We start from the raw sequence: 65,723 nt of genomic DNA, 5'->3' as shown, positions 1-65,723 counted from the left end.
ATGGTGGTGGTATACAATATAGCCTAGGTGTATAGTAGGGTATATCTAGGTTTGTGTTTGTGTAAGCACACTCTATGATGTTCACACAACAACGAAATCACCTAACAACATGTTTTTCAGAATGTATCCCTGTGGTTAAGCAGTGCATGACTATGTATGTTTTTGCCCTTTGGCTCTAATGTGATGTGGAAAGATGAGCTGTAATCAGAAAGATGTGAGTGAACTTTACTATTGAATATATGTAGTACTTACTTAAGTCTCTTTTTCACCAGTTAGTTCCCAGATTGAGCTGGATTTTATCTCTGGCTTGCAATCATAGTGAAAGAATGCAGAAAGGAGACAAACTTTTGAAATGTTCTCTTCGGAAGAGAATAAGAGCTCTCTCTAAAACAAAATATGAAGTGCTAGTATAAATGATGCTTGAGAGGAAAAAAAGGATACAATGAATTAACTAAAAATAAAAGACAATCCTGTGTCTTGGTTTATCATTCTACATTCAAAATCAAGACATTTTGTTGATTTGTATACTCTGTTAGGTACTCTCTCTTCTAAGGGAGAGGAGCTATGGACAGGCTCTGAGCTTAGTTGTAGGGATGTGAAAATGGAGATGTACGTCGCTCTGGGACAAAGATTAAAGTCTCTGAGACAGTATTGAGTAACTGGATCAGCATTGGTTCACCATGGTATCATTGATTTCTGTATTGAGTTCCTTGGTGGTTCACAAATGTTTTCTCTCCACCCTTTATTTAATCTCCCCACCCTTTATTTAATCAGCCACAATAAAACGTAACTATCAACCCGAGTACATTTAAACCAAGGAAAGGTAAGAATTTAGTACTTTACAGCAAGTAAAATTCTATTTACTGCCTAAATCTGGAGGAGAATTGGAGATCCTGGGTGCCCAGCCCAGGAAACATATGAAGCAAACAAATTTAAAAGAAGGGAAACTACTTGGCCAGGGTATTCAAACATCCTGGTTTCTAGACCTTGCCTTGTGCAACTTCAGGGGCAAAACCCTAATTATAGAGCTCAGAAGGCCTCAGTTGCATCATCTGGAATTATAATACTATTACCTACCTCTTACCATCCCCCCTTAAAGTTACTGTGATCTGACAAAGGAAAGTGTTTTGGCCTACTCAGAAAAATAATGCATAGCTTTGAAGCAATACTATTATCATTATGATTATTATTGTCATCATCCTTATACTTGGTACATATCATTATTGATGCTTCTTTCATCAGAGAAACTCGAAGGTTTATAAAGAGAAATGTACTCATATAACACATCTCTAGGAAAATTCTATAATTCTACTATGCCAAATTGCTTAAGTTTGCAAATAAGTTAGTAGATGATCCAGAACCAGAATCCCACTGCAGCACATATGAATACACACACTGGCAGAGCAACAGCATAAGTCACCTGCCACCTCGCCTTTTAAACTCACCCTCTGGTAATTGAACATTTAAATGTCTTGCACCTGCACTTCCACTTAAAAATTACTTAAGACCAGACATTCTTTTTAAATGGTCAGCTTTCTAAATTAAACATCAATTTTCCAAAGAAAGTAAGAGGATGAGATTAATTTCAGCTTCTCTAAAATGATAACTCTACCTGATCATAATAGTTTTTCAAATAGCTACTGTGTTAACCAAGGTTCTCCAGAGAAACAGAACCAACAGGATATGTGTGTGTGTGGCGAGGGGTAAGATTTCTTTAGGGAATTGGCTAACATGATTTTTGAGGCTTGGTGAATCCAAAATCTAATGGAGATAGGCTTTCAGGCTTCAGACTTAGGGAAGAGTTGCAGTTCGAGTCTAAAGCCAATCTGCTGGTAGAATTCCTTCTTATTTGGGGAAGTCAGTCTTTGTTCTATTAAAGCTTTCAACTGATTGGACAAGGCCCACCCACATTATGGAGAGTAATCTGCTTTACTCAAAATCCACCAATTTAAATGTTAACTTCAGGGGTGGCTCCATAGTATAGTGCTTAGCATGTCTGCTTTACACACAGAAGGTCCTGGGTTCGCACCCCAGGTGGAGCCACGGACCATACCCCAGGTGTGCAACGCGAGCGTGTGGGAGGAGATGCCCCGTCTTCAGAGATCCAGTTCTTAAGGAGAGACGGCAACATCCGTAGGTCAGGGGTGGAAGTGGAGGTGGGAATTAAAGAGGGGAACTTGCCAGGGCCTTGGCAAGTTGACCCATAAAATTAACCACCACAGCTGATTATATTATTCAGACTCACCTAAATGGTTTATTGGCATTAAACAAATACTATACCTTATTTTAATTCTGAACACTCTATATTCTATTAATAAATGAAGTAGAAAGTAGGAAAAAACAACTGGAATAAAAATTTTAAAAAACAGATACATGCAAATCAGTTAGCTTCTCCAAACCTGTTTCCTCATCTGTGAAATGGAAATAAGAATATTACTCCTGCTTACAAAAGCATTCTTTAAAGTGCAAACTTGAGCACTTTACAAATTATTATTAATGTATATAACCTATGCTCTGGACATGTATACTTGTTGCCCTTCAAAACGTGATTACTTTGTTTATTGTGCTTAAGTATCTCTATTTCAGTTCAGTAATTTTGATTTTCAAGAACAATGATTCTTTCACTGCTTTGTTTTAGCACACTTTTTGATCACATTTGGTTGTAAAATATGTTGTAAATAAGTATTGTTACTAATAAAAATTATATGAAGTACCAAAGTTTACAAATGATTTTATTTTAGAGTGGGTGCAATATTATCTCTATAATAATATTCTTTGTAACTTGCAATCATATGTGCTTTATTACTTCGGAAAGAAGGGAATACTAGGAATTGCACATAACTTGAAGATGCTGTCGTCTAAGTTGCTGCCAGTAATCTTAATCATCTTTCAGGAGTGTTTGTTGCAGATGAACGTTACCCATTCTCTAACTTTAGTTTTTGAAATACAGTGAACTGAAAGCATCAGTTCTTCTCTACTTGAGACTTAAGTGCATCTGTAGCCTATATAGTATAGAAAATTTTGCCCTGAAATGGGCCTCCCACTTCCAGCTTGCAAGTTGAAAATCCAAAGGTATGAGGGGTCTCCATATTGATGAAGTCCAATGAGATCACCTCAGTCATGCTACTATCTAGCCATTTAAGAACTTTAAAAACTAAACACTGTGTTTGATCTAAAAAAATAAAATGGGTAAGGAAAAAATACTAGTAGGCAGGATCTTTATTTCAATCTGGTGGCCTGACAGTATGCATCGTAAATAATCATATGTCCTGGTTTGCCTGGTATAGTCCTGGTTTATACTTGTTCTAATATAATTATTTAATAGCACCCTCTATCACCCAAAGCATAAAGTGCTTACAATTGTTTATCAATGTATACCCAACTTCTGTACACAGCATGCATTAGGTACTCACTAAATATTTATTAAATGAATGAATAGTGATCCAAATAAAGAGAGACTGGCCCATTAAATAGAGTTCTAAGAATTCATTTCTGCACTAAGATGCTATGAGCACTGTAGTGAGCTGAATGATGGTTGCAAAAAAAGATATGTTCCTGTCCTAATCCCTGAAACCTGTGAATATTACCTTATATGTCAAAAGATGTAATTAAGGATCTTGAGAGGAGTTTGTTCAGAATTATCTGAGCGCAATCACATGTATCCTCATAAGAGAGTCAGAGGGAGTTTTGTGACACACACACAGAGGAGAAGGCAATGTAAAGACAGAGCAGAGAGAGATGCAGCCACAAGCCAAGGAATGCCACCAGCCACCAAAAGCTGGAAGAGGCAAGGGATAGATTCTTCTCTAGAGCCTCTGTAGGGAGTACATCCCTGCCAACACCTTGATTTTGAACTTTAGACGCCCCCATAACTGTGAGAAAATTAATTTTGTTGTTTTAAGTTACCCACTTTGAGACAATGTTACGACAGCTATATAAAACAAATGGAAGCACCTTACACATGGCATGCAAAAGTGATTTTAAAGGAAAAAAGGAATAGCCCCATATCGTTACTTATGTTGCCATAGGAGGAAGCTTGGCATGCTTGGAAAAGTATGAGATTCTGCCACATACTAACTGAATTACATTGGAAAAGTCACCTAAATTTCAATTTCCTTCTCTGTAAAATGGGGGAAATGACACTTCCCTACTTACCCCCAAATGATTTTTACTGAGACTCAGATGAGTTCAATAAATATTTGTTGATGCATACTATATGCCAAGAACTATTCTAAGCACTGTATCTTAGGGATACAACAGTGAAATGGCAGATAAGTTTTTGCTATCACTGAGCTTACATTCTAATACGATAAGCAGACAATAGACAAGAGAATGCAAAAAAATTATTTCAAATAGTGCTAAAGATTATGAAAAAAAATATTACGTGGAGTGATATAATAGAGTGCCTGGAAAGGGAGACATTACATAGGATGATCATGGAAGGTTTTTTAAAGAGATGACCATAATCTCATAAAGCTGAGGTCTCAATTATGAAAAAGAAACAGCTATGTAAAAAACTGGAATAAGAACTTTTTGGGTAGTGGAACTTGAAAAAGTTCCTTTGTACATCTGAGGAATATAAAGCTTTGCTTGAACTTGATATGTTTGAAGAATAGAAAAAAAGGCAGTGTGACTAAAGTATAGAGGTCAAGGAAGAACGAGGTAGGAGATGAGGTCACAGTAATACTTAAGGGCTGGAACTTAAGGGCTGGAATGTAAGGCCATATAGGCCACAATAAGAAGTTTGGATTTTATTGTGGATATAATGTATATCTATGATCAAAGGGTTTTTAACATGGGAATGATGTTATCTGATTTACATTTTTAAAAGATGACTGGCTTCTGGGTAGAGAATGTATTGGAGAGCCAGAGATGAAGTTGAGAGACCAGTTAGGAGGCTATTGCAGTAATCCAAGCTAGAGATAATGGTACTTAGATTAAAGTGATAGCAATGTAGATCAGGAGAAGTGGACTAACTCAAGATATATTTTGGAGTTAGAGCCAATAGAACTTCTGATGGATTGGATATGGGAGACGAGAGGCAGAGGGGAATTAAGAATGATTCATAGATGTTGGCCTTAGCAACTGGCTGATGGTGAATAATGGAGGAAAAACTATTCAGAACATGTTAAATTTGAAATGTCTATTACATATCCAAGGAGAAATTTCAGTAGGCAATTTGATACCTATCTATAACTTGCACGAGGGGAGGGATGAATCAGAAATGAAGAAATGAATTTGGAAATTATCATATAAGTTGTTTTTTAAGTCATAGGACAGATGAATTACCTAGAGAGAAAGTATTCAGAAGGAAAAGAAGAAATTCTAGCATAAATCCTTGGGTACTTCAATATTTAAGGTCAACCATAGAAGGAGAAGCCAGCAAAGACAGTTGAATTGAGAAAGGAGCCAGTCAGGTTGGAGGAAATCCTAAAAATGTAAAGTCATGAAAGCCAAGAAATAAATGAATGAATAAATGTCAACAAGTAATATGCACAAATATTTTCTCTGCTCCTGCTATGTGCAAAGAACTCTACTAGAAATGCAAGAGAAGTGTTCCCAATCTCAAGGACTTTTATAATTTTGGAAGGGAGATAAAAATAAGCCCCCCAAAATAATACAGTACATAGCCTTCTAACTGATCTCCCTATCTCCAGGTTTTTCTTCCAATCCATTTAACACAAGCCAAAAGGTTAATTTTCCTAAAAACGATACCTTGATCTATTAAAATTATCAGCTTTAAACTAAAATTCATCAGAATTCTGATCAGCTCAAGAACTTTCTCTGTCCTTAGAGTCAGTCCCAAATCATCATTCGGGCATTCAAGGAAGGATGGTCACAGCCTCATCTTCTATTATTCCCTTTATGAAACCTTATAGCATTTTTTCTTGATTGTTCAGTTTAGCATTGTTTCTATCCTTCCCTGCCCTTGTATGTAATTGGGGTGTGTATCTTTTCTTTATCTAGATTGTGAGCACCTTAAAAACAGATTAAGCCCAAGCTCCTTGTCTAACCATTAGTACATTAACTCATTAGCTTTATTTGTTTCTGCCAAGTATCTGACAAAGACCACCAAATTTTAGTCATATGATATAGAACAATGATGTTATAATGGAACAAATTTTGAGTACCGTAGAGCTAGATTGTGGATAACAAGGAATGGAAGGTGGTGTACTTAGGAACAGGGAAGTAGTCTGAAACCAGATTACTTACTTTACCTTAGTAAGGGTCTTACTAAGGAGATTCGTTGTTACTCTGTTAGGGAAGACCTACTAAGCTTTTTGAGCAGGACACTCATATATTCTTATCTGTACTTCAGGAATAAATCGGTAGAGGGGATAAATAATGGCCTCAAAATTGCAGGCAATAGAGCACTAGTGGGAGTGAATTCTTTGAGGCAGCAATACCAGCCTAACTGGCTCTATGAGAAAAGATAGGGTGTCTGGGAGTGGTGAAAAATAAGACCAACAAGAAGTATGATAGGGCCAGAATATGAAGGGCTTGAAAACTAGGCAAAAGCATGTGAATGGGATCCCTGGGTTCTAAAGCCTGTTTCCCTATTTGGGGAAAGTCCCTTATCTTTTCTAGAACCCAGTTTCCTTTACCTAGGCTTTTCTTCAGCTGTAAATGTTATTTTATCATTTTCTATAATCAGACCTGCTACAGTGTTTCTCAAACCTTGACTGCACATTAGAATCACTTGGAGAGCTTTAAAATCTGTTAATGCTTGGATCCCACTCTGAGAGATTCGGATTTATCTGGTCTTGGATGTAGCCTGGGCACTGAGTTTTAAAAAGTCCCAGGTGATTCCACTGTGCAGCCAAGGTTGAGAGCAACCGATGTAGAAAATAGTGAAGCACTAAGATTCTTGGGCTTAGTATATACGTTATGGGGGAAAAGTGTTTTAAGGAAGACTAATATGAGTAACCAGAGTAGAGAACAGAGGCTATAAGAGACTAACTGGAATTTTTCAATAATCCAGGAAAAAAATTTATTAAGGCCTAGGTTAGCATGCATGCTATGACATTGTAGGATAGAAGAAGATGGAAGATTATTTAGAGGGAAATAACATCAGGACTCAGTAACTGAGTAAATATTAAACCTGCTCAAAAGGAAAGAGATAATGCAGTGTCGGTTTTCTAGTACAGAAGAGCGAGATCCTTAGCAAACTAAAGTAGTTGTGGAACAGTTGGTTAATTAATATTACTGATAATATGGTAACTGACATTATATAATTACTATGTCACGGACTATGCTATGTGCTTTATATACATTATTTAATCTTTAGTGTTATTCCTATTTTACAAATCCAGGAAGAAGAGAGATCAGTTAAATAACTTGCCCAAAGTTACTTAGTAAGTGGTAGAGAAGATATTTAAAGTAACTGACTGATCCTTTTTCTTATAATAGGAAGATGATCAGTTACATACTGAATGTGTTGAATTTGAATAACTCAAAAAAAGCAATATGGCTATAGAGGTTGAACAGGAACACAAATGAGTGAATCAAGTCAGACAACTATGGTGAAATGAAGAGAAAACATCTAAATGAGGCAATCCCTGCTCAGCTATACTCGAATGTTGCCCTGTTGGAATTTCAGGCCCCATACTGCCATTTTTAAAGATTTTTCATGATTCATGAAAACGTGAAAATCTGGATTTGTATGTAAAACTCCCTAAAATTTCAATGTTGACAAATTCAAATGTTTAAAATTACTGCGTGGCCCAAACTAAACATGGCTGCAAGTTTTCATCTCTAATCAATAGGCTGTTGGAAATTCAGAATTAGTGAAATATCTGGGCTGGAGATGTATGATCAGGGAATCCTTAAGGGCTGAGGATTGCAAATGCTCCAGGAGTTATATATGTTAGAATAATAATCAGCATTTGACATGATTAGTTAAAATAACGCAAAAATACATGAGTTAACAAGTCAGTCAGGCCTCTAAGAGATTTTCAATCTTAGAGAAAACTGACATAAAATAGAAGTGTTAAAACTACCAGATTGAAGTGGGTGTATTTAAAATTCAATTTTCTATAAACTAAAAGCTAAATTCCAGACAATGACTTGAATTTTCATACATCCATGATGTGATGGAAACATTTCAAAACTGTGACTATATCTCCCACTGATTGAAAGGTAATTAAAAGACTATGTTTTATACATATTTTCACTTTTCTACCTTGAGTTACTTTATCCCAGCCCAGTTTCTCACATACACTCAACTCTTGCAAAGCCCATAGCAGAGGCGTTCATGATTAGCAAAAAAAAAAATTTTAGGTAAAACCTTTTTAAATTATTGAGTTTCAAGTTCCTCAATTTTAAAAGATCATCCAGGTTTTAGAGCTCAGTAAATATTCTCTTTGAAGTCTGGACTAGAAGTGTTTTTGAACACTTTTTTTTTTTTTTCAGATTAACCTATTATCAGTCATGAATAATGTAAACCAGTTATGTAAAAATAAAATATCATATATAAGAAAGCATTTTTGCAAACTGTAAAGCCCTACAGATTATAAAGAAATAGTATTCTGGTGTTATTTTAAAGCTAGAAGGGTCCTGAAATTACAAAGTGAAACATTTGTATTTGAAACACAATTTGTACCTTTCCACCTTTCCCAAAGACAGGTTTCCTTTTTTTCACATGTAGCTAATTCCAAAAGTAAGAATCTTTTCCAGTTGTGAAAGATAAAGTTCAAGTGAAATTGACTTAACAGCAATAATTATAGTAATGTAATGAGGGGGAATGATCAGCCTAATATATGGCAGAGATCTAAAGATGCTGCAATTGTGTTACAAACCTTCAGAGTCACCACACCCTTTCCACGATCAGGTTTAAATGTCCCAGGAAAAACTGTGCAACTCTTTTGAAAATTGTATTAAGGACTAGGTGCTTTCAACACTAAGCCGTTTGGGCATGTCAACATAAGTTTGGGTCTTTGAAAACCCTGACCTTTTCTGAACAATATCTTTAAAAGTCATGCATGTTACACGCACACGCACTTTCTTGCTTTTGATTACACATTGTTTCAAAAACTACATGTTTAAAATGAAGATGCAGAAATTTCTGTTAGTTATTTAGTATATGGAAATATGACTCCATTTTTGGATAGCTAAAATGTCTCAAACAATGTAACACTTCATTTTGCGGTACTCTTTTAAAATATTACCTGAGAAATACAAAAGGTTCAACCTGCCGGCTTTGAAAAGCCTAATCCTATTTGTTACAGCAGACCTTAAATAAAATGGAAATACACAGCTGACAGTCTTCAACGTGCTTTTAAAAAACCCAGAAAACAAAAAAGCAGGAACTAGAAATTAAAATCCTCCAACGCTTGTGCTCCGCAAACACTTCTTACAAATTAGTCTGGTATATATATTCTGGGTATTCTTTCATGACCAGTGGCCGGACATTTCCTTGGGAAAAGCTGCTTTTGTGTGAGGTACTAAGGCTAAAACCCCTTCCCTTCTCATTCACTCTGTGGGGGGTTGGGGGGGGGGTAATAAAAGAGGAGCTGAATGAAGCTTTCTTTACGCATTTGGGTGCACCGCCTTCTGAAACCTACTATCCGGGCTTCCCCACACTAAGGAAGCCGAAGCGGAGTACCTGGAGACCAACAGTGATTCCAGGCACTGCACCCCGGGGGCGCCAGGCCTCAATCCTACAGGCACGTCCCAGGGAAGCCCGGCCTGCGGGAGCAATCACCGCTTCATGAGGTCCCCAGGAAAATCAATGCTCTGACAGCCTACGGACCAGAATCGGATAGCGTAGAAGAAGGGCAAGTTTTCTTCCCACATTCCCGGGGAGAAACCGAGGTAAAGGGGAAAGAGGGTTGTATAACTCCAGCATTGGGGTACGGACTTAAGGAACAAAGAGACAGGAGGAAGATGAGACAACCACACTAACGCAGACTCAGAAGGGCTCTCCGACTTTACGCAAGTGGCCCGCACCTCCACAGTGCTCAGTTCCCCTTACGCCACTAGCTCGGCCGGAGCGCCTTCGCGAATACGGCTTTGCGCACTGCGGCGGGGCTGCGCCGCAACCGAGCTTGGCCCTGTGGCTCCTCCCCGCCGCCCTGCGCGGATTGGTGGCGGAGAGCAGCCAGGCTGCTGATTGGGTGGTGAAGGAGCCATTCGGGGCGGCTCTGGTGGGTTCGGCTGCCCCAGAGTGATAAGTTCGGCTTCTGACACGCCTTAGTGCTAGCAGCGAGTCGGAGCTCTATGGAGGTGGCGGCGAGTACCGGGTGGTGGCTGCAGCAGCGACTCCTCTGAGCTGAGAGTTTCGAGCCGTTCCCGACTCCTTCCTCCCCCTTCCCTTCCCCTTTTTTGTTTTCCGTTCCCCTTCCCCTCCCTTCCCCGTCCCCGACGACCGGATCCTGAGGAGGCAGCTGCGGTGGCAGCTGCTGAGTTCTCGGTGAAGGTGAGTGGAGCCACCGTCGCTGCCGCCACCGAGTAGAGCGCTCTAAAATGGCCGCCGTCCCCTGGCTGCCGCTTCTCGAGCGGCACAAAATGGCGGCCGCAGGCGGAGCCGGGCGGGGCGACTCTTTTTAGCGTTTCCTCCACGTTGCGGGCTCCTGGAAATTCTCCGCTTTTGTTCTTTCCCCTAGCCAATGGAGTAGAGAGAAATTGGTAGCTTTGGTGCACCCGGCCGTCGTCGTGCTGTCGGTGGCCGTCCTTTGGGGGCCGAGATCAGGGTGGGCCGAGGTTCGGGTGTGCTCGCACGGGAAGAGAGCGTGGCGGGGCCGCACGCGCCGCGGCGGGGAGGGACGCGGGCCGGCGGGAGGGCCCGGCCGTTGGCGCGGGACCAGCCGAGGCGCAGGAGTCCCGGAGACCGGCCTCCCGGCGGGGAGGAGGTGTGCGGAGCCCTGGTGTCGGCCGGGAGCGGCCCGGCTGTTGTTCGGGGCGGGGAGCGTGGGGCATCCCCGGCGGGCCCCTCCTTAGACGGGAGAAGGGGAGAGGAAACGAGGACTGTGGCCTTTTGTCAGCTGGGAAGGGGACGGAGGGGCAGCTGTCAGTCCCTTGGGGATTTATGGGGTGGGAGGGGGCCCACTTGGAGGCGACGGATGAGAAGGAGGCCGCTTTCCCGACTAGAGAACAAAGAGTCGGGAGCTGGGCCGGCGGGGGCGGCCTGCGCGCTTCCCCGCTTGCCCCCAGCGGCTTCGTGGTGAGGCTGTCGGAAGCACTTCCCTAACTCCAGCCTGGCTGGGAGGATTCCACTGCTCTTTTGTTCCCAGGAAGGGAAATAATGGGGCGGAGGTTTTTTGCTGCCATGTTGTGGCCCTGGTCTTTCGCCTGCCTAGTGGACACCCTTGTCCCTTTCGGGCATCTTCCCGGATGCCCTCTGTGCAGAGGAGTTAAGAAAATAAGACAGTGAAGAAAACTGCTAAACAGTCTGGTTATTTATGTAGTCTGTTTGGCTTGTCATTGAAGACATTTTCCACATAATGTGCTCGTGTTGATAAGAGTTATATTTTCTGTTACTGATCTCTGTTCAGTTTTAAAGGATGTAAAATGTGACTTTTTCAAAGATTCGTTTTTAGCAGTTGAGATGTTATATTTCTGTGAAGGCTCTTTACATCCGCAAACACAAGGGAATTTTCAGGTGGCAAAACAATTTTATTGTTCATTTGTGTTTTGAGTACATTCTATTTTAGTCTTAAGAGATCTGCAATGCAGTGAAAGTTCAATCAACTGCAATGCTACAATTGGAAATAAATTATAATTGAAGAAGGGTTTATAGATTTGTATGTTAGCAGTGTCTAATTTTGGTACTCTTTTTCATTCTAGGTTTTTCATTTCTCCCATCCCCTACCCTCCCCACCCCATCCATTAATATTATTCTTTTGAAGATTCTTCGTTGTCAAGCCGCCAAAGTGGAGAGTGCGATTGCAGAAGGGGGTGCTTCTCGTTTCAGGTATGCGTAGATTGATTTTTGGCAGTTTTTAGAAGGACCAATCACAAAACCAAAAAAATTACCATAATGTTTTCCTTCTAATTAGTGCTTCTTCGGGCGGAGGAGGAAGTAGGGGTGCACCTCAGCACTATCCCAAGACTGCTGGCAACAGGTATTGTAAACATGTAAAAACTGAGTATTATAAGTAAAAGATTTATATGAATAGTCTGTCACGTATAAGGGTATAGTTATGGTAGTAGACATCAGGAATCCTAATTTGGCAAGCTTTCTGCTGCATATCTAAATTTAGAATATCAGCTCTTGATTATTTCTTAGCCAAGTCATCTAATGAGAGTCGAAGCTCCTAAATTGCTATTTTATTCTCTTTCTCACTGATGTTATTTCTGAAATCAGTTATTACTCATTAACTGGTAGTGTTGAAGCAGTATGCATGCACCACAGTCATGAGACATTAGAAAATGTTGGTTTCCAAGGTGGCTACCAGATCAGCAGCATTGGCATCACCTGAGAGTCTGTTAGAAATGTAAATTATCAGGCCCTACCCTTGACCCACTAACGGCAGAAACAGAGGGTGGCCCCAGCAATCTAACAAAAGCTCTTCAGGTGATTCAGATACAGAGTGTTGTTTGAGAACCACTGGTTGTGAGTTTTTTAGTTGTAAGGGAAATTGGGAACCTTGAATTGTGAAATTTTTTATATTTAGAAGGATTTCTGATGAGCATGACATTTAATATGTGACTGGGTACTACATTTTAAATTATATTAATCTTAATCATAAATATTAATTTTTACTAGCGAGTTCCTGGGGAAAACCCCAGGGCAAAACGCTCAGAAATGGATTCCTGCACGAAGCACTAGACGAGATGACAACTCCGCAGCAAACAACTCCGCAAATGAAAAAGAACGACATGATGCAATCTTCAGGAAAGTAAGAGGGTAAGTACATAGGTCTGTTTTGTCCTTTTTTTACTAAAAGGAGGGAAGAAGAGTGGGTTGGCTGTATTTCTTGTATGTGTATGCTATATTACTCAGAAGGTAATGTTTATGCCCAAATCACTGTATTTTAATGAAGCCAGTACTGACAGCTTTAAACTGAAGAGCAGCACATGAGTGTTGTAGAGTTGCCTTCAGCCTGTTGTGCTGATGTTTCCACATCTAGTGCGTAACCCAGTGAAGCACAGAACATAATGGTCTCTACTTTTCTATCTAGCCTTGAATAAGGAGGCTCTTGCTCTCTGGGTTTTGAGGATGTGTGTAAGATTTCTTTTCAGACAGCTGGGGACCCCCAGATAATAGATATAATCTATAAACAGACTTAACATCCCTTTGGTTAGACTGGTAAGAAGAAATGTCTTAATAGCAAAGGGAAATGGTGGAAGAAAAATTAACGTAACTTAATTATTTTTCAACTCAATTCTTTGTGTGCTGGCTGACACAAAGTATGATTTCTTTTTCCTCAGCATACTAAATAAGCTTACTCCTGAAAAGTTTGACAAGCTATGCCTTGAGCTCCTCAATGTGGGTGTAGAGTCTAAACTCATCCTTAAAGGGGTCATACTGCTGGTAAGTTCAATATTGGCTTAACTGGAAGGGAGAGTAAAGTATTTAACAAACTCAAGTTTTGGTATGTTTACACTTGCATCATAGCTTAAAACTCTGAGGTATAAGATAAATGTATTTTTGAATATCGGTGATAAAGATCCACTAACTTTGGCATCAAATTTAAGAGGCGAATTTTAAATCGTTCATAATATGTATGCTAGGGGAGTTAACAGGCTTATCAGCAGGCTCTTGAGTTTTGTATTTCCTTCTGTGGAAAACATTTTGGTCTTGGAAGTGAATTGTATGATAGTTGATAAAGATTCCAGCATCTCCTTATAGTTTTGATTTTTGGCATATTTTCAGCTCCTAAGGGGGAAGGGTGTGACTAATATGAGATCTGTATAACTGGATTTTTTTAGTACTCTGTAGTAGCTAATATGGAAAAGTGTGTGTATTTTTCCAGGCCGTGTGCTAAGCACTATATTTCACACAGTAGTAAACCTTACAAAAGAAGTTGTTTTTATTCCTAAATTATAGAAGAGACGTAGAGAATTTGTCCGTAAGAAATTGAGGTTTAAGATCAAGACTGCAAAGAAAGTATTAAGTTATAAAGAAAGGGGTCTTTAAATTGTCAGTTTAGTTTTTTTTAACAACTTTTCTGTAGATTGTGGACAAAGCCCTAGAAGAGCCGAAGTATAGCTCACTGTATGCTCAGCTATGTCTGCGATTGGCAGAAGATGCACCAAACTTTGATGGCCCAGCAGCAGAGGGTCAACCGGGACAGAAGCAAAGCACAGTAAGTGGTAGTGTTTGTTTTGCCTATTTTAAAGTTGATTTGAAATACTTCATTAATAAAATTTGCCAAATTTGTTTCTTAATAGACATTCAGACGCCTCCTAATTTCCAAATTACAAGATGAATTTGAAAACCGAACCAGAAATGTTGATGGTGAGAGTTTATACCTGATACTGAGTAGCATTGTGTATTTTCAACTTAATTCTGAATGCTGACTTTATTCTTTCATATTTTTTCCAGTCTATGATAAGCGTGAAAATCCCCTCCTCCCCGAGGAGGAGGAACAGAGAGCCATTGCTAAGATCAAGATGTTGGGGAACATCAAATTCATTGGAGAACTTGGAAAGCTTGATCTTATTCATGAATCTATCCTTCATAAGTGCATCAAAACAGTAAGTATGACTGGGAATTTAGGCTTAGATTAACCATTGGGTACACATTATTTGGGGGAAATGAGTCAATTATTGCTTTTACCATCTGAGAATGTTAGGCTAGGTATGTTAGGTGGCCAGCAAAACTTACTTAAGTGTTCTGAGTATGAAAGTTACTCAGTGTAGAAAGGTATAGGGGTAGAACTGATTACCTGCCTATGTTAAGTTGCTTAATTTAGAGGGATTTCTTCAATACAGAATATAGAGTACCATGTTAGATATTATAGTAACTATATGAGTCAATGCAAACATAAGGGAAAGTAGTATATTTAAACAAAGTAAGATATTGTCAACACCTGGCATTTATTTCTTTTGGTAGCTTTTGGAAAAGAAGAAGAGAGTCCAACTCAAAGATATGGGAGAGGATTTGGAGTGCCTCTGTCAGATAATGAGGACAGTGGGACCTAGATTAGACCATGAACGAGCCAAGGTATGTGTATTGCTGACAAAGATATGCGTAGTTTGTCTTAATTTTATTCAAATCAGATGGCTTATTTTTGCGATACTATAGGAGATTGCCATATTTAGTTATTAACCTTGGTTATAATCTAGAAGCCTTAAGTAGTATATATTTGCCATAGCACTTTTTAATTATATTTTTTCTCGTTTATTAGTCCTTAATGGATCAATACTTTGCCCGAATGTGCTCCTTGATGTTAAGTAAGGAATTGCCAGCAAGGATTCGTTTCCTGCTGCAGGTAAACTGGTTTCTTTAATTACGGTGGAGAGCTCACTTCTTCTGAATATTAAAATGAAACTTACTAAAACTTTTTTTAAATTAAAGGATACCGTGGAGTTGCGAGAACACCACTGGGTTCCTCGCAAGGCTTTTCTTGACAATGGACCAAAGACGATCAATCAAATCCGTCAAGATGCAGTAAAAGTAAGATTTTTTTCTATCATCAAGTGGGTTATAAAATTATAGTTTCACAAGGACCTTCTTAAAAAGTGAGACGATCTTGTCTTACCTGGAGGAGCTTATTAGTGTTTTTAGTGTCTTATGTGCCATGTTGGGAAGAAGTTTATTTATAAAAATTATATGAGCACTCTGAAAGTTTAGAAGTTTTTCCTCAACATAAGAATCTTAGTTTTAACATAAAATAATGTCCAGAAACAAGTGTTTATTCACTTTATTTCTAAAGGATCTAGGAGTGTTTATTCCAGCTCCTATGGCTCAAGGGATGAGAAGTGACTTCTTTCTGGAGGGACCGTTCATGCCACCCAGGATGAAAATGGATAGGGACCCACTTGGAGGACTTGCTGATATGTTTGGACAAATGCCAGGTGATTTTTTTGAACAAAACAGTGGTTTGGTTAAGTTAAAACAGCAGTGTAACATAGTAGAAATGTAAAGAGTTGTCCATGTATGTATTTTAAGGTAGCGGAATTGGTACTGGTCCAGGAGTTATCCAGGATAGATTTTCACCCACCATGGGGCGTCATCGTTCAAATCAACTCTTCAATGGCCATGGGGGACACATAATGCCTCCCACACAATCGCAGTTTGGAGAGATGGGAGGCAAGTTTATGAAAAGCCAGGTAAGAAAACATTTAAGAATGTTGAGGCAACAAGTATTAAATCCTGTAATATGTGGTTTAGTTTTGCTTTTTAAAAATGCAGATACTTCAAGGGTTGTGTCTTTCTCTAAAATCAGATTTACAACTGTGACAGTTATTTTAAACTGGGTGAAATGCTTATCCTTAAGATTAGTAAAATCACATCACTTTATTTGACAGTTAGGTTAGATTTTTATTCTTCCCTGTTTCATCTTTTGCTTTCTCTGGGCAAATTCAATTAAACTTTCTTTATGGCTTGGCTCATCCCTTTGGTACTTTATTACCATAATTTGTGGACCCCTTTTTATCTAGACTTTCTTTCTCCCTTTCTGAAATAGGGGCTAAGCCAGCTCTACCATAACCAGAGTCAGGGACTCTTATCCCAGCTGCAAGGACAGTCGAAGGATATGCCACCTCGGTTTTCTAAGAAAGGACAGCTTAATGCAGATGAGGTACATTTGCCTATGTTACTTAATATACCACAGTTTGTCAATTCAGAACTCTGTTGCCCGATGATTATAAAAAGACGCGTTATTAAGAGGACTTAATGCTGGAGTTCTTTACTTCTTTCTCTCTTTTCTGTACTTCTTTTTCTTTCTTTGGATGTCCAGCGTCCTATGAGCGAAGATTATGAGATATGAGGGCAAGCCTCTTGATTAAAAGTCTAGTGAGAACAAGGAAAATGGTTGTCAAGATTTTTATTGTGATTTCTCTGTAAATAGAATGACTTAACTAAGAATAAAGCGAGACGCTTTTTAAACTCTTTAAATTTTCCCTTTGTGTGTAGTGATGCTAATCCTAGGAGAATTCTCGTACAAATATAAGATTTATAACAGTGTCTTACTCTTGTGTGAATTAGGTCTTTAGTTTTCTTGCCAGAAATTAAAACTGTTAACATGGAGTACCTTTTTGGTTAATAGTGAAATTTAAATACTTGTTCTAGATTCTATCATGTTTTTATATACTGAATTAGTCTCAGGATTTTGGAATGTTGCATTTAATATCTTAGACAACTGCATTTTAACTTGGATATCTGTTTTGATTTGTTTTCAATTTTAGATTAGCCTGAGGCCTGCTCAGTCGTTCCTAATGAATAAAAATCAAGTGCCAAAGCTTCAGCCTCAGATAACTATGATTCCTCCTAGTGCACAACCACCACGCACTCAAACACCACCTCTGGGACAGGTAAGGACCCAGAATATGACAACTTTTCCTGTTGTTCCAGTACTTTGAAGATACCTAAAGATTTTTTTTATATCTTCTTCTAAATTCATAGGCTCCTTTAAATAAATTTTTATTAAAAATTCATACCTGTTAATGTTTTTTAGACACCTCAGCTTGGTCTCAAAACTAACCCACCACTTATTCAGGAAAAGCCTGCCAAGACCAGTAAAAAGCCACCCCCATCAAAGGAAGAACTACTTAAACTAACTGTAAGTTTCAGATAATCCCATAGTCTAGTTTGTGGAGTATATTTTAGTTAAAAAAAAAAAAAATCCTGAAGACATTTGGATTGTGTTCTTTTCAGGAAACCGTTGTGACTGAATATCTCAATAGTGGAAATGCGAATGAAGCTGTTAACGGCGTGAGAGAAATGAGGGCTCCTAAACACTTTCTTCCTGAGATGTTAAGCAAAGTAATCATCTTGTCACTAGACAGAAGTGATGAAGATAAAGAAAAAGCAAGTTCTTTGATCAGTTTACTCAAACAGGAAGGGATAGCCACAAGTGACAACTTCATGCAGGTAGAACACTTTACTGATTCTGTGAAAACACTTTCCATTCAAATTTGAAAACTAATAAACTGACTATGTTACCTGTTCCTTTCAAGGCTTTCCTGAATGTACTGGACCAGTGCCCCAAACTGGAGGTTGACATCCCCTTGGTGAAATCATATTTAGCACAGTTTGCAGCTCGTGCCATCATTTCAGAGCTGGTGAGCATTTCAGAACTAGCTCAACCACTGGAAAGTGGCACCCATTTTCCTCTCTTCTTACTTTGTCTTCAGCAATTAGCTAAATTACAAGATCGAGAATGGTTAACAGAACTTTTTCAACAAAGCAAGGTCAATATGCAGAAAATGCTCCCAGGTAAGAGAATACTGGGTTTTTTTTTTTGTTGTTTTTTTAATGCTAAGTCTAGATTTCTTGGTACTTTGAATGGATTTATGTAGGTCAGACAGTGTTATCTTCCTGACAAACTAATGATAAGCATTTATAAAGACTACCTTAATAAAAAGTTATGATTTTTAACTACTTTTATTTGCTCCAGATGTTGAGAGTTTCCTTTGCTGGGTTAGTTCTTTATTCTTTTACATGAATGTTGTACATTTGGGAACTCACTGCCTGGTAATGCAAATGGTTTTGTCTCTTCAGAAATTGATCAGAATAAGGATCGCATGTTGGAGATTTTGGAAGGAAAAGGACTGAGTTTCTTATTCCCACTTCTCAAATTGGAGAAGGAACTGTTGAAGCAAATAAAGTTGGATCCATCCCCTCAAACCATATATAAATGGATTAAAGATAACATCTCTCCCAAACTTCATGTAGATAAAGGATTTGTGAACATCTTAATGACTAGGTAAGATAAAGTTGTTATACATGTATTACAGAGCTATGATATTTTACTAGGGGAATAAAAGCCTGCAAAGCAAGAGACTAAGAATTGTCTCTTTCTTGTAGAATATTCAATTTTGCGTTCTAATAGATCTTTCTTTCTGCAGCTTCTTACAGTATATTTCTAGTGAAGTAAACCCACCCAGTGATGAAACAGATTCTTCCTCTGCTCCTTCCAAAGAACAGTTAGAGCAGGAAAAACAACTGCTGCTTTCTTTCAAGCCAGTAATGCAGAAATTCCTTCACGATCATGTTGATCTACAAGTCAGTGCCCTATATGCTCTTCAGGTGCACTGCTACAACAGCAACTTCCCAAAAGGTGAGAGGACCAATCTCAGAAGAATGACAACTGTATGGTAATTCTTGAATAGCACACTAAATAATGGGATTACGTTTTGTCTTTTAGGCATGTTACTCCGCTTTTTTGTTCACTTCTATGACATGGAAATTATTGAAGAAGAAGCTTTCTTGGCTTGGAAAGAAGATATAACCCAAGAATTTCCGGGGAAAGGCAAGGCTTTGTTCCAGGTAAATCTCTTGCTGGAGAAATTTGGTCTGCTTTTTCCAATTTGCTTGGTATTAACTTTAATGAAGAGCCTTTAAAATGAGATAGAAGCAAAATAGTAGTTTATACATACATAGCATTCTGCACTGTTGTATGCTATGGTAAAGTAGGCAGTTGTGGCAAAATGAGATAAAGCTATGAAATGAAAGGCTTTAGTCCCAGTGGTATAAGATAGACTGGAGGTAGCTAATATTTTTTAGAAGTTAAGCCACTTAACAAATATTAGATGATTGTGTGATTTGGGGTTTAACGTTTTTTTTAAATGCCAGTAAAGAAATTGCTTCTCATTTCTCATTCCTTGATTTTTTTTCTTGCTGAGTGGAATTCTAGACCTAGGGGATTCTAAAGTCACAGTATACATTCATCACCTGAAGAATAGTTTTTAAAGCAGGTTTTGGGCCTGATCTCAGAGATTCCAATTTAGTAGGTCTGTAGTAAACGATCCAGGTGATTATCATATTAGTTTTCCAGGGAACCAGGCTTTGAGAAACACAAGCCTACTATATCTTAATTCTTCATGAGGGCCATCTTTGCAGCATTTATCCTTAGCCCTGTTCTCGGGGAACCTAATTTAGTAATTCTGGGATGGGTCTGGAAATCTATCTTTCTCCCTCCTCACCTCCCCAGCATGGCTTAATATTTTTAAGTTTGGAGGAGCCACTATCACATACTAAAATGATCCTGGAACGTAATTGGAGCAGTGTCAAAGAATGACCATAAACAGCTTGTATGTTATCCCACATCTATATAGTCAACATTTAATATAACTACAAAACTAATATATCCACATTATATTTGCAATTTGTCCTGTAGACTGTTTGCAGTTATAGAAGGTATAGTACTACATGAAACTTGTCTTTGGGTGAGTTGCTAGTTCGGTCCTGAGCCTGCTTTAAGTTTTTCTTCCTCTTAAATACTGTGCATTTTGTTAATTTGCAGGTGAATCAGTGGCTAACCTGGCTAGAAACTGCTGAAGAAGAAGAATCAGAGGAAGAAGCTGACTAAAGAACCAGCCAAAGCCTTAAATTGTGCAAAACATACTGTTGCTATGATGTAACTGCATTTGACCTAACCACTGCGAAAATTCATTCCGCTGTAATGTTTTCACAATATTTAAAGCAGAAGCACGTCAGTTAGGATTTTCTTCTGCATAAGGTTTTTTTGTAGTGTAATGTCTTAATCATAGTCTACCATCAAATATTTTAGGAGTATCTTTAATGTTTAGATAGTATATTAGCAGCATGCAATACTTACATCATAAGTTCTCGAGCAGAAGGCAGTCTATTGCAAGGACCTTCTTTGCTGCCAGTTACCATAGGCTGTTTTAAGTTAGAAAACTGAATAGCAACACTGAATACTGTAGAAATGCACTTTGCTCAGTAATACTTGAGTTGTTGCAATATTTGATTATCCATTTAGTTGTTACAGAAAAATTCTTAACTGTAATTGATGGTTGTTGCCGTAATAGTATATTGCCTGTATTTCTACCTCTAGTAATGGGCTTTATGTGCTAGATTTTAATATCCTTGAGCCTGGGCAAGTGCACAAGTCTTTTTAAAAGAAACATGGTTTACTTGCACAAAACTGATCAGTTTTGAGAGATCGTTAATGCCCTTGAAGTGGTTTTTGTGGGTGTGAAACAAATGGTGAGAATTTGAATTGGTCCCTCTTATTATAGTATTGAAATTAAGTCTACTTAATTTATCAAGTCATGTTCATGCCCTGATTTTATATACTTGTATCTATCAATAAACATTGTGATACTTGATATAGTTGTGTCTAAGTTAGCATCCACCAATTTATGAAGAAACAAAAGCTCTCAGTTCGAAGACTGGGGAACTTTAAATTCTTAATCTAGCTCCTTTTTCATGAGACAAAATTCCTCCTTAGGTCAGGTTACCAGAAGGAACCAATATACAAACAATTCCCATAATCAAAAACAGTGCTCAGATCACAAGTCTCATGAATTTGGAAGGACATTGCTAAAGCATACATAGCAATAAACTTGGTGATATTAACCTTTTCATAGTGAAATAACATGGTTACCTCTGAGAAACTAACCACACGTGGCCAAGAGAGCATAGCTGTTGATGCTGCAAGCATTCTCAGTAGCTGCTGCTGCTGGAGTCCTGGTTGCTTACATAGCACCTAAGAGTAACCTGTACTTGGTTTGGGGGGAGCCTCAGCAGACAGTAATAAACCGTATTGCTGAACTTGACAGACCCTTTGATGTCTTTAATCTACCTCCTGTTTTTCCAAGAAGGGTGGTGGGTAGAACCAATAATTGTCCTATTTGAGTCAGAGAAGTTGGCCCTTCCTGTATTCTAGTAGGCTCTTTACTGAAATTCTAACGTAGGAAATGATTTATAGCTCTTGGTGGGTATTATGAGTACAATGAAATGAAGCAGAGACTTATGTAAACACTAGATAAAAGAGAACTTTAAGAGACTGACTTTGCTAGGCTATAGAAATGAGCTATAAATTGCCTTATTCCTAGTTTGCTACCCAATCCTCCCTACCAAGGGGGAGAACTGATTTTTTAACCTGGCAAATGAGGCATATGGTTAGAGAAGTAGATCTTTGCTTCAGTTTACAGCCAGAGTTCCACTTCAGCCAGAGAATTCTTAGACCTTACGTTTTAAAACTGATGTGCAGTGTTTGTCACTGATTGCAAGTCAAGCTTCATCCACTCCAGTGCTTCAGGGATGACTCATATCCCATCTTGTTCCACACTGTGGAATAATATTTGTATATACTCAGTATGGATATCCTTATGTGGATAACTGCTTTTATCGGAGTACAAATATGTGGCGACTTAAGAACTGTATCTGTACTGTCCCTTTGAATTGTCTATTCGTTTTGACAGTTGGTTTTTTTCCATTCTCAAACAGGCTGTACTCAGACACCAAAGCTTTCTCAAAATCAATAACCAGCTATATCCAGTAGGCTTTCATTATTCTGAAGGCAACATGTGACCATAAATGTATCTTTGAGACTGTTCTCTTCTTCCCAGGACACTTAATTTTCTTTCTACTAACTGGCTATTTTCAATTTCCAATTGCAAATGCCTGATCAAAAAAAAAAAAAAAAAAACTTGGTTGACTCAATCCCTGCATCTAGTCTGTAAGTCATGCTGACTCCCGTAAAAACAAATCGGACAACTCCCCTCTGCCACTCATTTCTAGATGCCACAATAGTCTTAACTAGATTCTCTGTTTAGCCCCTCCTCTACTTTTAGTCTCAGGAGCCAGAGGAAGAGGAATCCTTTTAAACAACAAAATGCTTGTCAAAATCCACCAATGGCCTACCACCTAGTTAGATTTTTAAGTCAAAATATTAAATTTGGTCTACACAGCCCTACATCTGATTTAGTCTCCTCTGCTCCCTGTCTTTACTCCACACTGACCTAATATCCTGTGTCACCCTTGCTCATTCTGCTCCCACCACACTGGCCTTGAGGTTCCTGGGATATGCCAAGCATTGGAGGATTTCTGTTCCTACTTACCCTTGGATAACTAACTGGATGACTGGTTAGCTGCTTCATCAGGTCTTGGCTCATATGTCATGTTCATTAGTAAGGTTTCCACTGTCTATATCCTATTTAAAATGTAACCCCGAACACATACTCCCCCATCCGTCTCCTTATTTAGATATCTCCATGTCTACCGTTATTATGAGACCTACTGCATATTTACATCTGACTCCCTCCAGAATGTGAAGAGATTGAAAATTTTGACTTTCGTTCACTACTGTATCCCCAGCACCTATAACAGTGCCTAGCACGCCGTAAACTCAAATTATTGTTGAACCGAATTACAGATCAATAAAATCCTATGTGGCATGATCTGTACATAGAAGAAAAGTAGAACTCAGACATGAGTGCTAGAGGTAGGATTCATCCCTACCACTTATTAGCAGTGTGATCTGAGGCAAGATACAGCATTTCTCTGAGTATTGATTTCTTTTGAAAATGGAGCTAATGATTAAGGATTGCCATGAGAACTGAATAAGATATGTCAGTTACTAGCAGAGAGCCTCGCACATAGTAGTCCTTCAATATATGTGAATTCAAATCTCCGTAGCTTTTCCAAGACTTCTCTCAGAACTGCTTCCGTCCTGAGCTTCCAATCACCAGATCAATTTAATGGGCATTTCTCTATCTTATTTGACCTATCAAAAGCAACAGGTGACCTCTCTCTTTCTTATTTTCTTTTCCTCTCAGGCTTCTTCTCAGTCTCTTTTTAAGGCTCTCTCCTAGTCTAGCTTATGAATGTTCTGCCTTCCTCCCTCCACTATCACTTAACTCTTATAGCTCTAATTACCACCTATGTGCCGATGACTCTATATCTTAAATCTATATCTCTTTCCAGAATGCCAAGCTTGCACATCCCACCAGCTTGCACATTTACCTGAATGTCCCATAAGCACTTCAAACTGAATATGTCCATCACTAAACTCCCCCAAACCAATCTTTCCTCCTCTCCTGGCTCTGAATGATACCTCCATCCAAACCAAAAACATGAGTCATCCTTGACCCCCTACATAAATTTATTCACTTGTACATTCAAAAGTGAGCGCCTCATCACTGCCAGCCTTGTGCTAGGGGCTGGGACACAGCATGAGGAAGATGACATCTTCCCCCAAAGGAGCCCACTGTACAAGAACAGATTATGTAGGCATAGGTGATGGGCCACACTGAGGTGTGAGCAAGCTGTCACCTGAAGTAAGAGGAGGAAACATCCTGGACAATCAGATTTCAAGGAAGAGTTGCTTTCCCCACAAACATTCAAGGGAGAGCTTTTCAGGCAGAGGCAAGGAACCCAACTCTGCTTTTTCCTGGCTCTACAAAGCTCACATCTCCCATCTACTCTATATCAGAAGGACAGAGTGCCACTAACACTTCTGAATGGGAGGACATCCTTCTTCCACTGGAAGTGGCTGTAGAGAGCAGTTTCAGATATCAGCTATGCAGTGTGGCCAGCAGGACAGGGACTTACAAAGTTCTTTTCCACTTATCTCACTAGCTTTAGAGACAGCCTTCCAAGGAGTGTCCTCCAAGAAAAGCCAGAACTCTAGCCAAGGAGATGCCTGAACACAGAGCAGAAAGGAGCTGAAACAGGACACTGAAGTCACATGGACTGCCCAGACCCACAAACTTGTCCTACCCTGCCTCACCTGGAGTTATTCCAAAAGGATGGGAGAGAGCAAAGCCACCCATCAGGACACTGTCTCTCTAGCGCCCTCTGCTGGGCACCCAGGGAGAAGACCCCCCCTCCCCGCTTTGGCAGGATACAAGGGTACTTTGTCTAGTACATCTCATGGGAAACAGGACTAAGACCTATTGCACGTGCTCATCAATAGGAGAAAGGGAAAGTGAGAATTTTGGCCTCAACTTGGTCCCCCTGTCAACTGTAGACAATACAAAGATGTGATTGCTAAGCCAGTGAACCTCTGAGGACTCCTCAGTTCAGCCTGGGACATGCAGAGTCACAGACCAGAATCCCAGCTTCCCCATTACTTAGTTCCATGAGCTTAGGTCAATTGTTTCACCTCTCTAGGCTTCATTTGCCTTATCTGTGAAATAATTCTTGGTTTGCCTACCTCTTAGGATTGTTGCAAGGAGCCAGATAGGTAATGAAAACGATGTTGACAGGTGTGGGACTATGCTACAAGTCTATTCATCTCATAAATATTTATTGAGTACCAACTATGTGCTAGGCACTATGCCAGTGCTAGGGATGTGACAATGTATGAGACAAAGGCTTTTTATGGAACAAATATTCTGGGTGACAGGAGAGAGAGAGAGAGTAAATAAACAAATATAGAGTATTAGGTAGTAAAAAATACTACATGTAGATAAATAAAACAGAATGAGAGATAGAGAATGATGTGAATGCTACTTTGAATAGGGTATTCAGGGACGGCCTGATGAGGAAGTGACCTCTGAGTGAAGATCTAAATAAAGTGAGGGAGTGAACTATGCAGATAACTGGAGAAAGGGGTTCTGGGTGGAGGGGAAGCAAAGCCAAAGACCCTGAGATAAGAATGCACGTGGAGTGTCTGAAGAACCATCAGGGAGCCAGCGTGGCTGAGCAGAGAGTAGGGGCCTAACGCTGGAGAGTGACAGAGACAACAGGTAAAACTAGTCGACATAGTAAGGCCTTTGGCTTTTATTCTAAGTAGAATGGACTGTCTTTGGAGGATTACTATTATTAACAATATTAATTATTCATTAATACTATCCAGAGCTTTGCTATGGCATATTGTTATGATTATTCTAGCTATCATTTCTTGAGCATTTAATATACGGCAGTCTGGACTAGGTACATTAATCATCTCATTTAATCTTCCAACCCACCTTAAGGCAGGTACTTTATCAGAGTAAGCACCTTACCCAAGATCTTTCCTTTATTCAACAAGTTAGTAGGAACATCTGCATGTTCTTTCAGAGTGCTAGGATACTTAGCTTTAAGTCATGGGATTGTGATTCGGACTTGCGCTGCATCTCAAGAACCAGCACTTATCACTGCTATGCCAAATTGCATGTTGAGGAGACAAAAAAGAAAAGGAAAGGAAAGGAAAGCAGCACTTATCACTGCTATGCCAAATTGCATGTTGAGGAGACAAAAAAGAAAAGGAAAGATAGCAAAGCAAGCAAAGCAAGCAAGGCAAGCAAGGCAGGAAGGCAGGAAGGCAGGAAGGGATTCATCCCAGAGGCAGTGAGGTCGTCCTTCCTGGAAATGTGTACCCCAGGCTGGGTGACCACAAGAAAGTGCAGGTACCTCTGAGGGTGGGCCACAGGGCCTGAGGTGAGGAACAATCAGCTACCAGATCTCCCTGTCATAGGTCCAAAAAGATATGTTGAAGTCATAACTCCAGCTACCTGTGAACGTGACATTACTGAGAAATTAAGTCTTTGCAGGTGTAATCAAGTTAAAATGAGGTCACTAGGGTAGAACTCTGATCCAATATGATGGTGTCCTTAAAAAAGAGATGAGACACATCGAGACACACATCCAGAACACCATATGATGACAGAGGCAGAGATCACAGTGATGTCTCTACAAGCCAAGGAATGCCAAGGATTGCCAGCAATACCAGAAGCCAAGAGAAAGGCATGGAACCGACTCTCCCATAGAGCAGAGGTCCTCAACCTCTGGGCCACAGACCAGTACTAGTCTGTGGCCTGTTAGGAACCAGGCCACACAGCAGGACGTGAGCAGTGGGCAAGTGAGCAAAGCTTCATCTGTATTTGCAGCTGCTCCCCAGCTAGCATCACCACCTCAGCTCCAGCTCAGATCATCGAGCATTAGATTCGCATAAGAGTACCAGTCCCTGGTGCCAAAAAGGTTCGGGATCGTTGTCCTAGAGCCTTTAGAGGCTGACATCTTGATCTTGGACTTCAAGCATCCAGAATCATGAGAGAATAAATTTCTGTTTTTTTAAGCCACCCAAGTTGTCATACTGTTACTGCAGCTCTAGGAAACTAACCCCCATCCAGGGCCACCATGCTGCCTTCCAGGCTTCCCTCTTCCTATCTCCTGCCCAGAACCCTATAGCTGCACTACTCAGCGGGGTGCAAAAGGTGAGGGGTTTGGATGAATGAACGAACCAATAAATGAATGAATGAGTGGTGGAGCTTCATTTAGTTCTGAGAAAAATGAGCTCTTTGAAGAAAATTACTGTACCACTAATCCATTTTAGCACTAAAAAAATTAGAAAAAAAAAGTCAAAATAAAAGATATAAAGTTAATCACATTAAAATGTTCATTATTTGTAACAGCGTGACCTTCTAAGCATGATATCAAGGACAGTTCCAGATTTTGTAGGGCCTGAAGTTTATATAATTTGAGGGCCCCCTTTTAATAAAAAGGATACAAATTACAAATACAAAATTAGGTGCAGAGCCTTGGAAGAGGCCTGAGCACATTGGGGATCCCGAAACATAAGCTTCTTTCACTTTATGGAAAATTCACCTTTGCATGAAAAATAAGATCCAGAAACCATAAAGGAAAATGTTAATGGACTTATCCATTAATCTATTTGGCCCAAAACAAACAGGACAAACTAAGAAAAATATTTTCCATATACATAATAAAGGGTTAACCACAAAAGGCTCTTAACAATAAATAGGAAAAAAGGCTAATTTTTTTGAACCAAAGTGCGTGTCCAGCCCATGACATGCATTATTGCATTTGATTCTCAGAACAGTCCTGGGATGCAGACATTGTTATTTGAATTTAAATAGTAGGAAATTGGGGCTAAAGGAGATGAAGGCCACATTGAGATAAAGCCATCCTCCAGTGTCATATAGTTTGTCACTGGAAAGGCTAAGATATAGAGTCTGAAGAACTGTAAAGCTCATGTTTCCTATGAGACATGGTCAGAATTTCCAAAGGTAGGGAAAATGAAAGCAAGCATGGCAATTCATAACACAGATATTCATACAGGTTTTCATCCCCAAATTACCCCCTGAAGAAGGAGTGGCCTGACACTTTAGCTCTAACAATTTATACCCAATTGTACAAGGCCCTCTCAATTGCTCTTTTTTGCACAGCGATGTACTGTTTGGGGATGACACATTAACCTGACACGGTCCAACCAATGTTAGTTTTCAGTGTTTATGAAGCTGCCATGATGGGCTTGGTGTAAAAATCCAAACCGAAGCAAACTAAACAAAAAAAGCTCAAAGAAATTTAACACAGATTTAAGCATTATTCCTGGAAACATGACCACACACAATCTAATGAGTTAGCAAAAGTTATAAACAAACATTTTAAGGATAGCTTTAAAAACTGTACACTAAATGGAGATGGAAAATACCTACTCACTGGACAAATGGAAAGGTCAAATGTCCTGTTGGGATGCAGGTGAGCCCCTGTGGTTCCTGGTAACGCTTCCTGGAGAACACAGAGTCTCAGACCTGGATCGCCAACAATGCCCTGGAAGGGAAAGGAATGGTCGTTTGAAAACCATGTTAGATGATTTGAAAAGTGGCTTGAGACCAAGACCCTGGCCAAATATTTTATGATTAATCTGAATAAACTTATTTTGTGAAATACGAAAGGAAAAAAACACTAGTTCTCAATCAATGTTTCATTTTATACATGATTTTAAATATGTTCGTAATGAAATTAATAAATTAAATATTACTAGCAGACACTAAAATACTTTGCCTATATCCCAAAAGTTTATAAATTTAAGTTAATTAAAAAACCTCTTGGGCAGCAAGAGGTGTCTGCTAGTAATATTTAATTTATTAATTTCATTACGAACACATTTAGTGTTTTTTTCCATTCGCATTTCACAAAATAAGTTTATTAAGATTAATCATAAAATATTTTACAGTGAGAATGCGTTTTCGATCACGTTATATTCAGGCCACCTTATATTCGGGCATAGAAGATATTTGGGGCTCAAAACACAATTATTGCTTTATCTTTGGAACTGCTGAGCAGAGAATATTAAGTCATCAGTGTAATGTGGACACTGCATTGCTTAAATACATTGCTTTTAAAAAGCAACATTAATCACACATGCCATAAAAAGACAAGGTTGCATCCATATGCCTTATGCTCTAGCGCTACAATGTGGCAGGGACCTAGAGGAGGGGTTCCAGGAGTAATGTTGCTCCTGTCATTCTTATGGCCCCTCCCCTGTGCTCCTGAGAAAAGATGCATGCATAACCGAAGCTGCAGGACACAGTACCCATTCATGGCCCCACTCAATGCAGATGAACTTGTTACCCATCTCCTCATCATGCCTCACTCCCACCTCAGCTTACCAGAAGCCCGAGGACCCTTGGTCATCCACCCTGGACCCTCACCCCGTAATATCTCCATATTTCTCCAAATCTGTCGCAATTCCCCACCCCCTGCATTCTCCAATCTTTCTTCTACACCGTCTGAGTCCCACAGTCTATCACCAGCAAATGTCCCTGTATCTCAATCTCTCTGAATACTCCTATCACCTTCCTACTCTGAAGGAAATTAGCTGTCTCCTGATGCCATCACTTCCCCTGCTCTCTTTCCTCTCGTGCCAATGGCCTTGGTGTGGCCAGTGTTCACCTTGCTTACCACCCATGCTTTCCATACACTTCTGTCCTTCTATCTTCCAAGGACCCAGATGCTCTGACATTTGTGCCACCAGACCCTACTACCTCTCTGATATGTTCACTTTCCTGATCTTCAATAACTATTTCACATCTTCTTTTCTCTCTAAGCCTCCTCTGACTCTTCCCTATCCACATCCCCAACTCTCTACACCCCAGCCCTAGCTGATGAAATTGCTTTGTCAGGCCTTTCAGCAACACTGAAAAAATTATGGGTGTTCCCCCAGCAAGGGTGTGTATATAACAATATACAACCTTGGTATTCAAAGTGTAGTCTTTGGGCTAGTACCCCCTGGGAGCTTATTAGAAATGCAAAATATCAGACTCACTCCACTCCAGACCCACTGGATCAGAATCCCTAGGTTCTTCATTAGCCTATTAAAGTTTGACAAGCCCTGATACACAATCTAGTACAGGCTCCCTTGCTGGCCATCAAGGATTGTAGTTTGTCCCCAGCCACAGTGGTCTGGGACTCAGCTTCTATCTCACTGAGAAGATATTCTACCCATACTCCCCATATCTTCTATCAGCTTGCCAACAATGGCCCCAACACATGACTCCCTTCTTTTTACTATGGATGAAAGGTCTCAGTTCTTTCCAATGTCCAAACCCTCTTCCCATTCTCAGACTCCGTTTCCCGGGTCCAAAAAAAACTGTAAGGCACTTTTTGTCCCCATTGCAGGAAACAAGGGGCCATTGGCCAGAGCACGATGGCCATTGGGAGCACACTGCCAGCTCATGTGACAATTGAGAGCTTCAAGGTTACCTTGCATATATAGTCTGTGGACAAGATCAGCTGTTTGCAATCTGAGCTTCCAGCAGGAAGAGTCCCTGAGTCCTCCCAGAGGGTCAGAGGGGTGGAAACCTGATTTCTGTAAACCATGGAAAAGAAGGATGCATGGTTCCAATGCCAGAAAGTTCAGAAGAGGGCTACTAGACCAGAAGAGGGCTGCAGGCTGCAAAATGTTAATGCTCATTAAACCAGTCCCAGCACTGGCTCTCACATAATTGATCATGGCCAAGGAATATGGTGGTACTCCCTTCCCCTACCTCCATGGCCCAAGCATGCTCCTCTGCATTGCTTCAGCTGCTACTCCAAGCTAGAAGCAGCAGGAAAGAGATAAGCGAGTATCTGCACACAGGCACAGGCACACACATGTGGGCCAGGACAGTCTAGCAGCAGGCTGAGACAGGAAATGAAGTCTCCACTTCTTTCCAGTAAAGGAAATTAGAACACTAGCTCCCATTGGAGAAATCAAAGCAGCATTGTTTCAAAGAACAAAACAGTCCAGGAGAGAACAAAGGTTTTGGCATTGATCCCTCTTCGGAGAAGATGCTATCACAGACACTCCACCCAACTCAGATGAATCCAGCCTGTCTGGAACTAAAGATCAACTTGCAATTTAATTTATTAAGATCATGCTCAAGGCTACTGATCGTTCTGTAGTTTGACTAACACTCAGTGCCTTTATAGTTGTTAAAATGAGAACAAACTCTGGTGAGCAAGAAGAATGGTTTCTAAGAAACAGCAACCTTAACAACTTACAGTGGAGAGTTTGGCAGCACATCTGCTGATGGCCACCATGTCTATGACTCATGTCTGGACTCAGGTGCTCCTTGACTCAGAACAAATGTCTGCCATCTACAGCCCAAGTGTAAACATCACTCCAACAAAATGAATTCTTTAAAACACATTGTAAGAGAGAATGATGGAGCTACCAGAGACCCCAGTGTAGAGAGTTCAATCTTTTCCCACAACCTCATTTTTAGATAAGAAACTCAGTTTTAAGAAGAAAACATAAATTAGCACCCACTCCTTACCAAGTTTTATGCTTGTTCCTTGGAAAACAGATGAAAAAGATATAATCTGTGTCCTTGAGCTCACTGTCTTGTGGGGACATACGAATAGATCATTTCGATCAATAATCTGGAGTCACTTAGGGCAGCGGTAAGGAGCCTAACGTACCTCACTTTCTATAGGAGGACATGACAATAACCAATGTTCAAATTATGACCCTGAATCATCAAAAGAGGGTTGAATACTTCACTCAGAAGTATCATATGTGGGAATGGAGAGGGGTGCAACTGAGAAAGGGTACATAGGAAGCCTCTGGGAGGGGTACAGATGTTTTATTATAAATTTTCATATTTTATTACATCACATATTCTTCTGTATGCATGACAAAAGGAGTGAAAGAACCCTGACAATACTGAATCTTCTGATTGAACTGTACCTTCCTTTTCCCAACCTACTAGATATCCAGGATAGGACCTTTCTTTATTGTTAAATCAGTTCGAGACACTGTTTACTGTGATTTGTCACCAAAAGCATCCTAACCACAACATGACTATAGAATGTAGCATTTTTCTAACTTATTTGGCTATCAAGTTCTTTTTTTAAGGATATCTTTTGGGACTACTGTTTCATGGAAATCACTCTGGGGAACACAGAGATTAGAGATTTATTTAGGAGGCAGAATTGACAAGAATTTAGTGACTTCTGGATAAGACGCTTAAAAATCCAGCTTTGCTGTCTTGCACTTGATGAGTGTTCTCTTCGCTATTTAGCTGTAGACTGCACAAACGAGTATGGATTTGCCCCCCAATGCCACAATCTAAAATCATTCACCTATGTCAAGGAAAATGCATTACAAAGTTGAGATATTTTCTAGAACTTAATATTTTCAAAACAAAAAATGTTACAATAATATTTTTGCTGTAGTAAGCAGAATAAAGAAAAGCAAAAAGCAAGTATATACATTTTATAAGCAAAAAATATAACTTATCAGTATCTTTCAAAAAAATTAGACCTCAAAAGGCAGACGTGGTTTTCAAGTTCTTGAAACAGAGAGACCTCAAGTTACTAATGCAGTTGAGGCAGATTAGACAGTATGTTTAAAATTCTCTGCAATGGAGACAACAGACCAAAACCACAAGTCATGCAGCAGAAGCAGGTGCAGTGGAGAGAATGGCCTCCAGCTGCACTGGGAACCAAAGTCTTGCCCCCCCAACACACACGTGAAACCAAAGGACCGGGACATAACCAGAACTTGAACACCAGAAGCCTTTCAGAAGTGAAGGGTCTATTGTCCAGGAAGATCGAGTGCTGCTGCCTCTACCATAAATGGCCAAGCTCCAAGGTCTTTCAGTTAAAACTTGCCCCACCAGTGCTTCTGCATACCTACCCACCCCCTCACCACCCACACCCCTCACCCGATCCCTTAAAAACCTTTAACCCAGTCCTGCGAGCAAGATAGATCTGAGGAACTATTAGGTCTCCCAACTTCTCGGTTGGCACCTTCTAGATCGATAAACATTTCCTTACTCTAAATAAATAAGATAAAATTTAAAAATAAAATAATTAAATTAAATTGAAAAATAAAATTCTCTGCAGTGACCTTGGAATGTATAGCTTAAAAGGATCTCAAACAATCTTATTTTCTAGATAGGGTACTGAGGCTGAAAAGTGAAGTATTTTGTCACGTCAATATGTCAGAGCTGGGCTAGAGGTCAGGGCCTACTGCCAGGGCCTGATACAAAGTGAGACTGATGACAGGCTGCAGTCTGTGGATTTGCTCCACCTAAATCAGAAGACACACTGAGATTAAGATGAACTTGATCTGCTGTAGCACGTACCCTGTCCTGTGTTCCTGATGGACATGGCAAGCATCACGACTGACCTGGACTGCTCTAACACACCCAAATGACCACCATCAAAGACCACTTTCAGGAAAAAGGTACACTGGTCTATGCTCCAAAATCTAGCTTTAGGAATCCATATTAACTCCTTTAAAAGGCCTTTTTTGCCTCTATTGGCTACCTACTCTCCCAGGGAAGTTGTTCATTAGAGAAATGAAAACAAGGATTACTTAAAAAGCTCCAAGAAAGTCATTTTTCCTGGAGATTAAAAATATTTTTCTCAAATATTTTTCTCAAAAAAAAACTAGAAAGAAGCAAAAATTCTTAAAAGAAAGAGTTATAAAAGAAGAACCCACCCAGTTCCCACTTGGTCTGAATGAGGATCAGTGAGCCTTATGAATACCACCAGGCATTCAAAATGATTCGATCCTAGGGAGGACTTTCCTGAAAACCTATATAATGCTCATCACTGAACCTGCTTTCATAATCCTTACAACAATCCTATGAGTTGCGTATATAGTCTTCTGCTATAATGGAATAGTTGCCCACTTCTGAAGCATAAAATTATTACTTTTGTTATAAAAATAATAATTCCAATGGAGAAAGTGATTTAATTATAGAGTCAGAATAACAAAGTGGTTTTTCTTGCCTAAATTTAAGCAAAATTTACTTTAAAATGTAATAGCTCTAATTATGGTTGTGGTACTTGGTTTAGTTCTGAATTAACATCAAAGCCAATACAATTCACATTCTCTAATTGTGAAAGATCCAGCCGAGGCTTTCAAAACCTACAGTGTAGGAGAAATGGCTTGTTTTAGATGAGCAAAGTGGCCTAGCTAGGGAAGCAACTTGTCCAAGGTTACATGGCTTATCAGCACCACAAATTAAGACTCTAGACTCTATCCCGGGACTCCTGGATGTCAGAATTTCTTAACCAACTATACCTTGCTGCCTTCCGCGGCTGAAGCACCGACCCCACTAAGAAATGGAAAGCTGAGGTTCCAGCTCAAAATGGCGGCAAGGAAGAACCTGAACTCAGCTACCCCCCCACGACAAATCTACAGTCATATGGAACAATTTCCCCTGGGGGAGGAAAAAAAAATTAAAAATCAGCAGGATGACTCCCTCACATCTGCAAATAAGGAAAAACGACTTCGAAGGGGGTAGGAAAGGCTGAGAGGCAAGCTCGTAAACCCGTCCTCTGGCGCAGCAACCCACAATCACGGGGGAACCCAAAACCCAGAGCTCTTCCCTGAGGAGCGAAGAGTTTCTACCCCACATCGGGCACCCCAGATTTTAAGACCTGCACCCGAGAGATGGGCCTCCAAAACATCCAGCTGTGAAAACCAAAAGGGCTGGTGCCCAGAAGACCCGTAGGGCTGTGGGGAACTGAGACACGGCTCTCAACAGACCTGCGTGCGGACGCACTCACCTCGGGGCCCAGCGCAGAGGCAGCCTTGCGGAAGAGCCCGGACTTCAAGTGAAAGAGGCTCATTTGCTAACTGTACAACGTCAGCCTAAGGGCAGGGGCCGGCTGGGGTGCGCTCTGGGGACGGAAGCTGGCGGGTGCGTCTTCGTGGACTCCGTCCGCCTTGCTAAGCCTGCAGGCGCCATCTTTTTCTCCCTCGCGGCTGCCATCTTTATGTTCCCGCCAGTGGCTGCCATCTTCCTGCTCTCTGCCGTGCTGAAGCTGCAGGCACCATCTTTTTTTCCTTTTTTCTTTTTCTTTTTGCTTATTTTGGTGGGCGCCATTTTCGCACACCCCCAGTGGCTCACTCCAGCACGGCATTATTTTCTCGCCCGCTCGCGCTCGCGCGCTCTCTCTCTCTCTCTCTGTCTCTGTCTCTCTCTTTCTCTCTTTCTCCTCTCTCTCCTCTCTCTCCTCTCTCCTGTCCTCCAGAGCACGGGAGAGCTTCTACACACAGCTAGTACCCTAGTGTTTACAAACACTCGTTTTGACGTGTGTGTGTGTGTGTTGGGGGGGGGGGTTATAGCCCTTGATTCCCTGGCTCTGGAAGCCAGAGGGGCTTGTGTTCCTAAGTCCCATGGAACTGTAACAATCGCACAGACAGTCTTAGCAGGCTACCGCCCCCAGGGCACTGCACGAACAGCAGACTGAAACCCCCTGTGAAAGAGGGCTGTTTATCTAGGAGCTTTGGCCTGAGGGGAAGGGTTTCGGTTTTGCACACATCTAGGGAATCTGTGGAACTGCCCTCAGGGAACAGAGGCTGATAGACACAATGTCTACGTTCTTCTTCTAACCTGGTACAACAGTATTTCACATAGCTGTCACTCTCAGGGCACAGGACAAGGTAACAGGCCCAAGGACTCAAGTCTTTCTGTGAAAGAGGGCTATTAGTTTATCATAGGTGTTGCTTGCGGGCCTGCCTTCCAATATGTATCACGATTTCTTTATCCATTCATCCATCGCTGGACATTTAGGTTGTTTCCATGTCTTGGCTGTTGTGACTAATGCTGCAGTGGACACAGGGGTGCAGCTATCTTTTTGAGTTAGTGTTTCCATTTTCCTTCTGATAGATACTCAGACGTGGGATTGCTGGCTCATAAGGTAGTTCCATTTTTAATGTTTTGAGGAACCTCCGTACTGTTTTCCATTTTTCTAACTATGTATGGTGATGGATGTTAACTAGACAATGTGATCATTTTGTAATATATACAAATATCAATTCATTGAGTCACATCCCTGAAATTGTTATGTCAATTATACCTAAAAAAAAAAAAACAAGAAAAGGCTAATCCTGACATGCAGGCTCTGAGTTCCCAGGGCAGTGGCAGCAGAGCAAAGGCAACAAGTCAGTCAGATTTCCTTTGTCTGACACATCATCTTCCTCAGTGGGGCATTCTCCATATCTGTCATTTCTCTCATCTCCAGCCTCCAACCGTGGCCAGAGGGAAGCTGTGCAGAAGAAACTGAAGTGACTTTTGACATGGGCAACATGGCTGGGGGAGAATATTGTTCTGCTAACCTGAGGACACACCTGGGAGAATATCAATAGTAAGGTGGAACAGCCTCCAAAATTACAAACGGAGATGTGCAGTCAAAAGTACCTTTGTAGCCAAAACCTGGAGCAGGAAACATTAGACAAATTACTATCAACATTAGGTTAAATCCCTCTATAAATCTCTCTCCAAGGGATCATCTATCAATGAACTTTTTTGTTCAGTTACCGCTTGAGGTTAAGTGAGGCATCAGTTGGGAAATGCTTTTTAACTTAAATCTTTGTCACTTGGGTATTAACTAATTCACCTCAAGTTATATGTGACATTGGAAAAAGCAAGGAGAGTTTGAACCTCTTTTAATAGCTGCATAAACTTCTGAATTTCAAGTTCTTCACCTTTCAAAGCCTTACCTCCCTTAGTTATTCCAGTTCCTCGAGCTGCACATGCGACTCTCACTGCCTATAACACCCTCCTTTAATTCTCCACTTGGCCTGTCCTTTGAGTCATCTCAGGCCTCCAGTCCTTCAGGAAACTTTGCCTTGGCTTTGTCCTCCCTGTGCTCCTACAACCTATGCAAACATTACCCCATTTCTCACACTACAGGGACAATGAACTTATCTTCATCACCAGATTTTTCAGGACAAGAAAGATATTTTATCTCTGCATTCTCAACATATAAGTAATGCGTTTAACACTTACTTGTTGACTATATTCATTACAGCTCTTTTACAAACTGTAGTGCTACATAAAAATATTGCTCTTGAATTGACTAAATTATTGAACATAAAACTCATACTAGTACCTTAGTTTTCTTGTATCTTTTTTAAAAAACTACAAATCTACAAAGAATTATAAAAGTTTTCGGCAAACAACCATCGCCTTAATTCAGGTTCTTCCAAATATTTGTCTAGTTTATGCTAAATTTTTATATACAAATGTACTGAGCCAAAAAATAATGACACAGAGTCACCCATAAAAGTTGGTAAAAGAATTTTATTATGTGGCTTAGGTAGGTCTTTGCATTCTACTAACAGAAAAGCATTTTTCCACATCTTATTCAACCTAACAAATTATATATTTGTGATGTTATCTACATGGCTGCAGTATTACACTACTGAAGAAAACCTTCTTTTTGTTTGTACTTTGGTGAAATTATACAGTAGACACCCATTCCTCCAGAAAATAGAAATATTCTCAATCTAAGTTTAAAGTAGAATAAAGACGGTAATGCCAAGTTTCTTGCACCACTTGGTAAAAGATCGCAATAAAAACAGTATGCTGCTTAACACACAAAGATGAGTCGTCTGCCAGTTTCAGTTAAACCTTTGTAGGAATGATTTAGCATCTGGGTTTATTTTTATGGCAGTTTTCACATATGATAGGTGGAATTGTACCATAATGAAGAAGAGTCACATTCTTCATTTGCACAAGAGACTCAAATGTTGCACTCTAGCAAAGGAAATGTCTCTTGGAGCTTAGTAATATACAAACAGATAGAAAAAAAATTGCCTTAGGAAAATTTCACAATTGTTTGACTAAACATCTGAAACATTTTTATCACAGCTTTCATATATTAAAAAAGTTTTCTCCAGAGATGAAGCTTATTTATGAAATAAAACCTAGTCACTATCATCTGACCCATGTTCGGAGCCCCGATCTGAGGCCTCATTGTTGGATCCCTCTGGTTCCGATTCATTTCCAGAGCCTCGGCCAAAACCCTCATTATCGGATCCTCTCTCGGAATCTCGATCTGACTCGGCACTTGGAGAAGCCGGGCGAGAGTCAATCTCAGACCCTCCCGAGCGGCTTCTCCCAGACTGCAGAGATTCATTGTCAGACTGTTCGGAACCCGAGGGCCTTCTCTTTCTGGATGGCTGGTCACTGTCTGAATCCTCATCTGACCGCTGTCGTCGGGGCCTCCGGGGACTGCCAGCCTCACTGCCAGACTTGATCTGGTTCTCATCTGAGTCGCTCTCTGAAGAGGTGTGTTTCTTCCGCCGTTCACCCTCGTCTGAGTCGCTGTTGCTGTTGCTGTTCCGTGGATGTCTGGCGAAAAGACAAACCCTGGTTAGGTACCAGGATTCTGGCCAGTGGGGAACTTGACAGTAGAGAATGTGCTTTTAAAAAATAAGGGTATTTAATGTTCTATTTCTTAACCCGAACGGTGTTTATATAAATGTTCATTTTCTAATATTTGTTTTGTGTACTTTTTTATAAATGTGATCTGTTTCACAATAAAAAGATTAAGAAGGAAAAAAGAATAAGGTACTTTATCAGACAACATAAACAGTGAAGGATGATTCTTACTAGGTTTTATCAGACACCTTTCATCAGAATGAAGCATTTCTCAATTTCATTTATAAACTTATAAAAAAAGTATATTTTTATTTTTATAAACAAATTCACAGCAGCAAAGGTAAAACCCAGGATCTCATTTAGCTGTAGAGACTTTGAAGAATTAACCCTCCCCCAAGGCTAGATAAGCAGGAAACTTCCTGCCCTTATTACCATCTATGCTATCAGTATCTGAAGGGCAAAGCCACCATTTCTGCCCCAGGATCTGCTACTACACTGCCCTTCCCCATGACCAGATTTAGATTTAGTCAAGACAGGAAGTCTGAGTTCAAAGAGTTCTGTGGCTTGTTTACTTTTGCTCTGAGTACCCCCTCTACTTATCAGTTGTTAGGTTAAAGGGAAAGAGACTTGTGCTTATGCTTGGAATGCTGGTGGCACCCAGGGAATCTCGGTTTCCTGATGGCTCTGGAGGAAAGAACATTCCTTTAACCACTGTGATAGCTCCTTACCCAACCCCTTCACCCCCAGAGCTTTGGAGAGGACGACATACTTCTCTGGTATATTCCTTAGTTTTGGTTTCTATGGTAGATATTTCAAGAGAGGAATACTGAATCCTACATGGTTCAGTCTAAGAAGGGTGAGGGAGGTGAATGTACTACTCTCTTCAGAAACCTACACACACATGTAATTCAGGACACTGAGAGAATATGTAGAGAAACTAAGAAAATGCTATATATTCATTCTGTATATACACTAAAAGCCAGTAGGCCCCCTGGGATCCAATTTATTCCATTCCGCCTGGCCAAATAAGTAAACACTTCACCACGGTCAGAGCAAAGTTTAACCGATGCAAGTGGCTCAAATCAACTTGGCCTTGACCTCAGGTGTAGGTTTGGCAGCAGCTCAGCCTCTCACACTGGACCTTTCTGGCTACAAATTTTAACAGTGCTTATTCTAAAACCATACATTTCATTGCTCTGATCACGCATGCCACTAACCAATGGATCAGGGCAATGCTTGGGTAAGGGTAAAACAGCACTTTAGGGAAAAGCAACCCAAACTTGTGTCATTCAGTCTTCAGAGTAAAGGGGAACTGCAAATCTTTACAGATGGTTCCCAACAGATCTCTACTCTATGAGATGAGCCTACCACTAGCAACCTTAGCCCATCGGTGTGCTAACCTCCCACCTCTAACCAACCAGAACCACATATTCTAGTACTCAACTCAAACAGCCTCTCCTTCACAAAAAAATATCACTTACAGCTCCCCCAAACAGCCCAACTCCAGATTAGGTATGGTCCTTAGAGAAAAAAAAAAAAAATGCAAAACCTAAGGACTAACGCTTATCCCACAATAATGTGGTTTTTGGTTTATCTGTGATTCTCCATTGCCTCTAAAGCATAAATTCCTTGGGAGCAGGGTCCATGTCCTTTTCCCCTGTATCGCCAGCACTTACACGCTATCCTATACAATGGATGTTCAAATGTCTGATGAATGAATGAATGAAACGATGGCCATCAGAACATGGTGTAGTATAGTGTTAAGAGTCCTAGACTAGGAATCCAAATGCGGGGGCGGGGGGCACCTCAAGCTTGAGGGGCAAGTTTAGGACAAGTAAAATCAAATATGACTTCACCTGGTGGGCCATGAGCTAAAGGAGAGCACCGGACAAGCAGTCTAGGATAAGCCCTCTGCAAAGCAGGCAGAGCTGAGTCACCACTGTTCAACGTGAGAGGAAATGGTCAAGCAAGCAAGTCCCTATCTCCACAGGACCAGGATCAGGCTACTCATCATACTTTTAGCCAGCCAATGATAGTGTAGCAAAATGATATACTTAGGAGAATGTCATGCAGGAAATTTCAAAATAGGTTTTTTTCAAACACTAGACCATTCCGAATGCCTGAAGACAGTGTCTCTGGAAGAACTCTATTATCTTTCATTGGAAGAATATACCAAGGGAAAATTTCCTACCCTTCATCAGCAATCTTAAGTTTATCCTCATCCGAAGAATCATCACTCGATGATATTATGGCTTTGGATTTTATTTTTCCCTTCATTGAAGGAGGCAGACGTTCTGGCTTGGGCTAAAGAAAGATGACCAAATATACTAGATTAGTCAAGGCTCTCACATTAGGACACCTTGTTAAATGCGGTTTGCACTCTAATAATACAATCAAATGGTAACCAATAAACTTCAAAAACCAGCATTTGTGCTTGAAGAAATGGCAAGGAAAGAATGTATTCTAATGTACTGCAATCTTTTACGCCTACGGAAAAGACTATGTAGGGGGACAGAAACCTACAGTATCATAAACTTACAGCCTTCTTCTTCTCTGCTCTTGGTGTACGGCGCTTTTTTGGTCTTGGGCCATTTTCCGTTTCATCATCATCAGATCCTTCTTCTCCCTTTGTAGGTCTTAAGTAGTGAACACCAAGGAAAAGTTTGTCAAGATTCACTCATGCCTATAAGTCCACAACGACTTTGCCATCCCAATTCTGAATACCTTTCTATATGGGTGCCTCAACCATACTGTACAGTCTTCAAGGGGGAGGCCATAATTTATTCTTGCTGCACACACGGACCAGGAGTCTGCGAAAACCATGTATTTACGCAATGTCTGTGGACTAATTTAGTCACTGTTGAACTCTCTTATTAATCTAAAATAAGTCTGAATCTTGCATTTGGTGGAGTGATAATGGATGTGACAAAGACCTAGGTTCCAGACCTCAACATCTTTTCCCTCCTCCTTCTTCCTTCCCAACTACTCATTCCAGGCCTGCTAATGTCCTATCACAGCTTCAATTCCATAGCTCTGTGTCTGAATGAATTCACAGCTTCTTTCCCAAGTATAGTCAGCCAAGGGTTGGGAAGAACAGATCTAGGTAAGATAGCCGACGGGAGGTTCCTGGACAGTGAAGCATGATGAGAGGAAGGGGACAGCTTAGGGGCACCTCCAGGTGAGAGATACGCAGGGCACCTCTTAACAGCAGATGGTACTGGGAGGATTAAAAGGCCTTTCTTTCACATTAATCCACATTTAAAATACCCAGCAAAGCCATTAAGTGGACATCACTATTACCATTTTATAGAGAGGAAACTGAGGCTCAGTGACTTATTCTAAGATTGCACATAGACAGGTAGTGTGAACACACCGGGTTCTCATTCTAAATTGTATAGGTATTCCGATAAATATTACAATTTTTTAAGACATAAGAAAGCCGATTAATATGACTAAATCATAGCTCTCAGAAAGAAAGCTGTGGAGATGTGTGGAGATTCCAAGCACTCAGGGGATTTTGTAGTGGGGTCTACCTTAGGATTCAAATAGGACATAGGGTATGAAAAGGCTTTACTGTCTGGGAAGATCAAATGTTTGCAAATTCTAAACATAAGAAAGTTTCAAAGGTTGAAAAGTATTTTTGCCACCTTAATAAGGTTATTTAAAACACATTAATAATACCTTCTCCTCTTTTTCTTCTTTCTGTCACCACCCTCCTCTTCTTCGCCTTCTTGTTCACTACCACTGCCCTTTCTTCTCTTCTTCTTCTTGGATATTGGCAGGTCTTCATCGGTGTCATCATTGACAAATTCATCAAACTCTCCTCCCTTCTTAGAACGCTGAAATCCAAACAAGACTACAATCAGTTCTTTCCTGGTTGATGGAATGTGGCTGAAATTCTAAGGTGCAGGATGAGGCCCTATCCTATCAGTCATTTGACAAATGAAGGATCTTTTACCAACTCACATGGAAGAGGTGCTTGTTGAGGCCCAGATTTTAATGACTTCTAATTGGAAGAAATTTCTCAAATGGCAAAATCATCAACTGCTTAGGTTGCTACAAGGTAAAAATTTGTATGGGGCCAACATTGGGAAGCATTTCTAAATACCAACTGCCAATTAAAGCATTCCATCTTGGAAGGCTGTTTCTTAGCTAAGGACTAAGTACGGAGTGAATATAATCATTTTTATCTTCACTTCTGAAAGTCAAAAGACAGGGACTGGTACCGGCAGCATCAGTGGTTAGTCACATCTTACCCGTCCACCACCACCACCTCTTTTCTTTTCTTTTGTTGCTTCAGTCTCTCCAGTAAACATAAGAATATTTTTGGTCTTCTCTACATACTGTGCCCGCTGTTCCAAAAGTTTCTTTTGCTCTTCCTTTTCTCTGAGTCGTTTCTCTTCCTATGAAAAAAAAAAAAGGGTAGGGAAAAACCTCATCAGAATGTTCTTATGATGAAATAAATCATGGCTACCATAAGAAGGACTTCATTTTTACCATACAAAGTACATAGATGCATGTAATTCTTTAACTCTAGTATAAAAGAAAACACAATAAATACCTGTTCTTTAAGAAGTTTCTGCCTTAACAGTTCTTTTTCTTGCTCTTGTTTGGCCCGCAACTCTCTCTCTTCTTCATCCTGTTTGCGTGCCCGGGCCACATGGTACTGGGCCTGGCTCAGTAAGTCAGAGCATTGCCTAAAATATTTCAGATTTAGAGAAGCATAAACGTAGCTAGCGTACTTTTTGTTAAAAAACTCAGAGCAAGTTTTCCTTACACAAATTAAAAAGTCTGAAGCAGGATCATTAGCTGCTATCTACAGGAAGTCTTAGCAAAATTAACTTTGTTTCTCGTAAGCCAATGCCGTCAACTATGTTGTTTCCAAATTGTTGTTCCCAAAGCACAGCTAAAAAGGTTTCCAACGTTATCTTCACATGTGATTCAAAGAATCAGGAATCATATCTTGATCCTGGTGACAGCTGATGCATCTTCCCACAGAACTTAAGTATTAAATAAATTTTGACATATTACCTGAAAGGACACTTAGGAAAAAACCTTGGTCTAGGTTAGGGAGTCCCAGAGAGGAATGTGAAGGCTGACCCTTGGAAGGCCAGGAACCTGCTCACTACTGTGTCACTCTCTCAGCCCACATCTATATCGCTGCCTCACCCAAAGTCACCTTCCATAAACAGTAATTACCTGGCTTCTGTAGCAGCAAGGGCCAAATCGAATCTCATTTTATCTCCCACTTTACTCAAGTAACTGAAGTATCTAAATGGAACAAGAAAATAAAATACTTTACTTAAAAAAATTCTAATGAAATAGGCCCTTTATATTTTTAATCTGTTGTACAAAAATAGTCTGAGAAAAGGCTTATATATTGACTGACTTACATGCACGTATTTAATACATGAAGGGCTATCATCTCAATAGGAAAATTATATATGCAACTCACTTAAAAAAAGACTCTCATCAATATGCCACTCAATCTGTTTAATAAAAAACAAGTTCATTAAGAAAAGCCAAGTTACATTTAATGTTATCAGTAAATTAACAAATAACCAAAAATAAGTTCAAGCAATAAATATTTACTTAACACTAAATTTACTAAATACGTCAGCATGGCAGTTAGGAGGCTTAGGCCATGAAAGTACGCAATCTACCAAGCAAGGCAAGAAATGCTTAAACAAGAATTTAAATAAGGTTGGACAAAACCTAAAGAGATGTCAGGTTTTAATTTTACCATACACTGAATTACCAAATAAATACTATAAAGTTATATAAATTTGAGCTGAGTTGAATAAACCTATTCATTATTTAAGAGGAAAGGCCTTAATCTTAGCTCAAGGAAAAATATGCCACAAAAAGATAAACTGGTATAACAAATAAAACCAACATAAATGGAATCTAAAAGTTTCAAGTGTGTAAAATCCTGGTCATATTATTGTCAAGTTAATGAAAAGTCTAGGACAAGCTTGCAAAGCTAGCCAGCCAGTTCGAGGGATCAGACTACAGGATCCAAATTTGGCAGCATCCTAGCTATGGTTTGGCGCCACCTGGTGGCAGCTGTCTGCTTTGGGTTCCCCCCACCCCCTTTTAATTTTTATTTTTAGAGTTGACATTCAACATTATTTTATATTAGTTTCAGGTATACAGCATAATGGTTAGACATTTATATAATTTATAAAGTGATTCCCCTGATTAGTCTACCACCAACCTGGAACTATACATAATTATTTTAATATTATGGACTATATTCCCTATGTTGTACTTCACATCCCCGTGACGACTCATAACTACCAATTTGTACTTCTCAACAAACTCCCCTTTTTCACCCAGGCCTCCTACCCATCCTCTCAAATAGATTCCCTTTTGAGATTTCTTTTTTCTAATAGATTCCAGAGGGAAGTGATTTTCAGCACCTTTTGAGACACATGCGTCTAAAAAAAAATGCATTTCGAAGGTTGTTTCTACAAAATCTTTACCTATGTGCAAGTTCCAGTTCTTTCACAGCATTGAGTACTTCCTTCAGATTACTCTTTTCATCTTTCAGGACAGAGGTAGCTAATCTTTGCAGGACCAAGGCTACGTTAAACATTAGAACTGTATCACTGGGTGCCACATGTCTAGCCTATAAATAAAAAACAAAGCAAATATTTCATATGATCTAATGACATGAAAAGAATTTTAGTCAAAGAGAGCATAAGGTATGTGAACATGCTTAAAACAGAATAAAAAAATGGATAATGGAGCAGAGAATTCAATGAGAATAATAATGAGTTCTTTTTACCTTCAACAAAGTCTGTTTGCATTCCTGCAACTTGCCACACTTGAAGAGGGCTCGTGCCAGATAGAGCACAACTTCAGTGTTCTGGTGCTTATAGAACTTCCGGAGACAGTTTTCGTACTACGATAGAAGGAAAAGTTAATTAAAACACAAAGATTAAATGATATCATTCTGTAATAAAATTTCAAGTGATTTTAAAGGCATATGAAAATGTATTTTATACCCTGAATGGTTAATTAAAAAAAAAAAAAATCTGAGAACAATTTCTGACATTCACCAGGATATATTTTCACAACATAAAAATCTCATCATAAGAAAAAATACTTTTTCCCCCTGTTTAATTCCCCCTCCCCACTTTCACCCCCGACCTATGGATATTGCCCTTTCCCTGGCGCACCCGGGTTATGGTCCGTGGCTCCAACTGAGGCGTGAACCCAGGACCTTCTGTATGTAAATCAGATGTGCTAACCACAACACTAAGGAACCTCCACAAAAAAATGAATACTTGAAATAGTTTTTCCATTTGAAATACGGACCAACACTGAAAGGATAAGAAGATCTTTTTCATATCTTTAGCAATATTATCTAAAATTAGCTTATTGACAACTATTAGATATCATACACCTAGCTACTTTGGGTTCGACTCTACCACTTTTCTTTAGGATTGGTGGAACCCACTGGCAATGAGCATGAGAGGTATTGTACTTCCAGTTGTTAACTTTTTGGTAAAACCAGTATTACAGCAATACCAGTGTTAATTTTACCATGAACATGTCACTTGTTGACCGTGGAACATAACTTGTCATAGGTAAGATCTTTTTCAGGGAAGATGGTTAGACAGTTTTCCCCTGAATATCCCATGTATTAGTTCACATTTTAAAAGGCAACATTACCATTCTGCAGATCAGAAAGGCCAAAAACATAACTTCTGAGACTTTTATATGCAATCTGGGTTCTCTAAATCCTTATGACTAGGGCCTTTCCAACATTCTGAATTTAGTAATAACCCCCTTCTTAGAAAAAAGGTTAACCACTTCCCAGAACCTGGACTACTCTTGGCATCTTCCTTCATTAAGAAGCTTGTTTTTATGACCCTAATAATTCCCAGAGAGTCCAAAAGCCTTTTAATTTTAAAATAAGAGCAATATGACTTTTTTACTTCAAGTTTAAGCATTCAACAAATATGAAAAGCATAACAAAATTCTATAATCGTGAAAACATCCCCGTGGAATTTTTTCCTTTACTTTAAAAAATGTCATTTAACCTTTCTGAAACTCAGTTCTCCCATCTGAGGCCTAAGAGGATAAAATAAGCAAACAGATATTAAATCCCACCTATCTTCTGGGCACTACTGATATACTCAGCAAGTTAGTGCCAAGTACGGTGCCAAGTACTTTTCCTACTGTATCCTCACAAAATTCTGAGATTAAGCTACAATTATCCCCATTTTATAGGTAGGGAAATTGGCTCAGAGAGGGTGTCCTTTCCCAAGGCATGCAATTAGAGGTAGAACCAAGACTCATATCTCTGTCTGGACACCACAAACTGGCCTTAACATTATATAATGATAAACCTCTGAATAGACACAGTATCATAAAAGATAGCAGCATGCAGCACAATGACAGGGTCGGAATGGTTAAGAAAACATCTGCTCAACAATGATCATAATATAAAAATATTTTAAAAGACATTACCATCTGAACAGCACTAATATATTGCTTCTGTTCCACATAGATGTGTGCTAGGTTCAACCACACATCACTGATATCTGCTGTTGCTTCTCTTACTTGGGCAAATACATCACGAGCTTCACGGAAATATCCTTTGTGGGCCAAAACAGCTCCTAAAGTTAGAAAAAAGTTCATGGTTAAGAATTTTCTAATTGTAGCCAGAAAAACAAGAAAAGTCCTATTTTAAAATAGCTACCTTCATTATATTTAGAGAAAAATTCTGATCTACAAACATTTCTCCAAAACCATTATTACACAAATTATTATGGATATCCAAGATTTATAGTACCTATGCCATTTGCAGCATACAGATTCTTTGCATCATTTCTGAGTACTTGCTTATAGATGGCCAACGCACGATCTTGATGACGCTTTTCCTATAAAAAAAGCAAAGACTAAAAAAAATTCAAACAAGAATGAAATGAGTATCAGTTTTGTTTTAAAGAGACAAAAAGAAATTACCTTTTCTCGATCTCGGGTGGGCTGATGTAAAGTTTGGAGCCAGACGTTGCCAAGGGCCAGCATAGAATAAGTGTCACTCTGTGTAGATGGCTGTTTTAATATCCTCTCAAATTTCTTCTGGCCTGGACCCCATTCTTGTTTCGCCAAATGAAGATTACCAATCAAAGACCAAGCATCTGGATGGTCCTGAAACACACATATAAAAAGAAGCAAAATTTGGATTCTGTAATTTGGATTCAGAGAGATCAATCATCTCTCCACAATAGCTGACTACTGAAGAGGTTTACAAGCTACATTTATGTCAGTGTTTTTCAGACTAAGAGTTGAGAAAGATTAGTGAGTTGTAAAATCAATTTGGCATGTAGTTACCAGGATAAGAAATACAGTAGAATGAAAATATGGTTAAAATATCAGTGTAATTCACAGGGCAAGAGCACATGGTGATTTGCAAAACTTTCATTTCAGTTGCTTATATATACAAACTTGTGCATACTAGGCTATGATTTGAAATCCATTTCTTACTGTGGGCCTCAATCAAAAAGTTTAGATTAATTCAATATGCTTTAATATCTTTAACAAGTAAATGAAAACCGAGAAATGCCAAGATAATAGAAACATAACAGTCATTAAAAGGAAAAATATTTACTGGGGGAAAAAGATGAAATAATTATTTTTCATACCTAAGAGTTTATATTACCAACCTGATTGATCTGAAGAGCTTCCTTAAACCAATCCGAAGCCTCATAAAAGTTTCCTTTATCTCTAGCCATGGCTCCTAGGCGGAGATAGCCTGAAAATATACATTTAATTAAAAATTTTTGTTTAAAACATTAGCTATAAAGGATCATAATTTTAAAGTCATACTGCTGAAACAATTGTTTTTTGTTAATACAGTCATGCAATGAACAGAATAGTTCCACAGGTGAAAAAATATCAAGCATCAATATAATCAATAACCTAACAAGTTAAAGCAACTCTGTCGCCAACAAGTCTTACTGTTTGACATCGCAGACATCTCTTCCACTCCATTCCCAATGCTGGCATCCTGGTCCAAGTCCTTATTTCAAACTAAGTTATTTAAAAAGCTTGGAGCTGTTCTGTTTCCAATTTCTCTCTAATGCACAGCACTGTCAAGTTATTTTTTCTTAAAAAGCTGCTTGTCATATGGAAAAATTTGAAAGCATGGGTTACTAAGGACTATTAGTTAGAAAAACTGGGCTCTTACTGTGGCTCTTCCACTTAATAAAAAGTGCCATATAATTTTAAGTTATTTTCTCCATAAAATGTCACTCTCCTCAAGAAACCAACCACAGCCTACTATTACCTACCAAATCAATTCAAATTCAGTCTGGCATTCAACTAAAATCTTATTTATTTTAAATCATGCTAGCATCCGTAACAGCATGGCAGGGGCCAAGTTAATAGCTCCAGATTGGACCAGAGTCTAAACATCATAGCTCTAGGTTCTTTTAAGGGAAGTATAGTATATAAATTGTTTTTAATTAAAAATTTCTGTCTGCAGCCATGCCACCCTGAATGTGCCCGATGTCGTCTGATCTTGGAACCTAAGCAGGGTCGGGCCTGGTTAGTACTTGGATGGGAGACCACCTAGGAAGACTAGGTGTTGTAGGTGTTAAAAAAATAATAATAATAAAATAAAAAAATAAAAATTTCCCTAATTTTACAATGTTTTAGGTTATAAAATTCAAGGTAGGACATTTTTAGTAATTATTATTTCAAGAAAAAACACTGCTCTTTCTCACTATTATATTAAAAAAATGTTTATAGGAAATCAAAGCAGGACCATCATAAAAGTAAGTCCATCACCAAATATGCAAAGAGTTGTTAAGAGTCTGATAAAGGGAGCCGATCCACTGAAAATAGCCTCATCTATGAAATATGGTCCAACTGACTTTTTGTTGTTTTAGCTTCTAATATAAATTTAAGTAAAGCTGCATCTTTTTTTTTAAGGCCACGAATTTGCCCTGAAGAAAAGGGGACATTATAACCTGCAAATTTTTTTACTATCGATTTCAAGAAAGATTTTTTTTTCAGGCTAAATTTTTGCTGCTGTTGTGGGAATTTAAATACATTTTAAAAAGTTTAAAATTCTTACAGTCAACATAATTAGGATGTTCCCGTAAGATGTTTTTATATAGTTTTTCTGCTTCATGGAATTCACACATTGCCTCATATAGCCTGGCTAAATTGTATGATGTTGTAACAGAAATGGCATTATAATAATGTTCATCATGCTCAGCTTCTGCCTTTGCACGGTCCAATGATGCCAAAAAATATTTCTGAGAAAGAAAAGAAAATTACATTTTTAAAATACTTAGTCGATCTATCTAAAAAAGTATGCATTCAACTTGATAGTATAAAAGAAAGGAATGTTTCTATTTTCCTACCTTTGCCTCCCCTAGATTTCCAAGTCTAAAATGGAGGGCACCCACATTATTCAAAATCTCTGGGGGAACATCGGCCTGCACTTTCTCCTGAAGGATCCGGGTCGCTGTTCCATAGGCTGAAAGTGCACCCTAAATTTTCGAAGTGGACAGAATAAGGTGTAAGTGAAAATAAGAGAGACACACACTACACTAGCCTTACCAAAACAGCAACAACAACAACAACAACAACAACAAACCACTAGGTAGGAAATGAAAGAAAAACATTGCGAAATACCTGTATATCGGTCTGTTCTAAGATTTGTGCCAATTCAATCCAAGCTTCGACGTCATCAGGATACTGTTCTGTGACCTTCTTCAAATGGCCCTGGGAAACAGAGATCATAAAGCTAAAATGTCCACCACAGGCTGTCAGAGTATAAAGCGGTGGCCGCTGCACCCTGTTTAATAAATTAAGTGTTATTTCAACTAGAGCTAGCTCAGCTAACAAAACTGCTCCCATCATATCTTTACTAGCAATAACAAAAAATGAGGAATGAGAGTCAAGGGATAGACAGATAACAGAAAATAGCTAAGATTTTAAAAAATGTACCTTGGCAATATCTCGTTTTTCCTGATCTTCTGAGGCAGCATACAGAGAGCCAAGAATTTTCATAGTTTCATAGTTATTTGGATAAGCTTTCAAAACTTTCTCAAAGCACTGAGATGCATTTTCTTTGTCACCTCGATAAATATACATTTGTCCCAAACCAAAAAATGGCAGCACAAAAGAGGATGAGGCAAATTGTGTGGCTTGATAATAGTACTGGAAAGCTTGGTCATAATCTTCCTAAAAAAAATGAAAATAAAACAAGACCAACAGTACGTATAGTTTTTAAAAACTATAAAACAAAAAAGATTAGATATTTAGAGAGGTGTAAAGTTATCTTACCTGAACATGGAATGATCTAGCCAACTGGTAGCAACTTTCTGCTTGCATAGCCTCCACTTCTGTATTATGGAATGCATGGAGAGCCAAGTGCTGAACTTTACTATAGTCCTGGAAGATGAAGATCCAAAAATCAATTGAGCGAACTCAAAACAACTCTAACAGTCTCAACCATAAGGCTTCTTTAAAAATGTTAATTGAATTAACAACAACAGCACTGTATCTGTAATTACTAATCATTTTTCTCATTCCCCTTACACATAAATTCAGGGGAGATGGGAACCAACATTTTCCCAGTAGTTAACATTTGCCCATTACATCTATTACTTCATTTAATCCCTACAACAATCCTTTGTGGTATATCAGCCCTGTTTTTGTGATGAGAAAACCTAAGAGAGGTTAAGTCCCTTATTAATTGTAGTGGGAGCAGTTACAATTATTGAGAACTACTATATGCCAAGTACTATGCTAGGTATGATGCTTACATTAGTTCCACGTTTAATCAAAAACTCTACAAAAAGTGTCATTGTTACCATTTTATTGATGGGAAAGTGAAGGCTTAAAAAGATAAAGTGTGTTGTCTAAAGTGGAAAAGCTAGAATCTGTTTTCTGTTTGTTTCTGACTGCAAGGAAATGTTGTACCACATGAGAATACCAAGTGTCAGAGCTGGATTTGAATTCAGGTCTACTTGAATGCAGGGGCCTTGACCTTTCCATTAGACTCAATTTTCATTTGGATTACCCAGCTAAACTCCTCAGAGTCTCAAAAAGTCAGAGTTTATACACTGGAAGTAGGAAATGACTTTCCAGTTTTAATAGGAATGCATTTTATTCATTTGATTAGGAATCTGGTCTGAAGTACAGCTTTTGTTTGGTCAATGGCCAGTTTTGACTTTTTTTTTTTTTCACATTAGGAATAATAATGTGACTGAAGTCTTTAATTGTAACTGTTTCCCATTAGATAAGTATTTAATGTGCATATTACATTTAATCCTAACTACCAAGCCTCAAATTGTATAAAGCGATTATTACTCTTTTGCAAGCAAGGAAATTAAAGTTGAGGGAAATTAATTTATTTCCCCAAAGCCTATAACTATATAATGGTGATGCCTGAATTTGAATTACGTGATTCAAACTCCACACTTTTAACTATGTTATACAATCTTTTAGTTAAGTTTACATATTGTTCAACTGTTATGAGGGTAAGGGTTAAATGTTCAGTTTGTCTTGTTACAGAATCTAACTTTCCTATTTTTATTACTCCATGACTCATGACACCCTTTTAGGGAATAAAATAGTTCTATTTAAAATTTAATATATAATATTTTAAAGAGTAGATTCTATTTTAAAATCCTCATTCATATCTTTTTTAGCACAACTGAGATGAGACTTCTCTTAGTTTTTTTTTCCCCCAAATTTTTGTTCTTAATCCACTCTACATTCTGGCTGCTGCTTTTTCCAATCAAAAGACAAACTTCAATTCTCAGCTCTTTCTAGAGGTCTGTGTTAATTGTTCCAGGAGTCAGAATAGCTCCCATATCAAAACTCACTTCACCACTCAATTACTGACGTGTCTGGGATGTTAATTAATAATACCATTTCTTCCCAGCTAAATTATTCTGCTGTAGGGGACGCAACGCAGAATGGTGGATAGAAAATTAAAAGATCGGATCTCAATTTTACTATATCTAGCTGACTGGATTTCAGTAAGTGATGTTACTTAACTTTGCCAAGCCTCAATTTTATCTGTAGAAATGGAAACAGAAATAGCCTGCCTACCTCCCTAGGGCTGCTACAATAACAAATTGAGAAAATGTATGTAAACATGCTCTGTAAACCTTAAAGACATACATTCAATGCAAAATGACCTCACATCACCTGGCACAATGCTGATTACAGATCAGGTGTCCTGTAACACTCAGATTGGCTAATTTTACATATTTCACTTTGTGCAATCTATAAGGTTCTGTATATACTGGTTGTGTTAAATACAAGCAAGTCTCTATCTTCAGCAGTGGAAGGGTAACTAGCATTGAAGATTAAAAATGGAACAATTCTTTTCTGGTTCAAGAAAGCTGTCCTACAACTATGAATACTGATTCTTAGATATGCACGCAAATATTTATAATCAGTCCTTCCTTCCTAGTAAAAACCAAACTAACATGTGTAACTGTTTTATCTTAAATAGTAACTCTTCATTTGCTTATGAGACACATTTCCATCTTCTCTCTAAATAGTTGCCTTTTAGTACCATAACAGTTATAGCATAAAGCTTAATTAACAATTCATTATGAAAGAGGAGTATGCTTCTATAACCAGAGGGAGTAAAGCATCATGGTTAATAGATGTGCAACCTTGGGAATTATTTATCCACAAAATGGGGATAATACTACCTACATCATAGGATTGTTATGAATATTACAAATATTCATGGAATGCACATTCGACAGTACTTGGCATTTAGAGCATTGACTGAATGCATATTAATAGCAACAATAACAGTAACATAGTATGTATTATTAATAAAGATTGATGCGGTTTTGTAAACTTTTACTTAAACTGCTAAATAACTAGTTAAGGTTCTTAGTACAATTTAGTACCTGGTTTTGCTATGGCAAATTAAAGTTTCATGCTTACTGTATAACCTTGTCAATGAAATCTTGGATTTAGTACTTAATAAATCTAAAACACCATTGTTTCTACGGAATTAGTGGCAACTTTAAAAATTACATCATGATCAATATGCAAAAATTTCAATGACTCCTTGTTGCCTACACAAGTAAGTCCAAATTCTTTACATTACACAAGTGCCCCACCATCTGGATCCCATGTATCACCTACCATGAGCCCACCATAGGCTAAACTTAAACTACTAAGACCGGTTCATAGATCTGTGACTTTCCTCTTTCTTTTTTCTTTTTCTTTTTTTGGCACTTGGTCTTCCTGGGTGGTCTCCCATCCAAGTACTAACCGGGCCTGACCCTGCTTAGCTTCCGAGATCAGACGGGATCGGACTTGTTCAGGGTGGTATGGCCATAGACAAGATGTGTGACTTTCCCCTTTCAACTACCTCTTGACTTCCTCCTAAAAACCTAGTTAAAGAGCTTTTCCTTCTTGGTGAAAATCCTCCTTTTAACCAGTGATTATTTCCTCTTTTATTTCTCTACCACAGCAGGGTAGAGACCTTTATTTTTACATTTACATTTGTTTACATGTCTGTTTTCTAAGAAATGGAACTCCTTGAGTTCAGAAATCATGTTTTACTGACCTCTGCATCCCTACTGCAGTGTTGGGTACAGTATAAAGGGTCAATATTTTAAATGAATAAACGAGTAAGTGGAAAAATGTATCCACTCCCTGACAACTAACCCCCAGATAAAAACTCTAATTTGAAAAAAACTCTTGACATTTTCAAATTGTTTTCCCAATTAAAATTATAAAGTATCAACTATTATACAGAAAAATAAAAAATCAGGATTTAAAAGTAGAGCACTTCATACCTTCTTGCCTAGTCTGGGACAGTGACTATGGAAAATAGTATGGAGGTTCCTTAAAAAATTAAAACTAGAACTATCATATGACTCGGCAACCCCATTCTGGGTATTTATCCGAAGAAATCCAAAACACTAATTTGAAAATATATATGCATCCCTATGTTCACTGCAGCATTACTTATATAGCCAAGATATGAAAGTAACCTATATGTCCATCAATAGAAGAATGGATAAAGAAGATGTGGTACAAATATACAACGGAATATTATTCAGTCATAAAAAAGAATGATATCTTACCAGTTGCAACAACATGAGTGGACCTAGAGGGTATTACGCTGAGTGAAATAAGTCATATACAGTAAATACCATATGATTTCATTTATATGTGAAATCTAATAAGAAACAGAAGAAATGAACAAACAAAACACAAACAAACTCATAGATACGGAGAACAAATCGATGGTTGCCAGATGGGAGGGGGGTTGGGAGGCTGGGTAAAAAAGGTGAAGGGATTAAGAAGTACAAACTGGTAGTTATAAAATAGTCACAGGGATGTAAAGTACAGCATAGGGAATATAGTCAATAATACTGTAATAACTATGTAGGGTGTCAGTTGGGTACTAGACTTATGGGGGAGGCGGTTACTTTGTAAGTTATATAAATGTTTAAACACTATGCTGTATACCTGAAACTAATAAAATATTGAATGTTAACTATAATTGCAAAATTTTTTAAAATTAGGTAAAGAACTTTAATAAATGACTTCTACCTTTTTGAAGAAAAAGTGATTTGCCAAGTGGTTCAATACCATAGGGTTGCTAGGATCAATAGTATAGGCTCTGGAAAGAAGCTGGACACCATTTTTGATGGAATCGGCCTAAAAGAAAAACAATGATGGCAGGATTGAGTGAAAATATTACTTTATTAGCACTTTTTCAGTTTTCTTTATAGTCTGAAGAAATAAAGTTATGTAAATCTAAGTTCAGATACCAAAATACAGCTTTTGTTTTAGTTGACCTTCACCAAGGATAAAACATTTCAAACAGTGAATTAAATTGTTAGAATTTAGTTTTCTTAAACTTAATTGTAGAAGTATCTCCATTGGAAACCCTGTCTAGACAATTATACATAAGAGGAAGCATGATGGAGAGCTTCCTTCTCAATATAGGATAGAACTTCCCCAAGAGAAAGCCTTTTATCCTTTCCCTTTCTTCCCTCCTTATAAGGACGATATAATAATGAGATGCCTAGAGATGGAAGAGCTATCTTGCAACTATAAGGTGACAGCCTTGAAAGACCAAGTATTAAGGGAGGACAGAAAGATATAAAACTCTGGGTTTGATGATACTGAGGCGTCAAATCCAAGACAACCTAGTTGAGTAAATAATAAGAACCCTAATGTTTAATTCACTGTAGTGTTCTTTTTTGTGACTTGCCACTGGAAGCATTCCAAACTGATATACGGTCTATGGTCCCTTATCTGAGATTCTACAATCCAAAAACCTCTAAAAAAGTTTTTTTGGAGCAAGTTCATTTGGGGATAAAACTTAACCTGAACTGTGAGGCTATCCTATTAGTGCGAACAGTCACTCATTTCGCCATAGAAATATAAGTTTTTATTTGGGATCGTGTCCTAATAACTGGGATGTTCTATATTATGCAGTGCAGGGATCATATTACATTTCTATAATCTGAAATTTCGATATGTAAAACACTCTGGTCTCAAGAGTTTTAGATAAGGGACCGTGGGCCTGACAAATCAGACAGGAAATAGATAACTTTTTCACTCACATACCTCTTTATTGTTGAGCTCTAGAACAGCCAGTCCAACCAATGCTCCCACACATTTGGAATTGAGTTCCAGGGCTCTGCTGAATGCCAGACGAGCTTTCTCCAGTTTGTTAAGTTTTACAAAGCAATGGCCCATACCCAAACGAACTTCCGCTAAAAAAATAAAATGAGGTCATTCAATCTGTCACACTAGAGCATTTATAGGGTTCGAATTTTTAAAAATGCTTAAACATTCTCTATTTATGAGTTGCAAAGTCCCAAAATTGAGTTTAGTATAACTACACTATAAAACCTTTTGGTATATCACAAACTTGGTTTCACTAGAGGTTAGATCATTCCCCTCCCCGCCGTGACCCTCACTCCTTCACTATGGATACCTTTCTCACTGTAGAACAGAACACCTATAATACTGGTATCTTTCTTGTCTTCCAATACTCTTAGCTATAGTTAATCTTCAATATCTAATTTTTGAAGAGCAGGTTGTAAATAGAGAATAAAAAGGCTTCATTAAGGCCTTAAATACTGTGACTGACTACATGTACATACTGTCATCCCTTCAGAGTTATGCTTATACATGCTACCCAATTGCAAGGCCATGCCTAAACACAATCGTGTTGCTATCTAAGGCCAATCTCTCCTCTGGTCACTAGATCCTACCCCTTCTCATCTACGTAAGCAGCGGTCCCCAATCTTTTTAGCACCAGAGACCAGTGCTCCTATGAAAATCTAATCCCTGATGATCTGAGGTGAAGCTGAGGCAGTGATGGTAGCGCTGGGGAGCAACTGCAAATACAGATGAAGCTTTGCAGTCTGTGGCCCGGGGTTTGGAGATTTCTGTATTTAAGGACATTGCTCCACAACTCTCCCCTATTTTTCTTGCATTATCAAATTTTCCCACTCTACTAGATCATTCTTATTTATACATATTCTCCATGTCAAAAAATCCTGTCTTAATTCTATTTCCCTTTCTAGTTGTCAACCCATTCCTATTCTTCCCTTAACAACAAATTCCTTGAGAGATGTCTACATTTACTGCCTCCAATTCTTTTCCTTCCATTTTCTCTTGAATCCACTCCAAAGAGGAATTCACTTCCACCAATACAGTAAAGGTCACTAATGATTTGTATGCTGCTAAATCCAATGATCAATTCTCAGTCCCTATTTTATTTGTCCTAACAACAGAATTTGACACTGCCTGACCCTCTTCTGGAAACATTTTACATTTGATTTCAAGGACACTGTACTTACTCTCTTTTCCCCCTCTATCTCTGGCTGCTCCTTCTCAGGCTCCTTTGTTGATTCTTCCTCATTTCCATAACCTCTAAAAGTCAGAGTATCTGAGGGACCCATCCTTGGACTTCTTGTCTATCTATACTCATTTCCCTGGTGACTGCACAGTTTCATGGGTTTATATGCTATCTATATGTCGATGACTTCCAAATTAATACTCTGGCCTCTCCACTTGCATGGCTAAAAGGCGTTTAAAATTTTTCATGTCTAAAACTAGTTCCTCCTGAACTATCTTCCAAATGTAGTACAATGTAACTCTACTCTTCCATTGCTTATGCAAAGGAGATTCCTTGAACTCTTCCTTTGTCACACACAATACCATATCAGCTCTCTCTTCAAAATGCACTTGGAATCTGACCTCTTGTACCTCCACTATTACCACCCTAGTGCAAACCACAGTCATCTCTGACCTGCATGAAATGCATAGCCTCCTACCTCAACGGTCCCTGATTCCCAGACTGTGGACTATACTAGTCTGTGGCCGGTTAGGAACTGGGCCACACAGCAGATGAGCGGTGGGCCAGTGAGTGAAGCTCCATCTATATTTGCAGTTGCTCCCCAGCACTAGCGTCACTGCCTCAGCTCCACCTCAGATCGTCAGGCATTAGATTCTCACAGGAGCACCGGTTCCTGGTGCCAAAAAGATTGGGGATCGCTGTATCTACCTGATTTCCCTACTTCTTTCCTTGCCCATGCCCCATTCTAGTTTCAACCCTGAAGTTCAAATGATCCTTTTAAATATGTCAGATCATGTCACTCCTCTGTTCGCAGGCCTCCAATGACTTCCTATGTCTCTCAGAGTAAAAGCTGAAGTCTTTACAATAATAACCTATGACATCCTACATGATTGCTCCCTAGTTATATTTTTGACCCCAGTTCTTACTAGTTTTCCTCATTCTCTCTCCATTCTAGACACGCTGGCTTCCTCACTGTTCCTCAAACTTGCCAGGCCTACTCTTTCCTCAGGACCTTTTGTATGTCCTATTGCCTCTCTTTGGGAATAATCTTCTCCCATATATCTGCACATTTCAGTTTTTTTTAGGTCTCTACTCAAATGTTACCATTTCAGTGATGTATTTCCCTGGTTAACCTTTTTAAGCTGCCCCCCGTGCTCCTCATACTCCTTTTCTATTTTTCTCCTTAGCCCTTATCAATATCTTACATAGTATATATTTTACTCATTTTACTTTTCTCACTGGAAAATAAATTCCATGAGGGAAAAGACTTTGGTCTGTTTGGCTTATTATCTGGGTCTAGAACAATGTCTGGCACATAGCTAGTACTCAATAAAATTGGCTAAAATAACAAAATTTGGGAAAGAAAAGTAGTATAGGGCAAAAAGATTACAATACAATCTACTATTCAGCTTTTGAATCAAATATTTTATTAAAATCTCAATTCTGTCGTTTCGACAATGCTGCAGTATCTTTTCACAACTTCAATAAGCAACTGCCAAATCTTCAATATTTTATGTTGTATCATACATAGCTTAGACTTAAAGTTTTTCTCTTACCTGGACATCCCGGGTTAGTACGCAATGCTTTCTTATAGTAAGCAAGAGCTCCTCTGTAATCCTTCTTGTTGAATGAAATGCAAGCTTTACCTGTAATGGTTTTTAAAAACAAACACGCATTGATTAAAGAACACAAGTCTCATATGCTCTACACTAACTCACCTAAATCAAATACATCTCTCGGTAAGAAATACTTGAAAATAGTGAAAGTGATTTCACATTAAAACTTGTTTTCCATAAGGGTATATTGATTTATACCTATAAATAGAACAGTCCTGTCTTTATGTTAAATATTATAAAACAATAATTAAAATAGCTCAGAATTATCCAAATTGAGATTGTTTATTGACTCTTTAGAAGTGGGTAACAAATTATTCTTAACTGATATATACTTTTTTTCTGTAATTTCCGAGAGAAACAATGATCTATTTCAGATAATTTCCTTTTTTAATAATGTAAAGCTCTTCTACTTTGCTCTCAAGCCCATTACTAAGGAGTTATTACAAAGATATATATTCCAGGTATATGCTGAAAAATATAGATCCCTAAGATGGCTGCCAAAAATGACTTACCAAGCAGGGCTGGAATATTATTTGGAGACTGGTTGAGTACAAAATGAAACTGTGCATCAGCCTGATCCATTTTGTCACCTTCAAGTAGACAGAAGCAGGCTCTTCCCAACAAATGGTTCTGAAAAAGTAAGGCATCATCTTAGACTTGACTATACCAAGGACTATCCTTAATTTAACATGAAAATATAACACTAAAATGAAAACCATTTTGAAAGAAGGTTCAGCATCATAAAAATTCCTATATCAACTATAATGTGTGTAAACTAGTAATAAGCAATTCTTAATTATAAACTGAGAAATTATCCTGAAATGCAACAAGTCTTCTGTGTCAGGTACAATGACAAAAAGAAAAGTTCTAACTTCTTAAAATATGCTTAAAATTCACCAGGAGATGCTGGAATTGCTGACTCAGCCTGTGGACAGGTTTTTATATGCTAAATTATTTCAACAGTACAAGGACCAAAGAAATTCCAGTTTTAACAAGGAACCCTTCTTCATTTTGACTATATCGACCATGTTAAGAAAAAACTCTTTCAAAAAAAATCTTTGCCTATCATACACATTTTTCCTCATAAATTCAAAGAAATATGACTTACTTTACCTGATCATACATAATAATTTTATCAGCCATTGTATACAACAGAGTTGCCTGTGTAATAAGATCTTTCTTATTGTCCTTATTCTTTTCCTTCCGAGCCTGTTGTACATAGTAAGCCGCCAATGTATCCAAGCAAGTCATCTGGTCTTTTTCATGGTCTCTATAGTCCAAATTGCCATCTATACGTGCTGCTTCCAACAACTTTACAAACTCTTCTGTTTTTCCTTGCTTGTAGTATTCCAGCTATAAGGTAAAATAATCAAATTAGAATTACTAAGGCATATGTCCATGCAAAAAGTTGTACACAAATCTTTACAGCAGCTTTATTTTTGAAATAGTCAAAACTGAAAACAACCCAACTGTTGATCAACAAAGAACTGGACAAACAAGCTGTAGTTTATCTGTACAATGGCTACTGTTCAGTAGTGAAAAAAAAAAAAAAGAATTGTTGATACATGCTGCGACATGGATAAATCTCAAAATAATTATGCTGAGTGAAAGAAGCCAGACCAAAAAGAGAACATACTGTATGATTCCATTTATACAAAATTCTAGAAAATGCAAACTAATCTTTAGCAATAAAAATCAGATCAGAGGTTACCTGGGCACTGAGGGTACCAGGGGAGAGTTCAGAGGAAAGTTTTGGGGGGTGATGAACATATTCATTATCATGATTGTGGTGATGATTTCACAAGTGTATACATATACTAAGATTTCTCAAATGGTACACAAGAAATATATGCAGTTTATTATAGGTGAATTTTATCTAATAAAACTATTAAAAATGATAATTCCTACAAATGTTTCCAACTTACTTCTTACCTAACAATAGTTGATTTCAAACTAAATCAGAGCCCAAGAGAAAAAGCAATATAAAGAATTCTAAACAGAAAACTTGGGTTCTGATTCTAGATCTATCAAAAATTTTCTATAACTTTGGGCTTGTTGAATAACTTCCTGGGCATGTTTCATTTATTAATAATAAAAAGAATATCAATCATTCATTAACCACCTACTATGGGCCACATACCATGCCAGGAGCTTCATATTCATTATCTCTAATCTGTACAACTACGCTTAAAGTGAATACTAATATGCCTATATTTTAAATGAAAAAACAGGTTCAGAGGATAAATCATTTGTCTAAGGCCATAAAGATAGTTAGCAGCCAAGTTGGAATTTAAATTAAGGCCTCTCTAATCCCAAAGCCTACACTCTTTTCTCTGTAACAACTTAATGCCCACAATACTTCACCAGTTTATTTTACCACAGGTGCCATGCTAATCCTCCAATACTCCAATTTTTGTGTAAATGCTGTTAAAGAAAACATTCATACAAAAAGAATTGAAGTTACCTTCAAAAAATGTGTGGCAAGCACGAATGGCTTGTTCTCCACAGATTAAGAAAATTTAGCACTTCAAGTTAGGAAGGCACTACTTGTCACTGGACTTACTGTAAATCCATATCTAAGATACTCTCAAGAGTTAGGCTTGAGTACTGAATACACGCCCAATTCTTGACCTACTTCTCTGACCTTTCATGATAATATTAGGAGCCTGCTATGTATCTTTACATAAAAGTGACCTGTGGCACACTTGCTTAGGAATAATGATTATAGCATTTACTATATTGTATCACTATCATCATTTACTATAATGTTCCCATAAAAAAGAAACATCATGCAGCCAGTGCTGGGTAGGGTGGAGGGTGTGAGAATTTTAGGTTCTCTGAGGTGATTCTTCTGAGACTCTCCATAGTATTTATGTTATAGAGGGACCAAACAAGAAAAAAAGCTAAGCCCTACATCCAAAAGGCCTTTTGTGAATTAGCCTGGAACCTAATCACCTTCTTGAGTATTTTATGGGAAACAATGTTAAGTAGCAATGTTTACATCCCAGCATCTTGCCTTTTCTCAGCTTATCCATAAACATTAAGTTAGTCTTCACTGAGTAATCAATCACTAAATAATCAAATACTTAATACAGATACTATTTAACTTAAATGAATTTTGTCTTTAGCAACATATACTAATTTACCACTGGGGTAGCACATCTTTTCGGAAACTGGCCTTTTTGTTTCATAAATGGTAATGAAATTAACTTTCGCACACTGTACAATTAATTTATATGCACATAAGCTGGCTATTACTATATCTGAAAACAGAAACCACATACTTTTCTCAGTCATAAAAAATATTTGTTGCATGAATACTGACCGCCAAAGCAATCCATATGTGCAGTTGTGTGTGTTCCTGTTTCAAAATACTGATAACTTCATCTCCCTCCGGTAACTGATCGAAGTCAAGTTCAATGACCTAAAACACAAAATATAGGTTTTTAATTCTATTTTTTAAATTCACATTTCTTCTTTGCTGCTTTTCTTGAATATTCATCAATATGGATATATGTATAATTTGTGTTCACTCTTAAAAGGGCCGAGCGAATATATGTTAAGAAAAGTTTAAGGAGCACATGACAAGTAGGTTATATGGTAATATTTTTTAAAAAGCATAGAGAAGCAAACAAATCCTGCTACTTGTCTTCAAATCACTAGAACTATAAAATACTACAAAAGCTTTGCTTACTCGAAAATAACTAAACAGAATCTTGTTTAACATATAATGTCTGTAAAGTGCAGACAGGCACTCTGGAGACTCGGATGCCATAGTCTGACAATCCTAGAGGCAATGCAAAGTTGTATGCCACTGTACACATTAGCCATGAAGGCAGCATTTGTGTGTTGCATACACTCTTGAATGTGGGCATGAAAATAGTAGGTAAATGTTCTGGAATTAGATAGTGGTGATGGTTAACACAACTTTCTGAAAATTACTAAAAACTACTGTATTTTATAGTAAGTGAATTATATCTCAACCAAACGAATAGAGTATGAGATCTCCAATAAGACAACATCAAAGGTGAAGCTTTACTCAGATAAGCCACAGGCCACCCATGAAGGAGGAAGCATCGGGAAGCGAGAGTGGGTTAACTCTATCAGCACACAGAACGGGTATATCTTGGGGGCCTCTATTTCGCTGATGGAGCTTGTGTGGTCAACATAGTGCACCATGACAGACTCGAATTTCTAAGGGAGAAAGGGAGACATCCTATATATTCTCGGGGAAAGATACTTGGTTTGAGCAGCAGAGAGATCACGGTGACATCAGCGCCCACCTCCGCGATCTGTGAGGTGCTTTACAGTTTACCGAGCACTCTCACACCCCTGCGTCCGTGAATTAAGAAAAGAGCAGAGTACTGTCAAATACAAACAGGGTAGACAGGAACTTTCAAGAACTCCTCGAGTGGCCCCCAGGCTGCAGGAACGCAATGTTCCCACCCTGGGAGGGCGCAGGGGCTGGGAAAGGAGGTCATTAGAGCTTCCGCCAGGGATTTCGATCTGGGCTTCTGGGGGAGAAGGTGCTTTCTCTTCGGAAACAAAGCCGAGAGAAAGTGGGAAGAGGTGATCGTCCAAGTTCACGGCCCCAAACCCTCCCCCATACTCGACACTTACCTCGTCAGTGTCCCGGAGGGGAATCTCTATGGAGCCCCGCGACATAATGAGATCAAATGGTGAGCAGGTGTCTCGCCCTGCCGCTTCGCGACCAGTACTCCTGGCTTCTGGCTCGTCCAGAGACTAGCGGCGGCTCGGGCTCTGGTAGTGACTGCCGCCCCGCGGCGCCGCCGGAGCTCGGGTTTCTCCTTCCCTTCAGACGCTTAAACAACGAGCAACAGAAAGCTCCCAGCCACTTCCGGCAGCTCCGCCCCCTGCCCCGGAAACAGTCCTCGAGGGAGGGCCTAGTGGACCTCGGGCTCGCAGGATTTCGTTAACACAAGTAGCTGTCCACTGGCCAGCGGCTTCTGAATGTGAACCCCTCACTGGAGCAGGCCAGGAGATACACTCCGAAGGCGGAGCCACTCCGTCCCACGGTGGGCGGGGAGACTACTGAGGCACGGGTTCGGGGGCAGGCCACTGACTGACACGAGACCTCTAGCCAATGCTATCGATCCTCTCTGGGTCCTGGACTGGCCTCTGTGGAGTGAGCGTGGCCAATCTTGTTTTCCTCTCCAGATTGCTGTGAATATTTCAGTCATTCATTCTCAACCCAGTCATTGGTTCCCCGTTGAGCAGCTATTATATGCGAGTCATGCCTGTGCTACCTTTGTGATCAGTTTAAATATAAATGTTACATTGAATTCTGTAATCATTGTGATAGTTCGTGTATTTTGTGTGGGTTTTTTTAGTTGTTCTTTGAAGCATATGAGATTTGTGATTTTAATAAAATTGTTGAAGAATTTGATTAAACTTGTAATCAATGTTTTGATTAAATTACAGAATTTCATTAAATGTTTTAATTACCGTTTTCATTAAATTATAGAATATGATTAAATTAGCCTGTGTTCAATGTTTTGATTAAATCAGAGAAGAATCTGATTAAATAAATTCGTAAACAGTTCGGTTTTACCTCTCAAATATCTTTCAGATGTATCTTCTCTTCATCTCTACCACCTCCATTCTAGCCTAAATGGTTATCATCACTTTCCTATCTGTATTACTGCAGTAGCCTCCTGGTTTAACAATACTTCATCCACTCTGCCCTCAATCCAGCTTCACCGTGTTACCCACTTATCTTAAAAATACTAATTTGATGTTTACTTTTCCCCTCACCTCCCTCAAAACCTTTAAGTGGAAACTTTGTTAAATTTATGTTTTGGTTAGTTGCTAACTATTTCAATGTTTGGAATTGTGCTGTCTGATACAAACGTAATGCCAGCTACATAGGTAATTTAAAACTTTCTAGTAGCCACATTTAAAAAAGTAAAAAGAAGTAAATGTAATTAATTTTAGTAGTATATTTTATTTTACCCAATGTGTCCAAAATATTTCAACATGCAATCAATATAAAAATTGAAATAATTTACATTTTTTCATACTACGTCTTAGAAATCCAGTATGTACTTTACTTACATACTTAATTCAGTTTAATTTTAATTGGAAATACTGGATCTGTATTTAGATTTCATAAAATTTACAGTCAAAAAAAGAGATTCGCATACTTGGGTTTTTCCAAACCACTTAAAAGTTTTTCATAACTGAATCAACTACGACTTTTAAATTTTGAATTAACAAAGATAAAATTTAAAATTCAATTCCTCAATTGTATTAACCATATCTCAAGTGCTCAGTAGCCACATGTGCTTAGTGGATACTGTTTTGGACAGCACAGCACAGTATTTCCAGGAAATACATTTTAAGGTTTATAAAGTGAGCATTAAGTAAAAATACACATAGTGGTGTTATTCTCCATGTCCAAAACCTCTCTGGCGTTAACGATCTTAGCAACACATTTGAATTAGTCTTTTAGTTACTGGCAACCAAAGCCATCCTAACTGACAATGAAGAACACTATAATTGAATAATATAACTCAATTTAGATTAGGATTTGGAGGAAGTGACATATAAGTAGCAATTGGGATGGTGAGTAATATTTGGCTAGGTAAAGGCTATAGGGGGTGTGTACCAGACAGAGGGGACAGCGTGCTGAGAAAAACTGTGAACCTGAGAGGCGGCCATGTGGCTGGAACACAAAACAAGGAAGGGGAGAATGCATGAGTTGAGGATGAAAACATAAGAAATAGCCAGATCTGAGGCTGAAAACATCAGAAGTAGCCAGATCATGCCCAGATTAATCCATGTACAGTGAAACCAGCACCTTGCCCTGCTTCCAATATGAGTATAAGTAATTGTACACATCGCATCCCACAGTAAGAAAACAAAACACTTTGCACCCTGAGGTAAACCAAAAAAAGAAATGTCATACCACCTATAGTCTCCAAAATGAATGAAACCTTCAGCATGTTACTGGCATCCTAACAAAAACAATTTCATCACTGACTTTTGTAATAATGACTTTGTAAGTTTGAAGATATTCAATAATCTGGAAAAATATGGCA

At 38.8% G+C, this 65,723-nt stretch overlaps 2 protein-coding genes, 1 non-coding gene and 2 pseudogenes across 5 annotated transcripts; 3 read left to right on the top strand and 2 right to left on the bottom strand.

The window, feature by feature from the left end:
* The first annotated feature begins 10,088 nt into the window (after nt 1–10,088).
* On the top strand, nt 10,089–21,183 carry EIF4G2 (eukaryotic translation initiation factor 4 gamma 2). 3 transcript variants are annotated; one of them, XM_023521594.1, is made up of 22 exons: nt 10,094–10,417; nt 11,785–11,911; nt 11,997–12,062; nt 12,707–12,847; nt 13,372–13,474; nt 14,118–14,249; nt 14,335–14,401; nt 14,489–14,640; nt 14,999–15,109; nt 15,294–15,377; nt 15,464–15,562; nt 15,822–15,963; nt 16,058–16,218; nt 16,575–16,688; nt 17,296–17,421; nt 17,565–17,669; nt 17,765–17,980; nt 18,067–18,325; nt 18,611–18,815; nt 18,958–19,169; nt 19,257–19,378; nt 20,355–21,183. In XM_023521594.1, the coding sequence occupies exons 8-22, from the start codon at nt 14,557–14,559 to the stop codon at nt 20,418–20,420; spliced, it is 2,106 nt and encodes a 701-aa protein (XP_023377362.1). In that variant the 5' UTR covers nt 10,094–10,417; nt 11,785–11,911; nt 11,997–12,062; nt 12,707–12,847; nt 13,372–13,474; nt 14,118–14,249; nt 14,335–14,401; nt 14,489–14,556; the 3' UTR covers nt 20,421–21,183. The 3 variants fall into 3 exon arrangements, with proteins under 3 accessions (XP_023377363.1, XP_023377362.1, XP_023377361.1); XM_023521595.1 differs by lacking the exon at nt 16,575–16,688 and having other exon boundaries at nt 10,089–10,417; XM_023521593.1 differs by lacking the exon at nt 16,575–16,688 and having other exon boundaries at nt 10,205–10,417; nt 11,847–11,911.
* Nucleotides 16,742–16,883, top strand: LOC111730347. The gene has a single exon (XR_002776643.1). It is a non-coding gene; the product is annotated as a small nucleolar RNA SNORD97 (small nucleolar RNA).
* A 15,916-nt stretch (nt 21,184–37,099) lies between the features above and the next one.
* On the bottom strand, nt 37,100–63,523 carry CTR9 (CTR9 homolog, Paf1/RNA polymerase II complex component). Its single transcript, XM_011377256.2, has 25 exons — nt 63,283–63,523; nt 61,988–62,086; nt 59,776–60,015; nt 59,175–59,292; nt 58,603–58,692; nt 55,804–55,952; nt 54,778–54,885; nt 50,518–50,625; nt 50,179–50,415; nt 49,864–49,953; nt 49,590–49,718; nt 49,298–49,481; nt 47,883–47,971; nt 47,182–47,367; nt 47,009–47,096; nt 46,684–46,832; nt 44,993–45,109; nt 44,688–44,833; nt 43,402–43,473; nt 42,764–42,899; nt 42,459–42,605; nt 41,884–42,041; nt 40,742–40,838; nt 40,394–40,506; nt 37,100–38,172 (listed from the first exon to the last, which is right to left on the bottom strand). Exons 1-25 carry the CDS (start codon nt 63,325–63,327, stop codon nt 37,746–37,748), a joined length of 3,522 nt encoding a protein of 1,173 aa, XP_011375558.1. The 5' UTR covers nt 63,328–63,523; the 3' UTR covers nt 37,100–37,745.
* Nucleotides 48,696–48,814, top strand: LOC111730337 (annotated as a pseudogene).
* On the bottom strand, nt 53,437–53,555 carry LOC111730339 (annotated as a pseudogene).
* Nucleotides 63,524–65,723: the final 2,200 nt, after the last annotated feature.

This window comes from Pteropus vampyrus, unplaced genomic scaffold, assembly GCF_000151845.1.
Source record: "Pteropus vampyrus isolate Shadow unplaced genomic scaffold, Pvam_2.0 Scaffold307, whole genome shotgun sequence".
In the NCBI taxonomy this organism is placed as follows: domain Eukaryota; kingdom Metazoa; phylum Chordata; class Mammalia; order Chiroptera; family Pteropodidae; genus Pteropus; species Pteropus vampyrus.
This window is presented reverse-complemented; position numbering and strand designations above follow the sequence as displayed.

What these genes read in the sequence shown, in the direction of transcription:
- EIF4G2 (XM_023521594.1), top strand. Translation starts at nt 14,557, where the DNA reads ATGTTGGGGAACATCAAATTCATTGGAGAACTTGGAAAGCTTGATCTT. An exon ending in TTCATAAGTGCATCAAAACA is followed by an intron (nt 14,641 to 14,998) that starts GTAAGTATGACT and finishes TTCTTTTGGTAG; the next exon opens with CTTTTGGAAAAGAAGAAGAG. An exon ending in GCAAGTTTATGAAAAGCCAG is followed by an intron (nt 16,219 to 16,574) that starts GTAAGAAAACAT and finishes TTTCTGAAATAG; the next exon opens with GGGCTAAGCCAGCTCTACCA.
- CTR9 (XM_011377256.2), bottom strand. Translation starts at nt 63,327, where the DNA reads ATGTCGCGGGGCTCCATAGAGATTCCCCTCCGGGACACTGACGAG. An exon ending in AAAAACGAGATATTGCCAAG is followed by an intron (nt 49,954 to 50,178) that starts GTACATTTTTTA and finishes TCTGTTTCCCAG; the next exon opens with GGCCATTTGAAGAAGGTCAC. An exon ending in CTTGCTGCTACAGAAGCCAG is followed by an intron (nt 42,900 to 43,401) that starts GTAATTACTGTT and finishes GAAATATTTTAG; the next exon opens with GCAATGCTCTGACTTACTGA.